The sequence below is a fragment of the Triticum urartu genome, chromosome 2A (genome assembly GCF_056163025.1).
Source record: "Triticum urartu cultivar PI428250 chromosome 2A, HENAU_Tu73, whole genome shotgun sequence".
NCBI classification, from domain to species: domain Eukaryota; kingdom Viridiplantae; phylum Streptophyta; class Magnoliopsida; order Poales; family Poaceae; genus Triticum; species Triticum urartu.
The window spans coordinates 745,632,439-745,704,527 of NC_141874.1; the positions used below are offsets into that span (position 1 = coordinate 745,632,439).

Below are 72,089 nucleotides of genomic sequence, written 5' to 3' on the forward strand. Positions count from 1 at the left end.
TTCCATATCCAAGCATAAAACCCTCATGTGCTTTTGGTGCAAATTTTGAAGTGTGATGTGGATCCCTGATCCAGCACCTGGCACCAAATACTCTGAAGTAACTGACATTTGGCTTCTTGCCAGTAAGGAGCTCATAGGATGTCTTGTTCAGAAGCTTGTGAAGATAAACACGGTTGATGATATGGCATGCAGTGTCAATGGCTTCAGGCCAGAATTTTCTTGGAGTCTTGTATTCGTCAAGCATCGTCCGAGCCATCTCAATAAGTGTTCTGTTCTTGCGTTCGACAACGCCATTCTGCTGTGGCATGTACGGAGCTGAGAATTCATGTGTGATGCCTAAGGTATCAAGATATGTATCTAGGCCAGTGTTCTTGAATTCAGTGCCATTGTCACTTCTGATGTGCTTTATCTTGGCGCCATAGTTGTTCATTGCTCGATTGGCGAAGCGTCTGAAGACATCCTGCACTTCAGTCTTGTAAAGGATTATATGCACCCAAGTATATCTTGAATAATCATCAACAATGACAAAGCCATAGAGACAAGCAGTAGTAGTAAGAGTTGAGTAATGAGTAGGACCGAAAAGATCCATGTGTAGCAGTTCAAAGGATTGAGTCGTTGTCATGATTGTCTTCGAGGGATGCTTGGCCCTCGTCATCTTTCCTGCTTCACAGGCACCGCATAAGTGATCCTTCTTGAAATTGACGCCCTCGATGCCTATGACATGCTTCTTCCTTGTAAGGGTGTGGAGGTTCCTCATGCCAGCATGCCCTAGCCTTCGATGCCAGAGCCAGCATTCAGAAGCTTTTCCTAGAAGACATACTGCAAGTTATGGTCCTGCTGAGAGATCTACTACGTACAAATCATCTTTCCGATACCCTTCAAACACTAGAGACTTGTCAGATTCCATTAGTACAAGGCAACGATATTTTCCAAACATCACAATCATGTTTAAATCGCAAAGCATTGAGATAGACATTAAGTTGAAACCAAGGGATTCAACAAGCATGACTTTATCCATGTGTTGATCCTTTGAGATTGCAACTCTACCTAGACCCAATACCTTGCTTTTACCAGTGTCAGCAAATGTGAAGTGACTTTTGTCAGATGGACGTAAGGTTGAGTCCATGAGAAGGCTTCGCTTGCCAGTCATGTGATTGGTACACCCACTATCAATAATCCATTCTGAAGTTGCTGGTTTCATACCCTACAGTGCAGTTAGGGGGATAGGCTTCACGAAGAGAATTGTGAAGCAAACAAATTTGACAAACCAGTGGATTATTAAAGCTTAGATCGAGATTAAGACTGATAGGGAAAGTAGCAAGCGACTCAGGAACAAAGTACATAATAAGACCATTTGGGCATTTGATCTTGCGCCCTACAAGATGTGTAAGGTCCCCAGCAATAGCATCAGACAATTTTGGTTTTCGGCTGGAGACCTTTCCCTGCAAAAGAGAGTTAAGCTTTCTTAGCCACCCACATCTTCAAGGGTGGCTTCGAAGCAATGAGTCTAAGTGCGGCATCTGAGAACTTTGGCTTTGGACCCTAGCAAAAAGTCTTGCAGGTGGACAATAGTACTCATAAGAATAAGCAGAATAGTTCTTGGTCTTATGGACATGGCGGTTTGATGAAACACGCTCATATTCACAGGCCTGAGTATGGTTTCCCTGCAAAACATTTGCGTTAGTGCGACTCAGGTGAGTCCTCTGTCTGTATGAAGCCTTTTGAACCGTATGAAGCCTGTGGTCTGGGGTTTGTCTTGTTCACCTGTGGTGTCATGATGACATTCACAGGAAGATTTTCCAAACACCTTTTCGGCACCCAGATCTTCTTCATAGGCGGCCCATTCCTACAGTTAGTACCAATATACCTGGCAAACACTTCACCATTCTGATTTTTAAACAGTTTATAGTTTACATCAAAGGATTCATCAATAACAATGGGATTAGCACAAGTGAAGCCAGATAGGGTGGATGGATCTGCTGAAGGTTCCTTTGCAGCAACCCATGTGGTTTTGGGGTACTGCTCAGGTTTCCAGTAAGACCATCAGCATTCATTTTCCTTTCGAACCCAACACCCTCTTTCCTAGGGTTTCGGTTCAGGATCTGCCTTTTAAGGACATCACATAGTGTCTGATGCCCTTTGAGACTTTTGTACATCCTTGTTTCAAGCAATGTCTTCAACCTAGCATTCTCATCAACAATAGCAGTGGTATCCTTAGCAGAGGGGTTAGTTACCACATCAACAGTTGAAGATATTGCAATAGTAGCAGCAGTAGAACATTCAGCAACAGAAGTAGCGTTATCACGCTCAAGGCATTTAAGACATGGTGGTTCAAATCCTTCCTGAGCGGGACTGATCTGTTCAGCGCGAAGTGACTCGTTTTCCTTTTGAAGATCTTCATGAGCCGTTCTCAATTTCTCAAGATCTTGCTTCCTTTGAATATAATCATAGGAAAGCCTTTCATGAGTTGTTGAGAGCGTTTCATGACGACTTTCAAGTTTCTCATACTTAATGTGAAGATTTTTTATGTCTTCAATTAAGGATTGAGATCGAGTCATTTCAGCGTCTAACAGATCATCGCTTTTGTCTAACAGTTTTTGAATGTGTTCCATAGCTTTCTGTTGTTCAGTTGCAATTTTAGCAAGTGTTTTGTAGCTGGGTTTGGAACCACAATCAGAATCATCGTCACTAGATATTTGATAGTGAGTAGTGCGTGTGTTTATGGACTTGGCAACGTATGCTGTAGCCAGACTCGCAACGCCAGAATCGGACTCCTCCTCAGACTCCACCTCCGCCTCCTCAGAAGCGGACTCCTCCTCTGAATCCATTTCCTTGCCAACAAACGCACGTGCCTTGCCAGATGAGCTCTTCTTGTGTGATGAAGACTTTGAGGAGGACTTGTAAGAAGACTTTGAGTATTTCTTCTTCTTCTTGTCATCAGAATCATACTCCTTGCTCTTATTTTTCTTATTGTTCTCAATGTCCCACTGCGGACACTCAGAGATGTAGTGGCCAGGTTTCTTACACTTGTGGCATGTTTTCTTCTTGTAGTCATGAGCAGAAACTTCATCATTCCTTGAGCTTGATCGTGAAGACTTTCTGAAGCCTTTCTTCTTGGTGAATTTTTGGAACTTCTTCACAAGCATAGCAAGCTCCTTTCCAATGTCTTCAGGATCATCAGAACTGCTGTCAGATTCCTCTTCAGATGAGGAGACAGCTTTTGCCTTCAAGGCACGAGTTCGCCCATAGTTGGGACCGTAGATGTCTCTTTTCTCAAAAAGCTGAAACTCGTGTGTGTTGAGCCTCTCAAGTATGTCAGACGGATCGAGTGTCTTGAAATCAGGACGTTCTTGAATCATCAAGGCTAGGGTGTCAAACGAGATGTCAAGTGATCTCAGGAGTGTCTTGACGACTTCATGCTTGGTGATCTCAGTAGCGCCGAGGGCTTGAAGCTCATTTGTGATGTCAGTGAGTCGATCAAACGTGAGCTGGACATTCTTATTGTCATTTCTCTTGAAGCGGTTGAAGAGGTTGCGAAGGACACTGATTCTCTGATCTCTCTGGGTTGAGACGCCTTCGTTGACCTTGGAGAGCCAGTCCCAGACTAGCTTAGATGTTTCCAAAGCACTCACGCGGCCATATTGTCCTTTGATCAGATGAACACAGATGATATTCTTGGCAGTAGAGTCCAGTTGAACGAACTTCTTGACATCAGCAAGAGTGACACCTTCTCCAGCCTTGGGAACGCCGTTCTTGATGACATACCATAGGTCGACATCAATGGCTTCAAGATGCATGCACATCTTATTCTTCCAGTAGGGATATTCAGTTTCATCGAAGACGGGGCACGCAACGGAGACTTTAATTATCCCTGCAGTCGACATAGCTAAAACTCCAGGTGGTTAAACCGAATCACACAGAACAAGGGAGTACCTTGCTCTGATACCAATCGAAAGTGCTAGTGATCGACTAGAGGGGGGGCGAATAGGCGATTTTTATGAAAGTCTTCAAAACATGGAAGTTTCGAAGACAAACGATAGAAATAAACCTATTACCATGCAGCGGAAGGTAGACTACACTAGGCAAACCATAGTCAAGTGTTCAATGATGTGAAAGCACAATGACTAATAGCAGCTAGGCAGTAAGGATCAGGTAGGAAGATATTGTGAAGCCAATTAAAACAAGCAGTCACTCAGTGAAGACAAAAGATAATGCAATCATACAATGACTTCACAAGGACCAACAGTAAGTAAAGGGAAGGGAAGGATGAAATCAGTGACTCGTTGAAGACAATGATTTGTTGGACCAGTTCCAACTGCTGTGACAGTTGTACGTCTGGTTAGGGCGGCTAGGTATTTAAACCTAAGGACACACAGTCCTGAACACGCAGCTCAGGACACCCAGTCCTCACCGTATTCCCCTTGAGCTAAGGTCACACAGACCTCGCCCAATCACTCTGGTAAGTCTTCAAGGTAGACTTCCAAACCTTCACAGAATTCGTTCACCGGCGATCCACAATGACTCTTGGATGCTCAGAACGCGACGCCTAACCGGCTGGAGGATTCACAGTCCTCAAGTGTAATAAGTCTTCAGATCACACAGACAGGAAGACTTAAGTGATGCCTAACACTCTTTGGCTCTGAGTGGTTAGGGCTTTATCCTCGCAAGGAATTCTCTCTTAAAGGCTTCGAGGTGGGTTGCTCTCAAATGACAAAAGCCGTACTCTAACTCTGAGCAGCCAACCGTTCATGGTTGTAGGGGGTGGGCTATTTATAGCCACTAGGCAACCCGACCTGATTTGTCCGAAATGGCCCTGGGTCACTAAGGAACTGACACGTGTTCCAACGGTCAGATTTCAAACACACACGACAACTTTACTTGGGCTACAAGCAAAGCTGACTTGTCCGACTCTGGACAAGATTCGCTCTCATAGTCTTCACTCGAAGACATAGGATTTTGGTTAAGCATCACTTCAATCATTCTGACTGGTTCTCTTGGACCCCACTTAACAGTACGGTGGTTCCTATGACTCAATAACGAAGAAAAAGAGCTACGAAAGATCTAAGTCTTCGCGCTCCATAGTCTTCATGCGATGTCTTCTCTTGTCATAGTCTTCAATGTGAATGTCTTCACATACCATCTTTGACTTCAATGTCTTCATACATTTTTAGGGGTCATCTCTGGTAGGAAAACCGAATCAATGAGGGACTTCTACCTGTGTTATCCTGCAATTCTTACAAACACATTAGTCCCTCAACTAGGTTTGTCGTCAATACTCCAAAACCAACTAGGGGTGGCACTAGATGCACTTACAATGGTCGTGAATGTTGATACCGTCGAAACCCCTTGTCCTTGAGGCAATGTGTTGTGGTCACCCAAGCATCACCACAACCATTGAGGCACGCTTTACAACATGGTCGTGAATGTTGATACCGTCGAAACCCCTCGTCTTTGAGGCAATGTGTTGTGGTCACCCAAGCATCACCACAACCATTGAGGCACACCTTAAAACATGGTCGTGAATGTTGATACCGTCGAAACCCCTCGTCTTTGAGGCAATGTGTTGTGGTCACCCAAGCGTCACCACAACCATTGAGGCACGCCTTACAACATGGTTGCGAATGTTGATGCCGTCGAGACACGCCTCATCGCCTTGGTTATCAAAAGCATCGCCACGGTCATTGAAGCACGCCTCACATCATTGCCACGGTGTCGATGCCATCGACAACCACCTCGTCGTCGTGGTCGTCAAAGCATCGTTCCGGTCATTGAAGCACGCCTCGCAGCATCACCGCGACCATCGATGCCAAGGCAAGGTGCCATGGTCACTCAAGCAACAGCACAATCATTGAAGTGTGCCTTGGAGCATGGTCGCGACCGTCGACACCGTTGAGACATGCCTCATCGCAGTGGTAGTCAAATCATCACCATGGTCATTGAAGCACGTCTCGCCGCATCGCCGTGACCGTCAACGCTGCCAAGACATGCCTCAAGCATTGTGCGCTCGTTGAAGCATCTTTGTGACCGTCAACGCCATCGAAACCACCCTCATTGTTGTGGCATTATGTCGTGTTCATCGAAGCATTACCACGACCGTTGAAAAAGCACACCTCAAAACATCCCACCTCTCCTCATAGCATCACTGGTGTCGTGGCAGTGTCATTGCATCATACCGGCATCAGACGCCCCGGTGAGCAGCTTCGCAGCATTGGCGTGCTCCAGCCAGCGAGTAGCTCTTGCAGCACCCGACCTACAGCACCGGCGGTCTAATGAGTGGCAGCAGCAGCAACAGCAACACCCCATGCCCCCGCCCTTACATAGCATCCTGGCGGTGGTTTGCACCTTCAGCAGCTAGTGCTCCACGGCGGCCTGCCTCTGCAGTACCGCTGGCAGCAGAGCGGTGAACCACAACGGCGACCTCCGGCCTTGCAGCACCCCATGATTGTATACTTCCACCTGGCAGCAGAACGGCCATCCTTCGCTCGCAGCCATGGAGGATTTGATCCACGAAGCTCACACGACCGTTTGTGGCAGTTCCTTGCAGGCACAATCCCAGCGTGCTCCGCGGATGGCGGCTTCCATCAGCCTCGTGCCGTTAGCTGCGGCGCGTCGTGTGGTGGCAAAGAACCCGGGATGGTTGATGTTCGGGATAAGGAATACAGGAAGAGCGAGACGTGCGTGCAGCCCAAGTGACGCGTGTCACGCACGGGGGGCGCTGCCGCGGTGGCTGTAAACAGCCGGATGAAATAGATCAATTCCCTTTTGTCAACTCTGATTTAGGAGCCTTTTTATGGTACCCTGTAATTGTTAGATGGGGGCTAGCTAGCAATGTCTCAAGAAAAAGATGGAAGGTAGCAGTATACAATCATCCACCCTTGAATTCGTGAGGATAGTCATAGTCATTTTCCCTTTTCCAAAATAACGCTAGCACATCAGCAATTGACCGGTCGTCCTGCTCGTCGCTGCCTACTGGGCGTAGGAAGACGATGTGGGCACGTGGTGGTCGGCGGGCATGTCCGACGGCGTTGCAGCGTCGGTCCACGAGAAGGGTCGACAATGTGGAGGCGAAGAGGCGGCCGCCGGAAACCTGTAGACTCTTATGAAAAAATTGTTATGATAATTGAGCAGAAACAGTAAGCAATTTTCCAGACTGCCACCCATATGTAGACATACTTGCCTTAAGCTGAGAGCAACACAAGCAGCAATGCCAGCTCGTAGCTAATCCACTACTGTAGAATGCTTTGCCAACAAGAACCTACGACCAGCATCTCCATATAACCAGAAACTAACAGTAGAATCCTAGCCGAGCAGTGGACGAACGCGTGTATGCGGTCGAGCCGGAAAATGGAAGAGAAGGGACAGTTTGGCTTGGCCGGGAGGCTGGCTAATTTTACTGTCTTCCTAAATTACCCTCACAGCAAGTATATCGCTGCACGCGGAACTGCGAGTGACACACATACTGCTCGCGATGGTACTGGCCCGGTCGAGCAGTATAAATCAATCACCACCCCTAGATTTCGAGAATAGACGGCTCATATCCACTGCAGGGTACAGTAAAAGAGATCTTGATTTATGGTACGTGTGGCTAGCAACTTCAGAATCGATGAAATTGGGTTACTTTGATTTAAGAGTTAGAAGAAGATATAATTTGGCGCGTCCTTATGAGGCACCATGGAAACTGTTGGAGTTATGTCGAATATAGTGTACAAGGTAGGTTACAGTTGGACTTGTAGTTGTATTGTGTTTACAGGGTATGAAGTCGTGTTCTAGTAGGACACTTGTATCCTAGACCTCTCATATATAGCGGGGGTAGACACACGATGAAACCTATGCCAACATAACAGCACAGGCGCGCAAGGGGGAGCCGGCGGCGTGTGCCGACGCCCGGGTGGCCGGTGTGCGGTATTGTGACGGTATCACGGGGAGGAGCGCCCATAGTCAAGCCCCGGGGATGTAGCCATATCAGTGAACCTCGTTAACAAATCCCGGTGTCGTGCTCGTATGATTGCTTGGTCCTCGGATGATCAATGGTATGCCTTGGATTTATTCTAACAAGTGGTATCATGAGCTGGGTTGTTTGGAGGCTGCAGATTGTTGATCTACAGGATGTATCAAGTTTGAGATGCAGCCGGTTGCGGTGTGGTTCTCGACGAGATTGGAAACAGTAATAAAAAAGGCGGAGTTCTCGGCGGCGGCGCATGTGCTTGAGACGCGCGGCGATCAATCAGGCGAGCGTCAAGCGGGTGCGTGCGAGTTGCGGCAGCAGCGATGCGGTTCAGCAGATGGAGTAGCAAGCGGCGGCGGCAGAATCGTATAGCGCCGAGATCGGTGCGTACAGCAGCGAAGACCCATGTTCAAGTCCAAGACGGCCACGCGCAAGTGCCAGGTGCATGCGTGGTGACCGGGCAGTGGATCAGCGTTGGATCAAGCGGTGGCCCATCAGGGTGCAGCGTGGTGGCCCATGATGCTGGGCTGATGGCAAGGTCCATGTTGGGCCACTGGGAGCAGCACGTACGTGAGGCTAGCTGACCAGGCTAAGGCTTGGTGCATGGCATGGGGGCGCTGTAGGGGGCGCTGCGCTGGATACTGAGAGCTGCATGCGCTTGCTCATAGAGGACGCGAGATTTGTTTGCGAAAAATATTGGCACAAAGACTAGTCGAAGCCGGGATGCTATCAGGAAGAAAGAAAGAAGATAAGTCCAGGAGCTATATACGTGTAGTGTTCACACGGGAAGGCTGTGAGGGATTTTGCTTTGGTTTTCTTTGCTAGTACACTTTTGTGTATGGATGGCGTTGGATACGGTGACGACTTGAGGAGTCTGGAGTGTGTCGTGCAGTTGAAATAAGTTCGTCTGGGTTGGACTGAACAGTCTGACGGATCGACGCGAGTCGGTTGGTACAGAAAACGGTGGTGGAATCGGCAACGACGACACAGGTGCGTGATGCTGATGGTGACCGACTTCTGGGCGTGGAAACACGTGACGCAGGCCCCGAGGGCTTGTGTGGCTTCGACAAGACTATGACGCGGGATTGATTCAAGATGGTGTATACACAGAGCTTGAAGTCAACGGGGCACGGGGGTGGATTGCTCATCTACCATGGAGTCATGTTGAAGGTGGAGCTGGAGTTTGGAGGACTTCACTCAGTACTGGATTGAGGGGCTACGGCGTAAGTCCACAGAGAGTCGAAGCCTATTCGGCGGGTAAAAAGCGAGGGACGCGTAATTCGGACTGTAGCCCAGTGGTCTGATGGAAGCGTGAAACTCGTCATCGGTTGGTGATGATCGGTGGTACTCTGCAGTGGGGGTTGAGTGGTGTGGTTTTGCGACCCTTGAGACTCGACCAGGACAGTGGAGGCTCGACGCGGTAATAGCGGCGAGGTGTGTGGTATGCACAGGACATGGAGACGGGCCAGGGCTCTGGTGGTCATACATGTGGTGAGACAACTGCGAATTTGACTCAGGATGACTACAAGCAACGGTGAAATTCCTTCAAGTTTCAGACAGGCGGTCAAGAAAGGAGCGGTGATGTTGAGTTCAGGTAACTCTTATGTGTGACACCCAATATGTGAGTTGTTCACTTTCACGCAGGTCAGTGATCGGTGTGTGATGGCGTTGATGGATACTCTGGAAGTTGGGAGCACAAACTAGAGTAACAAGGAACTTAATTTTGCTCGAGTGTTGACTGTGGTCAAGAAAGGAGGGACTACAAGTTGCAGGTGGAGTCATATGGAGTCTTTGGAGTAGCAGCGGTGCTCATGGGATAAACTCAAGACCAATGTACATGAAAGTTTGAAGCATTGACGAATTCAAGGTGGTGGAGAATATTCGTCAAGGTGGAGTTTGTTGGAGTTGTGTCGAATATAGTGTACAAGGTAGGTTACAGTTGGACTTGTAGTTGTATTGTGTTTACAGGGTATGGAGTCGTGTTCTAGTAGGACACTTGTATCCTAGACCTCTCATATATAGCGGGGGTAGACACACGATGTAACCTATGCCAACATAATAGCACAGGCGCGCAAGGGGGAGCCGGCGGCGTGTGCCGGCGCCCGGGTGGCCGGTGTGCGGTATTGTGATGGTATCATGAGGAGGAGCGTCCATAGTCAAGCCTCGGGGATGTAGCCATATCGGTGAACCTCGTTAACAAATTCCGGTGTCGTGCTCGTGTGATTGCTTGATCTTCAGATGATCAATGGTGTGGCTCGGATTTATTCTAACAGAAACCGCCCGCACGCTGCATGTGCCACTTCTCCCATCAGAGCGTGATTGCCATTAACCTCTTGCCGTCCATCTGTATCTGATGATGGAGGATGGTAGCGGCGTGGATATGCACCTGGTCGTTGTCGTGCGATTTGGACCGTGCGCGGGCGCCGGGCGACGTGATGAAACGGATTACGCTGCTGCCATCGCCCGTACGTGGCGTGGGTGTTCCCTGGCAGCCACCGCTGGCATTTGTGCCGACGCACGACAGGACAGGGATGAAAAGAGAGCTACCTACCAGTCAGCGACGACGGCGTCCAGCTCCATATGATATGCCGGCGTCGCCGTCGGACCGTCGATCGTGGGCTCTTAATGAACGCAGTGTATCCCGTTTCACTCTACTGTTGCACGTAGGAAAAAAAATTCGCCAGGTTTATGATATACAGCCCCGCAAAAAAGGTTTATGATATACAGGGCGGTCTGAGACGCAGAAAAGTAGAGGTAGCGTGCATGGCGTTGTCGTCGCCGGCGAGCCTAGCGTGGGTGTCTCCTTCTCAAAGACGGATATGACCGATGGCTTCTGATCGGACGGTGCCCAAAGGACCAAAGTAAAGTAGGTTAGCTTCCTTATCGGAGACGATCAGGTCTTAGTCGGCGCGCCGCAGACCAGTTCACCTCATATATATGATTGGCTAGAGTACAGTGTAAAAGAAAACAGGGCATATTGTTTTCACTGCTATCTCTTCAAGCAGCCAGTAAGCCATGTCAAGTTTGGGGGCAATGTCTTCAATCAGGATGGGTATAAAAATTGGAAGAAAGCGATGGAATATTTCAAGCTTCATGTAGGTTCGACAAAGAGTGCTCACAACAATGCTAGAAGACATTGTACAGATTTCAAGAACCAGAAACAAAGTGTGGCGTATGCAATGACTACTCAAACTGAGAGGTCATATCTTGAATACCAAGATCGTTTAATGGCTATTATGGGTGTTGTGAGGTATCTTCTTAGGCAAGGACTTGCCTTCTGTGGCCACGATGAGTCAAAGACTTCAAGAAACAAGGGTAATTTTCTTGAGTTGTTGGATTGGTATGCTATAAGATGCAAAGCTGCAGCTGATGTACTCAATGACAATGCTTCTGGGAATCATCAAATGACTTGTCATGAAATCCAGAAGCAAATGGTACAAGCTTGCGCAGAAAAGACCACGGAAGTAATCATGAATGAGCTTGGGCATAGTCATTTCTCTCTACTTGTTGATGAGTCTCGTGATGCATCCATTAGAGAACAAATGGCTGTCATTATCAGGTTTTTGAACATAAAGGGGGATATTTTGGAAAGGTTACTTGCTGTCAAGCATGTAGTGAACACCACATCCTCTTCTCTCAAAAGATCCTTGGATGAAGTGTTTGCTACCCATGGATTATCCATGTCTAGATTGAGAGGCAAGGTTATGATGGCGCCTCAAATATGAGTGGGCAACTAAATGGCTTAAAAACCTGGTGCTAGATGAAAATCCACATGTGTTTTATGTTCATTGTTTTGCCCATCAGCTTCAATTAGTGATTGTGGCTGTTGTGAAGGGTATCCTTGCTGTTAGTGATTTCTTTGGATATGCAAATATGATTGTAACCATGGTTAGTATATTTTATATAACTCATTGAATATTCAAGTGATGACTTATACTTTACAATGATTTTGATTTCTTGCTGACTTGTACTTTGCAATGCTTTGATCTGTAGGTCAGTGCTTCTTGTAAAAGAAAAGATGCATTATTACAGAAGCATCATGAAAAGATTGTGTGGCAATTAGAAAATGGGGAGATTCTTAAAGGAAGAGGCAAACATCAAGAGACAACTTTAGCAAGTCCTGGTGATACGCGATGGGGATCTCACCATAGGACATTGATTCGGCTTTATCAAATGTGGGATTTGGTGATTCAAGTGCTACATGCTATTTCTAATGATGGGGAGGATGCGGATGATAGAGGCAAATCATCAGGTTTGATGAAATCTATGGAGGTCTTTGAATTTGTTCTGATCTTACATTTGATGCTTAAAGTGCTTGGTTTGACTCATGACTTGTCACAAGCATTGCAACAAAAGGATCAAAACATAGTAAGTGCAATGAACATGATTGTGTCTGTTAAAAGTTTATTGCAATAGCTAAGGGATGACGGATGGGAGGCACTTTTGGCGGCTGCCACTTCATTTTGTATTAAAAGGGAGATACCAGTGCCTAGTATGGATGAGAATATACTAGCAAGGGGTTACCCAAGGAGTTCCCGCAAAATGGTTAGTTGCCTCCATCACTACAAAGTTGAAATATTCAATGAGGTTCTTGATAGAAACATAGCTGAGATGAATAACCGGTTCAGCGAAACTTCAACAAGGTTATTGATATGCATGGCTAGTCTAGATCCTAGAGACTCATTTAGCAGATTTAATCATGATAACCTACTTGAGGTTGCATCTATGTACTCAGTCGGGTTCGATCCACAAGAACAATATCATTTGGATGGTCAGCTCAAGATATACATTGATATGATGAAAAGGTCTGATGTTTTTTGCTGTTGTGGCAGTCTCGCTAATCTTGCTCTCAAGTTGGTTGAAACTAAGGAACATTTACACTTCCCTTTGGTTTACCGACTCATCACACTTGCTTTGACTTTGCCAGTAGCTATGGCATCTGTTGAAAGAGTTTTCTCAGCCATGAATATCATTAAGACAGATTTGAGAAATAAGATAGCTGATGATTGGTTGAATGATCTGATGATATGCTATGTAGAGCGAGATATATTTGAATGGCCATGCATGAACGCACGCTGCTTACCGCTGCATGCCATGGCCAGAACGGTAGTACTCCTTATCCGCGCACGTGCGACCAACCTGCTCACCGCTCCATCCGCAGGTCATGGCCATGCATGAACGCACGCACTACCTTTTGAATATGGAGTACTACGTGTTCTGGTCTTCTGGAGGACGACGAAGGAGGCGCCCGTCCGACGCGGGGAGTGTACTCCTGATCCGCACCGCACGCTGCCCACCGCTCCCACGGGCGCGGCCGCGACCAAGGCGATCCGTCCATCGCTGCCTGAACACGATCAACCGGCTCAACTAAAGAAAGCACTACGCCCCGTCAACCCGCCTACAAAGTGTATACTCTACTGAAAGAGGACACTAATAGAAAACAGGGCTTTGGTCCAGGCCGGATCAGCCCATTAGTCCCGGTTCAGTCTAGAACCGGGACCAATGTGGGCATTGGTCCCGATTCGTGAGCCCAGGAGGCCGGCCGGGCCACGTGGGCCATTGGTCCCGGTTCATTTGGACCTTTTGGTCCCGATTGGTGGAATGAACCGGGACCAATGGGCCTCGCTCCTGGCCCACCACCATTGGTCCCGGTTGGTGGCTTGAACCAGGACCAAAGGCTCCCCTTTAGTCCCGACTCATGTCACCAACCGGGACCAATGAGGTGCCTATATATACCCCTCGCTCGCGAGCAGAGCACCCCAGTGCTCTGTTTTTCTCTGACCGAGGGGGAGAGGGCTTGGTGATGCTCTAGCTCACCTCCTATGCACACAAGGTGTTCGATGGAATGCCCGAGCCACACTACTTAAGCTTTCTTCTCTCCAAGCTCGACCTCCAAACTCCATTTTCCATAATATTTGTCTAGGTTTAGCGGTCCGTCACGCCCCGTCCCCGTCTTCACCGCCGTCAATCACCCGTGCCGAGCTCATCGCCGGCACCACCGTGGTGAGCCTCTTGTTCTTATCTTCTTTCTGAAAGGAAAAATATTCTTACTTGTATGTTTACATAGATACTTGTATTATTTTCTTACTTTTATTATTGCATCTTATATAGTGCGATGGTTTTGGTATCCGCCCCCGTTGGCCCTCGTCCTGTCTATGATTCGGATGTGGTATATATATTATCTATATAACTATTGGTTCATTTATTGTTTATGAAAATTATGCCGACCAACGTGACATAGATTTTATTTATGTAGGATGTATGTGAATCGGAAATGCCAACCGATCCTATTGTCGAGAGGTTAAATTTAGTTGAAGAAGAAAACAATTTGTTGAAGGAAAAAATAAAAAAAATTGAGGAGGAGAAGATGATATTGGAGTTGCATGTTGCGGATGTCGTCAATGATCACAAGATCAAGATGGATGCAATGCGCTTGAAGATTAGAAAGATTAGAAAATATGCCATTCATACCGAGGCTTGGTATCATTATGCCGTTGGATCAATTGTTACCTTGGTTGCGATTATGATCGCATTTGTTTTCGCATTGAAATGTTTTACATAGTTTCAATGTATGGTTTAATTAATTAGATGCTCTGGAGAGCTATATGTTGTTAGATGAGAACTATGTATGCACTTTGGTTTTAATGTGATGATGAACTTCTATTAATTTGGACACTTAATTATATATAATGCACGCAGATGAACCGGCAATGGATGTACGGTGACAGACACACCTGCGAGTACATTAAGGGCGTGCATGAGTTTCTCGATGCGGCTGAGGCAAACAAGCAGAATGGTTTTATGTGTTGTCCATGCACTGAATGTGGGAATACGAGGTCTTACTCTAAACGGAAAATCCTTCACTCCCACCTGCTTTATAAGGGTTTCATGCCACACTATAATGTTTGGACAAGGCACGGAGAAATAGGGGTTATGATGGAAGATGGCGAAGAAGAAGAGTACGATAACAACTATGTGCCCCCTGAATACGGTGATGCTGCAACGGGGGGAACTGGTGAAGATCAAGAGGAACCAGACGATGTGCCCAATGATGCTGCAACGGGTGAAGCTGCTGAAGATCAAGAGGAACTAGACGATGTGCCCGATGATGATGATCTCCGCCGGGTCATTGTCGATGCAAGGACGCAGTGCGAAAGTCAAAAGGAAAAGCTGAAGTTCGATCGCATGTTAGAGGATCACAAAAAAGGGTTATACCCCAATTTTGAAGATGGCAACACAAAGCTCGATACCGTACTGGAATTGATGCAGTGGAAGGCAGAGAATGATGTGGCTGACAAAGGATTTGAGAAGCTACTAAAAATATTGAAGAAGAAGCTTCCAAAGGATAACGAATTGCCCGACAGTACATACGCAGCAAAGAAGATCGTATGCCCTCTAGGATTGGAGGTGGAGAAGATACATGCATGCCCTAATGACTGCATCCTCTACCGCGGTGCATACAAGGATCTGAACGCATGCCCGGTATGCGGTGCATTGCGGTATAAAATCAGACGAGATGACCCTGGTGATGTTGACGGCGAGCCCCCCAGGAAGAGGGTTCCTGCGAAGGTGATGTGGTATGCTCCTATAATACCACGGTTGAAACGTCTGTTCAGAAACGAAGAGCATGCCAAATTGATGCGATGGCACAGTGAGAACCGAAAGAAAGATGGGAAGTTGAGAGCACCCGCTGACGGGTCGCAGTGGAGAAAAATTGAGAGAAAGTACTGGGATGAGTTTGCAAAGGACCCAAGGAATGTATGGTTTGCTTTAAGCGCGGATGGCATTAATCCTTTCGGGGAGCAAAGCAGCAATCACAGCACCTGGCCCGTGACTCTATGTATGTATAACCTTCCTCCTCGGATGTGCATGAAGCGGAAGTTCATTATGATGCCAGTTCTCATCCAAGGCCCTCAGCAACCCGGCAACGAAATTGATGTGTACCTAAGGCCATTAGTTGAAGAACTTTTACAGCTGTGGAATGGAAACGGTGTACGTACATGGGATGAGCACAGACAGGAGGAATTTAACCTGAAGGCGTTGTTGTTCGTGACCATCAACGATTGGCCCGCTCTCAGTAACCTTTCAGGACAAACAAACAAAGGATACCACGCATGCACGCACTGTTTAGATGACACTGAAAGTATATACCTGGACAAATGCAGGAAGAATGTGTACCTGGGCCATCATAGATTTCTTCCGACCAACCATCAATATCGAAAGAAAGGCAAGCATTTCAAAGGCGAGGCAGATCACCGGAAGAAGCCCGCCATGCGTACCGGTGATCACGTAATTGCTATGGTTAATGATTTACACTACGTAATCTTTGGAAAGGGTCCCGGTGGACTAGTTGTTCCGAATGACACTGAGGGACACGCACCCATGTGGAAGAAGAAATCTATATTTTGGGACCTACCCTACTGGAAAGACCTAGAGGTCCGCTCTTCAATCGACATGATGCACGTGACGAAGAACCTTTGTGTGAACCTGCTTGGCTTCTTGGGCGTGTATGGGAAGACAAAAGATACACCCGAGGCACGGGAGGACCTGCAACGTTTGCACGAAAAAGACGGCATGCCTCCGAAGCAGTATAAAGGTCCTGCCAGCTACGCTCTTACGAAAGAAGAGAAAGAAATCTTCTTTGAATGCCTGCTCAGTATGAAGGTCACGACTGGCTTCTCGTCGAATATAAAGGGAATAATAAATATGCCAGAGAAAAAGTTTCTGAACCTAAAGTCTCATGACTGCCACGTGATTATGACGCAACTGCTTCCGGTTGCATTGAGGGGGCTTCTACCGGAAAACGTCCGATTAGCCATTGTGAAGCTATGTGCATTCCTCAATGCAATCTCTCAGAAGGTGATCAATCCAAAAATCGTACCAAGGCTAAGGAGTGATGTGGCATAATGTCTTGTCAGTTTCGAGCTGGTGTTCCCACCATCCTTCTTCAATATCATGACGCACGTCCTAATTCATCTAGTCGACGAGATTGTCATCCTGGGGCCCGTATTTCTACACAATATGTTCCCCTTTGAGAGGTTCATGGGAGTCCTAAAGAAATATGTCCGTAACCGCGCTAGGCCAGAAGGAAGCATCTCCATGGGCCATCAAACATAGGATGTTATTGGGTTTTGTGTTGACTTCATTCCTGGCCTTAAGAAGATAGGTCTCCCTAAATCGCGGTATGAGGGGAGACTGACTGGAAAAGGCACTCTTGGAAGAGACTCAATAATATGCAGGGACATATATTCTTGGTCTCAAGCACACTACACAGTTCTACAGAACTCTACCTTGGTGACCCCGTATGTCGATGAACACAAGAACAGTCTCGCTCCAAACACCCAGAGCAGTGCGACGACTGGATTACATGTGAACACATCAGGACTTTCAGTAGTTGGTTGGAAACACGTCTCAGAGGTGACAACACTATTTGTGATGAGTTGTACTTGTTGTCCAGGGGACCATCTTTGACTATATTGACTTACAAAGGATACGAGATAAATGGGAATACATTTTACACGATCGCTCAAGATCAAAAGAGCACCAACCAAAACAGCGGTGTCCGCTTTGATGCAGCAACCGAGAGCGGAAAGGACACATATTATGGTTACATAGTAGACATATGGGAACTTGACTACGGACCTGATTTTAAGGTCCCTTTGTTTAAGTGCAAATGGGTCAATCTGTCAGGCGGCGGGGTACAGGTAGACCCACAGTACGGAATGACAACATTGGATCTGAAAAATCTTGGGTACACTGACGAACCGTTCGTCCTAGCCAATGATGTGGCATAGGTTATCTATGTGAAGGACATATCTACCAAACCGAGAAAAAGAAAAGATAAGGAAGCGAATACATCATACGATGCGCCAAAGCGCCACATAGTTCTTTCAGGAAAAAGGGACACCCTGGGAGTGGACGGCAAGACAAACATATCTGAAGATTATGAAAAGTTTCATGAAATTTCTCCATTCAATGTCAAGGCTGACCCAAGCATCCTGATAAACAATGAAGATTATCCATGGTTACGGCACAATAAGAAAATGAAACAAGCGAAGAAAAAGTGAAGACTTTCTCCCGCAACTATTATGATGATACCATGCCAACTTTGTAACACACGAACATGCTATCATTGTCCGTTTTGTACATGCACATGCTATGTGGGTGAAATTATGATACCATGCCAACTTTCAACTTTTTCAGAGTTCATTTGAAATGCTTTCATGTCTTATGGTTCGGCCCTCGTAATACCATGACCATTAGTCCCTGGCCCATGCCAACTTTCAACTTTCTAAAACTAATGGCACTAACAGAAAGTTTATAATTTTGCTCCTCGCCCCTGGCCCATGACCATTAGTCCCGGTTTGTGCCACAAACCGGGACTAAAGGGTTGGTCCTCGTTGCGGGCAGAGTTTAGTTCCACCTCGCCAACCGAAGAGGGCTCACACCGGTTTATAAGCCCTTCCCTCTCTGCCTTGTTGAGCTCCTCTCAAAGTGAAAATAGATGCCCTAATAGAGAAAAGTTTAACCTAAATTTATAGTGAATTTCTCTGAAATTCATAGAAATTTACTATGAATTTAGGTTGAATTTTCTCTATAAGCGCATCTATTCTCATTTTTTAGTAAGTTAATCACAAACTTGTGATTCAAACAATTTTCAAAGAAATCAATTTTTAACTATTCAAATTTGAAAACTAATGGCACTAACAGAAAGTTTATAATTTTTCTAAAACTAATGGCACTAACAGAAAGTTTATAATTTTGCTAACCTAAAAGCAAACAGAATTAAAAATTAAAGCAAAAAACAAAAGAAAATAAATAATGCAAAAAACAAATCAAAAAAAAGGAAAAAAACTATTTTTATAGTAAAGTTAATCACAAAATAAAATGGCACTAACAGAAAGTTTATAATTTTTCTAAAACTAAAAGCAAAAAGAATAAAAAATAAAGCAAAAAACAAAAGAAAATAAATAATGCAGAAAACAAAACAAAAAAACTGAAAAAAAAATAGCAACAATAAGTATTTTGTTGTAAGTAGAAACAAAATAAAATAAATAAAGCAACAAAGAAAACAAAAAAACAAAAAAATGTTTTCAAATTTGAAAGCTAATGGCATTAACAAAAAGTTTATAATTTTTCTAAAACTAAAAGCATAAAGAATTAAAAAATAAAGCAAAAAACAAAAGAAAATAAAATAAATAAAGCAACAAAATAACAAAAAAAATGCCACCTACTGGGTCCCCACGGCCTGAATACGACTAGAAACCCATCAAAGAGGCAGGATTCAGGCCCGCAGGAGGCCCAGTAGGCGCACAGGCATAGCAGTGACAATTAGGCCCGTAAGCCTGCAATGGAGAGAAGCTCAACAAGGGTGCGGCAGTGGGGCTTATAAACCACTGGGCACCCCTCTCAACTAGCGAGGTGGGACTAAACTTTCGACGCAGCAGCCGCACAAGGCCTTTGGTCCCGGTTGGTGGCACCAACCGGGACTAAAGGGGGCCATTGGTCACGGTTCGTGGCACAAACCATGACCAATGCCCCCCTTTAGTCCCGATTGGTGCCACCAACCGAGACCAAAGGCCGCCGCTTCCCGCCCTTTGGGCTGCTGAAAAGAGGCCTTTGGTCTCGGTTGGTGGCACCAACCAGGACCAAAGGGGGGCATTGGTCACGGTTTGTGCCACGAACCGTGACCAATGCCTTTTCTATATAAGCCAGCACTTAGGAAATTTCACATTTCCCTCGCAGTTGCCTCCCGACGACGCCGAGAACATCGACACTGCCAGGCTGCCCCAGCCGTCGCCGTCGCCCGCGCCCCGAGTCGTCGTTGCCCGCGCCCTCGCCGGCCATCGCCCGCGCCCTCGCTTGACGCCGTCGCCCGCACCCTCGGCCGACACGTCACCGCGCGCCGCTATCCCCTCCCCCGACGCGCGCCGCCCCTGCCCCATCGCCGTCGTCGTGCCGCCGTCCCCTGCCCCGAACGTCGCCGCCTCTGTGAGCACCGCACGTCTGCCTCCCCCGCCGCCGCCGTGCATTTTTTTATTATACATGCTATTTTTTACATGTTTTTAGATTTTCATATATATGTGTATGTATGTATTTTTTAGATATACGTATTTTTTGATGTATGTTCATATATGTATGTATGTATTTTTACATGTTTTTTGTATGTATGTATGTATTTTTTTAATTGTAATGATGTTTTAAAAATACATATATGCAAAAGTTAGATTTTTAATTAGAAATTTTTTATCTATATATGTTCTCTGATTTAGTACATTTTAGGTTAGTTTCATTTTAAAAAAAGTTTTATATATTTAGGAAGAAGGAATAGAAGGAAGAAAATGTTTTATATATGAGGGTCGAGAGGGGGTCGACGGTCGAGAGGGGGTCGAGAGGGGGTCGTCGAACATGAGAGGAAGAAAAGGATAAAAAAAGAAGAGGAAGAAGAAAAAAAAGAGGAGAAGAAAGAATAGAGGAGATCTTCTCCTCTATTCGTTCTTCTCTTCTTTTTTCTTTTTCTTCCTATATGTATTAGTTTTTTTATTTAGGTTGTTAATTAGTAGATATTAATTTTGTTCATATATGTATGGATGCATGTGATATGTATGTATGTATGTATCGGGTATGTCGTTGTCGATATACCCCCTACCCGATAACTTCGACATGAGGGGGTCTAGGGTCGCCGAGGGGTCGAGGATCGTCGAACATGAGAGGAAGAAGAGGATCAAAAAAAAGAGGAAGAAGAAAAAAAGAGGAGAAGAAAGAATAGAGGAGATCTTAAGAATAGAGGAGATCTTCTCCTCTATTCTTTCTTCTCCTCTTTTTTTTTCTTCTTCTTCCTCTTTATTTTATCGGGAACGAGGGTCGTCGAGCGGTAGAGGAGAAACCCTAAATAGCAAGTATCGTCGGTGTGAGATACATGTACCGTCGGTGTCGGACACTACATCCACGGCCCGCGCCACTTGTGGGACGTGGATGTAGTGTCCGACACCGACGGTACATGTATCTCACACCGACGATACTTGCTATTTAGGGTTTCCTCTACCGTTCGGCGACCCTCGACGACCCTCGTTCCCGATAAAAAAAAGAGGTAGAAGAAGAAAAAAAAGAGGAGAAGAAAGAATAGAGGAACTCCTCTATTCTTTCTTCTCCTCTTTTTTTTTCTTCTCCCTCTTCTTTTTTTATCCTTGAAGCGTTGTCGAGGCCACCCCAAACCCTAGAGAAGCAGCGTCGAGGCCACCCCAAACCCTAGAGAAGTAGCGTCGAGGCCACTAATTAATATTAGTTCTACGTTTGCCACTAATATATCCATCTGTCATGTTTGAATGATAATTGCCATGTTGTCATTATTTGTAGAAACTATGGACACCGCCCGAGACGAAGTACAAGAAGAGTTGTTGGGGGACATAATCGCACGAGGAAGTGATGCCGTCGTCTCGTCGTTTCTCAACGACACCGATGGTCTGGAAGCAGCTGGCTATGATTATGATGGCTCCAGTGACCTAATGCCGGTGCAAGAAGGAGACCGTGAGGACGGCTCCGGTGACCCAATGCCGGTGCAAGAAGGAGACCGTGATGACGTCTCCGGTGACCGAACCGAGTCCAACCAGGTATATATATTAGTTAAGCTTCTGCTGACTAGCTAAGTGATGCATTCATTGTTTTGGTATGTACACATATTAATTAAGTCTTTGTTCTTTTTTCTAACCCTCCGGATCGAGCACAACTTCGGTAAAGAGACGAGGCCCGAAGAAAAAGTTGAGCTCGGATGAAAAGTTTGAGATCATAGCAATCGCGCCCGACGACCAACCGATTGAACCCCTCCGGACAAAGAGCGCATTTGTTGCTCAGTGCGGGGTTTTGGTTAGGGACAAGATCCCGATCAGCATCCAGCAATGGTTAAAGCCGGCTACAGAAGACCCTGAGGTGTCTTATGTCAATGATATGCAGAAAAATGATCTTTGGACTGAGTTGAAGTCAAATTTCACCCTACCGCGAGAGGATGATCCAGAGAAGCCAGTTAAAGAGCAATTAATCAAGTCTTTTTCTCTTAAGAGGATGACAGAACTATTCAGGAGGTGGAAGAAAGAGCTGAATAAGTTTGTCGAAAATAAAGAGACACCAGAATTCAAGGGCAGATATGAGAAGATCAGAGATCACTGGCCCTCATTTGTGGCCCACAAGACATCGGAAAAGAGTAAGAAGATGTCGGCGACAAACAAGCAAAATGCTGCGAAGAAGAAGCATCACCATCGCACGGGGTCAGGTGGCTACCTCGTAGCCCGGCCTAAGTGGGCCAAGACTGAGAATGATCTGGTTGATAAAGGGATCGAACCAGAGACAATTAACTGGCCAGACCGTTGCCGGACTTGGTTCTTCGGGGCTGGCGGAACCTTGGACCCTGTAACAGGGAAGTGTATTTGGACGAATGATCAAATGGACATACCAGTCAAGAAGCTTCAGTAGTATATCGAAGCAGCGCGGCAAGGGACGTTCTTTCCAGATAGAGAGAACGACGAGCTCACAATGGCCCTCAGGAATCCTGAGCACCCTGGACGGACATGAGACACGCCAGGCTCCATTCTGTGGAAGGTTGGGTTTCCGGACGCAGGCGGTTACAAATCCCAGGAGAGGAGGAAAAAATTGCAGCAGACCCAAATGCAGGTGCTACAAGCAAGGGTACAAGCGATAGAGGAACGAGAAGCAAATCACAGCAAACGTATTGCCGAAGCTTCCCCCGAAGCTACCCCGCCATCTCAGCGGAGAAGCAGCGTGGCTTCCACCGAGCTGCTTCAGCCGGAGCATGCCTTGACGGCTCCTGCCAGCTATCCCGTGGATGCTATCACGGAGTCTTAAAATTACCACCTTATGACGCAATGGATGAATTTGAAGGTCAAGGCGGCTGTTGGCTCTGTTTATCCTACTGAACCCGGCGTAACTTTTCACTGCTGGCCGATTCCAGAAGGATATGCTAGGGTGATGGTGGATGAAATAACGGAGGGATTTGAGGACCTCCAGCTTGACCACCCTACCGGTGAAGGGGAGACTAGGCTGGGGTCTACTCTGAAGACTCCATGCCTATGGCGGAAGGAGCTCATCAACCTTCCGAACTAGACGCCTCCGCCTCCTCCTCCTCCTCCGGCAAGTCAGGGCACTCTGCCTCCTCCACCGCCTCCTCCTCCGGCGAGTTAGGGCACCCCGCCTCCTCCTCTGGCGAGTTAGGGCACCCCGCCTCCTCCACCGCCTCCTCCTCCGGCGAGTGACGATCAGGGCACTGGACCGACTCCTTCTCCGGCGCGTGGCGGCACTCCGCCTCCTTCTCCGCCTGCGCCGACGCGCCCGAGCAGACAGCCTCCTCCTTCTCCGCCTCGTCAGCAAGGGCAGAAGAGACCTGCCGCCGCTCCGGCTGCTCCGGCGCGTCGTAGTCCTTCTCCTCCGCCTCGTAAGCAAGTAAAGAAGACAACCGCTCCGTCTGCTCTGCCAGCGTCTAGCAGTACAGCCAGAGGTGGGAGGAAATACAGATTCGGTCCTTCTCTGAAGACTCTAGAGAAGTTACCATACGAGAGGACCCCGGAGGAGAACGCCGAGATCGCACGAGAAGAAGTGAGGAACTACTTTGAAGGGGTGAAAGCAAAGAAACATCCACCTCCGGAGGAGAAGGTAGATCCGGTGAGCGAAGCGCACTCTGGCTGCCCTGACAAAACCACACAAGTCTCCGCCGAAAGGAAACTGAGCGCATTATTGGAAAGGAATTTGCCGAAGTGGAGCAGTCGGGAAGTACTGTCAGTGATCAAAGGCTGAAAGAACGACGAGCTGGGAAACAAATTGCCCAGCTCGGCAAACAAGCGAAGCAATCGTGCCCCCGCTCAAGGTGCCTAGCGACAACGTCGCTAATGATCCGAGGATGGTGCCCGGTTATAGCAATCTTGCCGATTACCTGCCCGACGATGTACATTATGAACCCATGGAGGTGCAGATACAAAGATACGAGTACGGGAAGCCTCTCGTCAAAGATGAAAGATCTCTATCAACGATGAAGCGAAGATTGCATGATTGGTACTTGAAAATCTGCAGAGATTCTGGGGGAAGGAGTACTTTGTATGTGAAAGTTAAAAAGGAGCATGACCTCGTTGGAATTGAACTGTTGCCTGTTCCATTTGAGGAGTTCTTTCAGTTTTTCAATCAATTGGCCCTCGATAAAACAACGGTCACCTGCTACTGTCTGTAAGTAGTACTACTTCTGTCATTAAGTCTCTCTATATAGCTCAGCTCTTTCATTGCATGTATTTATAATCATCCTCACTATATTATGCAGATTGAAGATCGCCAAATTGAAGAAAAGACAAGTCGGTGATATTGGGTTCATTAACACATATCTCATAGATGCAACTCAGGTTAAATTTCATGCCGCAGATACCGAGACCAACTTGCTACGATCGTTGGTAATAAATGAAAACAAAGATATAATACTCTTTCCTTACAACTTCAAGTGAGTGTTACTGTCTTGTGCGTATTCGGTTTTCCTTATATATATATATATATATATATATATATATATATATATTAGTCAAGGTTATAGTTATATAATTGATGAGTTATGCATGTGTGTGCAGTTACCACTATATTCTCCTAGAGATTAAGCTTGAGCAGGAACTAGTAACTGTCTTAGAATCAAAACGAAAAGATCCCCAGGACTATGCGGACATGACTCAAATGCTCGAGAAATAAATTAAATCGATCATTATCCACCATATCAACAACTTTGTTCATTTCCTGATATATCAAGTAATTGTTTTCTTTGTGTGGCAGGATTTGGAAAAAATTCTCCAAAAAAGCTCCAGAACTCCCGAAGAAGCTGCAATTTAGACACCCGAAAGTAAGTACTATAGTAGCATGTTCCGCGCATCTCCTATTGATTTGGCATTCTTGCTTATCAGTTTGATTGACCTCTATTTCTTGTAAAGTGGTTGTGCCAGGAAAAAGGGAATGATTTCTGTGGATACTACGTTTGCGAGTCCATCCGCCACACGACCTGTGAGCGGGGCTACACTGACGAATAATATGAAGTACGTAAATAACAACATTCACAATTTTATTTTATTACCATCATTTGTGTTGAGTTTCATTCATTCATATATATATGTATTGACCCCCTTCTTCAAATTAGATGTTTCGGAAGCGGGATGAACTCCTAGCACCAGCTCGCATGCAAGCAATTCAAGAGAAATTGGCGGCATTCTTTCTTGACCACGTGATCGCTGAAGACGGAGAATACTATATGGACCATGAGTCCGTATGATTATATTTGTAAGAGATAATTATTGTATATATGTAGCCGGTAGTGTCGGATAGATATACGAGAACTTGTTGTTCGACCAATCTCTCGGAGAAGGAGAGGTGGTCGATATCACTTCTCTCTATATGCATATATGTTCATGACGATCTTCTGTTTCCTTCGTTTGCTTACTAGCTAACTAGCGTGTCTAGTCCTCTCTATACGTATGTATAGTACGTAGCGTCGACCAAGTACGGACATAAGAAAGGACACTTCTCTCTATTAATTATAGCTAGCTAACACAATATATGAAACACCTAAATTAACCCCTCAAAACCCCCAACCCCCCCCCCCCTCAAAAAAAACAAAAACCCCAGTCACAGAAATGCTGACGCGTGGATGCCTATTGGTCCCGGTTGGTGCCACCAACCGGGACCAAAGAGTCTCCTGCCTGGGCTCCGCGCACAGGCCACGTGGAGACCCATCAGTCTCTGTTCTGGATTGAACCGGGACTAAAGGGGCAGGGCATTAGTACCGACCCTTTAGTCCCGGTTCAGGAACCGGGACAAAAGGCCCTTACGAACCGGGACAACAGGCCCTTTTTCTACCAGTGGGATCAGGTCAGGGATATATATACTCACTATCTTTTTTTGAACATGAACGTGGCAGATTAACAACAAAGCGCATCGATCAAATGGCATTTGTTTGCTCATGCAAAGTCATGGGTGGGCATCTGGGTTTCGTGTAACTAGTCCTTTGATTTCATCCAATAAATAATGACACACCACTGACATGAGTAGATGGTGCTTTTGATTCCAACTGCTCTGCTCTTCTTTGACCCTCTAAATTAACTACTCGCGCTCAGGTGGACGGCCAAGTTTGAATAAATACTGGACTGACCAACCCCCTCGCTTGCTAATCGCCAGTGAATCCCGCGATGCCGGTGACCGCTACGCGCCACCCTAGTGCATGCTTGTTTCCGGCCCCCATGAAGGCAACAAGCTTAGCTAGCTAGCTTGGTCGGCCGTGGTGGGGACGGTGGGTCGGCGACGACATGCGCTTTGGCCGATATGACCCCTTCCGGGCGCATCATTGCCTCGCCAGCGGATGTACCTATCATGCGCCACTGCCTCGTTCGGTGCATTTTGCTCCAGCCGGTCGTTCTCACACTCGCACGGATAGCAGTATAGCACACACCACCACAACCGATAGGCCACACAACAACTGTTAAACCTTTTTCCATAATGAAATCTTCGTTCTCTAGACCATAGCACGTAATTCCATGGCATGCTTCACACCACGTCAATCGCAAGGAAGATGTTAGCTCCGATCCTCCGCGCTCCAATCACTGGATCACTTGCCCATGCGTCATAACATTACATATTCACATTGCATTGCACCATAAAACAAGATAGGTCCGACACATATGCATCTTTGCACTTCTGGTGGTTGTGTGACATGAGGACTACGGCCCAAAAATGCTACTCATCCATTCAAGCAGACAAACATACTGCTATTTCCTGAAACGATTGGATGGAGGTGGTCGTGCTTGTGCCGTCGCCATAACAGTGCTCCTAGTATGTTTTTGCTGGTCAGGTTAGTGGAGTGCTAATTAATCTCTGATATACTACCATAAAGCTAGGTAAGATTTAAGAATGTGCACAGACAAAGACCCAGCTCCATCACGGCACGACACATGCACATACGTTACGAACATTGCGATTAACCATTAGGATTTGTCACATCTTATCTGGAAAGAGGCTATCCAGGAATTCAAAGGTGTTGCACCAGTAGCCTGTGCAAATTTAGGGGCATGTGGCCAGGGATAAAATGCATGTAGCTACTTGGAACTGTGCAGAGTAGGAAGACAACGATAAGAGAAATTCAAAGCTGATAGGTGAGTTGATCTATGGAGCAGTGGAGATGACATTGAATTTTGCTCATCTCAAAAGAAAAAGGCAGCCACTACATGGGACAAAGGCAGAAAGTGGATAAGCAGCCAAAATGTTATTTTCAAAAGTATTTTGGAGCATCAGTTTTGTCTATTTTGTGACGTTTTTCACGAATGTCAACCGGTGATGAAACTTTGCAGGCAATCAAAACATTTTTCAATGTTTGACATATTTTTTTTTTGAATTGTTTGAATTTATTTTCTTATTTTTTACTGTCCACGCGAGCTCACATGAGCTTGGGATCAGAAAAGCCAAGTCTTTTAATTTGCCTGCATTGCAATCTGTTACTGTTTTGCTTTCTTCTGATGACCATTTGCTTGTTGTCTCTGCCTTTGCTAATTGCCACTTATTGTGACGGCCGTTCTTTTTCGAAGGAGGATAACACCCAATCTCTACATCCGTCGATGCACCCAGCCATATATTTATCATTCAAAATTCAGCAGCCGAACAATATCGACCTGAAATAAAACAAAAAATAAAACCCGAGGCCCCATGCCTCGCAACAGTAACTTCACCCGACAGCCAATAACCCTATGATAAAATACAAACTCAAAACATAAATATACTACTCCTACACACGTGCGCCAATGATAGCGAGTCAAACCCACGGTTGATCTCAAAAAATTCTCATCACCAAAGCCACGAGGAGCAACTCGCCTCTGTTGGGGAACGTAGTAGAATTTTAAAATTTTCTATGCATCACCAAGATCAATCTATGGAGTCATCTAGCAACGAGGGAGAGGAGAGTGCATCTACGTACCCTTGTAGATCACGAGCGGAAGCGTTCAAGAGAACGGGGTTGATGGAGTCGTACTCGTCGTGATCCAAATCACCGATGACCTAGCGCCAAACGGACGGCACCTCCGCGTTCAACACACGTACGATTGGGAAGACGTCTCCTCCAACTTGATCCAGCAAGGGGTAAGGAGAGGTTGATGGAGATCCAGCAGCACGATGGCGTGGTGGTGGAAACTACGACGATCTCGGCAGGGCTTCGCCGAGCACTGCGAGAAGGAGAGGTGTCACGGGAGGGAGAGGGAGGCGTCAGGGGTTAGAGTGCGGCTGCCCTCCCCCCCCCCCACTATTTATAGGACCCCTAGGGGGGCGCCGGCCCTAGGAGATGCCATCTCCAAGGGGGGGCGGCCAAGGAGGGTGGAGTGCCCCCCAAGCCAAGTGGGGCGCCCTCACCCCTAGGGTTTCCAACCCTAGGCGCAGGGGAGGCCCATGGGGGGGCGCACCAGCCCATCTGGGGCTGGTTCCCCTCCCACTTCAGCCCATGAGGCCCTCCGAGATAGGTGGCCCCACCCGGTGGACCCCCGGGACCCTTTCGGTGGTCCCGGTACAATACCGATTACCCCGAAAACCTTCCCGATGACCGAAACTTGACTTCCTATATATAAATCTTCACCTCCGAACCATTTCGGAACTCCTCGTGATGTCCGGGATCTCATCCGGGACTCCGAACAACTTTCGAGTTACCGTATACTAATATCTCAACAACCCTAGCGTCACCGAACCTTAAGTGTGTAGACCCTACGGGTTCGGGAGACACGCAGACATGACCGAGACGACTCTCCGGTCAATAACCAACAGCGGGATCTGGATACCCATGTTGGCTCCCACATGCTCCTCGATGATCTCATCGGATGAACCACGATGTCGAGGATTCGATCAATCCCGTATACAATTCCCTTTGTCAATCGGTACGTTACTTGCCCGAGACTCGATCGTCGGTATCCCAATACCTCGTTCAATCTCGTTACCGGCAAGTCACTTTACTCGTACCATAATGCATGATCCCGTGATCAACCACTTGGTCACATTGAGCTCATTATGATGATGCATTACCGAGTGGCCCCAGAGATACCTCTCCATCATACGGAGTGACAAATCCCAGTCTCAATTCGTGCCAACCCAACAGACACTTTCGGAGATACCCGTAGTGTACCTTTATAGTCACCCAGTTACGTTGTGACGTTTGGCACACCCAAAGCACTCCTACGGTATCCGGGAGTTGCACAATCTCATGGTCTAAGGAAATGATACTTGACATTCGGAAAAGCTATAGCAAACGAACTACACGATGTTTGAGCTATGCTTAGGATTGGGTCTTGTCCATCACATCATTCTCCTAATGATGTGATCCTGTTATCAATGACATCCAATGTCCATAGTCAGGAAACCATGACTATCTTTTGATCAATGAGCTAGTCAACTAGAGGCTCACTAGGGACGTGTTGTGGTCTATGTATTCACACATGTATTACAATTTCCGGATAACACAATTATAGCATGAACAATAGACAATTATCATGAAGAAAGAAATATAATAATAACCATTTTATTATTGCCTCTAGGGCATATTTCCAACAGTCTCCCACTTGCACTAGAGTCAATAGTCTAGTTACATTATGATGAATCGAACACCCATGCAGTTCTGGTGTTGATCATGTTTTGCTCTAGGGAGAGGTTTAGTCAACGGATCTGCCACATTCAGGTCCGTATGTACTTTACAAATATCTATGTCTCCATTTTGAACACTTTCACGAATGGAGTTGAAGCGACGCTTGATATGCCTGGTTTTCCTGTGAAACCTAGGCTCCTTGGCAAGGGCAATAGCTCCAGTGTTGTCACAGAAGAGAGTCATCGGTCCCGACGCATTGGGTATGACTCCTAGGTCGGTAATGAACTCCTTCACCCTGATTGCCTCTTGTGCTGCCTCCGAGGCTGCCATGTACTCTGCCTCACATGTAGATCCCGCCACAACGCTTTGCTTGCAACTGCACCAGCTTACTGCCCCGCCATTCAAAATATACACGTATCCGGTTTGTGACTTAGAGTCATCCAGATCTGTGTCGAAGCTAGCATCGACGTAACCCTTTACGACGACCTCTTCGTCACCTCCATAAACGAGAAACATATCCTTAGTCCTCTTCAGGTACTTCAGGATATTCTTGACCGATGTCCAGTGTTCCATGCCGGGATTAATTTGGTACCTTCCTACCAAACTTACGGCAAGGTTTACATCAGGTCTGGTACATAGCATAGTATACATGACAGACCCTATGGCCGAGGCATAGGGGACGACACTCATCTTTTCTCTATCTTTTGCCATGGTCGGGCATTGAGCCGTGCTCAATCTCGTACCTTGCAATACAGGCAAGAACCCCTTCTTAGAATGATCCATATTGAACTTCTTCAATATCTTATCAAGGTATGTGCTTTGTGAAAGACCTATGAGGCGTCTCGATCTATCTCTATAGATCTTGATGCCTAATATATAAGCAGCTTCTCCAAGGTCCTTCATTGAAAAACTCTTATTCAAGTAGGCCTTGATGCTGTCCAAGAGATCTATATCATTTCCCATCAAAAGTATGTCATCTACATATAATATGAGAAATGCTACAGAGCTCCCGCTCACTTTCTTGTAAACGCAGGCTTCTCCATAAGTCTGCATAAACCCAAACGCTTTGATCATCTCATCAAAACGAATATTCCAACTCCGAGATGCTTGCACCAGCCCATAAATCGAGCGTTGGAGCCTGCACACCTTGTCAGCATTCTTAGGATCGACAAAACCTTCCGGCTGCATCATATACAATTCTTCCTTAAGAAAACCATTAAGGAATGCCGTTTTGACGTCCATTTGACATATCTCATCATCATAGAATGCGGCAATTGCTAACATGATTCGGACGAACTTCAGCTTCGCTACGGGTGAGAAAGTCTCGTCGTAATCAACCCCTTGAACTTGTCGATAACCCTTAGCGACAAGCCGAGCTTTATAGATGGTTATATTACCATCCGCGTCTGTCTTCTTCTTAAAGATCCATTTATTTTCTATGGCTCGCCGATCATCGGGCAAGTCCGTCAAAGTCCATACTTCGTTTTCATACATGGATCCTATCTCGGATTTCATGGCTTCCAGCCATTTGTCGGAATCTGGGCACGCCATTGCTTCTTCATAGTTCAAAGGTTCACCGTTGTCTAACAACATTATTTGCAGGACAGGGTTGCCATACCACTCTGGTGCGGAACGTGTCCTTGTGGACCTATGAAGGTCAGTAGCAACTTGATCTGAAGTTTCATGACCATCATCATTAACTTCCTCTCTAGTCGGTGCAGGCACCTCAGGAACATTTCCTTGAGTTGCGCCACTTACCGGTTCAAGAGGCAATACTTCATCGAGTTCTACTTTTCTCCCACTTATTTCTTTTGAGAGAAACTCTTTCTCTAGAAAGGATCCATTCTTGGCAACAAAGATCTTGCCTTCGGGTCTGAGGTAGAAGGTATACCCAATAGTTTCTTTAGGGTATCCTATGAAGACGCATTTTTTCGACTTGGGTTCGAGCTTTTCAGGTTGAAGTTTCTTGACATAAGCATCGCATCCCCAAACTTTTAGAAACGACAGCTTAGGTTTCTTCCCAAACCATAATTCATACGGTGTCGTCTCAACGGATTTCGACGGAGCCCTATTTAAAGTGAATGCGGCAGTCTCTAAAGCATAGCCCCAAAATGACAGCGGTAAATCGGTAAGAGACATCATAGATCGCACCATATCCAATAGAGTGCGATTACGACGTTCGGACCCAAGTCACGCCGCCTGGAACACCTCAGCGTAATATCTATGATGTCCCCCACTTGGCTTGAGGTGCGCCAGGAGGACAGGGGCACGCGCTCGCCGCGCGCGAGCACGCGCCGGCCACCTCCTGCTTCCCCGCTCGCTGCTGGAGGCCCCCGACGACGCCACGCACTCCCCTCGGCCCTCTCTCACTCTCTCTCGCTCTCCCTCCTCCCCTGGACCTCTCTCTCTCACCCCCCGAACGGCTCCGTCGCCATGGCTCGCCGTTGCCGCACCCACCGTCACGGCCTCGCCCTCGTTTCGTGCCCAGACGCTCCGCGCCGTCCTCCTCGACCTCTCCGACGACTCACGCAAGCCGGGACGCCCTGCAGAGCTGCCCTCGACGTCGTCTTCCTCCTCGGGCTCCGCCGTCCGCCGTCGTCGATCCGCCGTCACCAGGTCTTCCCCAAGCCCGCTGTGCTGCTCCGCGTGATCGCCGTGAGCATCTTCCCGTTTCCCCTCTCTTCTCCCCCTCGTTCCCGCATCGTAGCTTCGTTCCCCACCACGGCCGAAGCGCCCCGCCGCCGTCCATGTCGCCGCCGTCGCCCTGGGCACCGCAGCCCGCAGCCGAGCGCGTCACCCTGCTCCCGGTGACGCCAGGAGGCCGTAGAGCCTCTCCGCTCGCTTCCCCATGCACCGCAGCCCTCGCCCGCACTTGGCCGTGCTCCGGCCGCCGCCCCGAGCTTCGCTCCGGCGAGCTCCGGCCGCCCCCGCCTCTCCCACTTGCTCCATTCGGTCCGGACGAGCGCGGGCTATGCCCCGGTGCTCTCCGTCGTCCTTTTGGTCGCCGAAACGGTGATCCCGAGCCCCTCCGCCGCGTTCGGCCTCGCCGGCGGCTAAACACCGGTGGAGTTGACCGGTCTAACCCCCCCCCCCCAGTTGACTTGAGGTTTGACTACCCAGGGTCAATGACAGGTGGGGCCCGGCCCTGCTAATGTTTCTGTTAGGATTAGTTTAATATCTAATTAACACTGCTAACTAACTATGACACTGACGTGTGGACCCCACACGTCAGGTTTGACCAGTTAGTGCTGTTGACCTGCTGACGCAAGCATGATGCAGTGCTGACGCATTAAGCTATGTTCTGGATTTAAAACAATACAGGAAATTCCAGAAAACAGTTTAAACTTCAAAAATTCATAGAAATTCAACCGTAGCTCAGACTGAAATATTTTATCTATGAAAAATTATTAGAAAAATGCAATCTATCCATCTGTACCATTTTCATGCATGACAAACCAACCTATACATGCTGTATACATGAAAACACACTTATGGCATATTTAAGAGCTTAATTTGGAGTTGTATCTGAACCCTTGGTTCAAATGGACTTCAACCAAATAAATGCTAGGTGCTTTAACTCAAACAACATCACATATTCATGCCATGATCTTGCATCATATTGTTGCATATACTTGTGTTTGATTTTCGACACCGTTCCTTCTCGATAGGTCCTACTCCGGAAAGTGTTCGGGAGTACCTATCAGTGGAGCAGTGCCCCCTGTTGATCTACCAGGCAAGCAACCCCCCTTGTTCATTCCGATACAATCCCACTTTCTCGCTCCTACTCTCTTTTATTGCATTAGGACAACAACGATTCAACTGCGACTTTATGCTGCGATAGTTGAACCCATTCCTCTGCATGGCATGTCATTACCACAGTAAATAGTTGAAACCCACTAGCATGTGTAGGAGTTGATTGAGCCATGTGGTGTTCCTACCATGCCATGCCTGCTATTGCTTAGAGTTGTGTCAGGTCTGATTCATCGGGAATGAATTGGAGTGGTACGATATGTTCTGGTGCTGAGATTTAAGCGTGTGAACACGATTTGGTAAAGGTAGCGGTGAGAGGCCATGTAGGAGTACATGGTGGGTTGTCTTACTGGAACCGTCCTTAAGAACTGAGTTCGGTGTAAGTTGTCCAATGACTAGATACTACCACACATTGGGCTCCGGGCGCTCCAAGCTCTCTCGACTTATTAGCCAACTTGATCTCTGTCTAGGAGTTGCAATTAGTTTCTGGTGTTTGTAGGTAGTGTTAGTAGTCTACCAAGTAGCACCCGGCTAGGTGGGCTTGGGACGGACTAGGCACAGTGGCACGGTGTACCAAGTGGCACCCGGATGGTGGGCTTGGGAACCCTGCTCACATCGTTTGGGGCCGTGAGCGACACCCCGGCCGGATCTCCTTGCGGATGGAACCCGAATAGGCGATAAACCTGGACTAGAGTCTTGCGTGGTTAGTCAGGTCGTGGCCGACACCCTCGCCAGGCTTCCGCTTGAAGGTTGCCGAGGTACATGACGTGTACATGGTGATAAGTGGTGAAAGCGTGTGTGAAGAAGTACACCCCTGCAGGGTTATCATGATCTATTCGAATAGCCGTGTCCTCGGTTATGGACTTCTTGGATGCTTACGTGGTACATAGACAACTTAAAGTGGATACTCTAAAATGCTCAAGACAAGTGTGAGTGCTATGGATGGCCTTCTCGTAAGAAGACGAGGATGAATCCATAGTAGTGTATTGATGTGGTGATTAGTGGACTCGTGTGCGCTGCCTCACCTCAAAGAAGTTTCTCGTTGTCGTAGAACAGGATAGCCACTGAGTCAAAGCTGGCTTGCTGCAACTAAACCCCACATTACCTTCTTGATACAAATACATGTATGATAGGATCTGACGTAAGTCTTGCTGAGTACCTTTGTACTCACGTTTTCTTTATTTATGTTTTGCAGGTGAGACATCTGTCTCACTAGTAGTACCGCTTGGACTTCGACGAGTAGCTTGTTACCTCAGCTACAATCTTATACCCTTGGGAGGGACTTGTAGATAGTCAGGCTTCTTAGCCTTTTTCTTTTGTAGTTGTCTGTACTCAGACATGTAATGCTTCCGTTGCTTGTATGCTCTGAATGATGGGTCATGTGACCCCTGTTTGTATTTAATGCTATGTGGCTCTTCTGGGCCTTTATCTATATGAGTTGCGTTATGTTGTGATGCCATGTTGTACATCACATACTTTCATGTTATGCGTATGTGTGATGTGTATTGCTATGTGTGGGATCCGACAATCTAGTTGTTTATCCTTGGCAGCCTCTCTTATGGGGAAATGTAGTCTGGTGCTTCCTTGAGCCATAGTAGTCCGCTACAGCCCGGTTCACCGGAGTCCTGCTAGCCCAACACTACTGCTCAGGACACTTGACTGGCCGGCATGTGTTTCACTTCGTTCCTGTGTCTGTCCCTTCGGGAAAATGTCACGCGGTGACATCCGGAGTCCTGTTAGCCCAGTGCTACAGCCCGGATTCACACGCTGCTGGCCGACATGCTTGATGTGAGTCATGTATGCCTGTCCCCATAGGTTAGTGCCGCTCTGGGTTCACGACTAGCCATGTCGGTCCGGGTTCTCTGTCATATGGATGCTAGCGACACAATCATATACGTGAGCCAAAAGGCGCAAACGGTCCCGTGCCAGGGTAAGGCGACACCCGTGGGAATACCGTGCGTGAGGCCGCAAAGTGATACGAGGTGTTACCGGCTAGATCGATGTGACTTGGAATCGGGGTCCCGACAGCTTTGGTATCAGAGCCTGACTGCCTGTAGGATTTCCAAGCCAACCTGGTCGAAGTTGAGTCTAGAAATTCTTTAGTTATGTAAGGGAATTGATTGTGGAAGGGAACGTAAGGCTCTTTTTACTCCTTATACCTCATGCCTTCTGATCTGAGTCATCCTATCTTTCCTACGGGGTTAAGGAACTAGGCTTCCTCTTCTGTCTATCAGGATCACGTGTTACTACTCCGTAGTCTCTTAGGATTGGTTGATCTGAGTCATATCCCAGTTCGAGTATCTCCGGTGTAGCCTGTTTAGTAATATTTTTGAACCTTGAGTGATGATGTTGAGTTTGGTGCTACCCGTCTTTGCAGAATGTCTCATTTTGAGCATTCTACTGCCGTTATGCTGCCGGAATTGTTCTAGGAGTTTGAGAGATACTAAATTCTTGTGCTACCTTCTGCATCCTATAGTTGATGCTGAATCCATCCTTGTTTTCCTTGGTTTCGTTCTTCAGGATGTTGCCGGTTAACCGAAGTTCTATTGCTCATAGCCGGAACCACGGAGATGGTAGGGACGAGGATCCTCCCGATCAGTCTTCGTTGGCAGAGTTCATGTTAGAGATGGAGAGGAACAAGCTTGAGTCTAACCGCTTGCTAGCACGTATTGAGGAGAACACCTTCCAGCAGCACAAAGAGTTTGTGTCCATTCATGACTTCATTGGCCTGAAACCACCTACCTTCCATCATTCCATTGAACCACTTGATGCAGATGACTGGCTCCCTAGTATCACACACAAGCTCTGTTCTGCGAACGTAGCTGAAGGTGACAAGGTCACCTATGCTGCTTATCACTTGGAAGGTCCTGCTAGTATTTGGTGGCAGAACTATGAGGCTATGCTTCCAGCTGGCCAGATACCCACCTGGAGAGATTTCATTGAGGCTTTTCGCGAGCATCACATCCCTCAGGCTCTCATTGACCGCAAGAGAGACGAGTTCTGTAGTTTCACTCAAAGTAAGATGGCTGTTGATGCTTACAGTAGAGAGTTTGAGAACCTTGCCCGCTATGCTACAGAAGAGGTGTCCACAGACGCCAAGAAGCAGGCTAGGTTCCGGAAGGGTCTCAACCCCAAGTTGCGTCGTGATCTCCACTTGCATCATTGCAATACATTCCAAGCTCTTGTGAACAAGGCCATTGATGCAGAAATAGCTCAACTTACTTACGAGGAGTCTCGTAAGCACATCCGTGATTTGGGTTCTTCTTCCGGTTCTACTTCGCAGAAGCGCCGGATTTGGGTTCCGAATTCCGCTCTTCCACCCGGTTATTCACCGAGGCCATCTTATGTGGCGCCTCACCCAGTTCAGCAGTATGTTCCACCCAGACCTTTTGGTAGACCCCTTGTCGATGCGGGTCCACGTCCTACCTCAGGGACTTGCTTCACATGCGGAGAGCCAAGACACTATGCACGTGACTGCTCTCAAACCAATTATGCTCCACCCCAGCCTGAGAAGTCTGTTGGCCGTGGTAAGCCATCACGCAAGATGATCAATGTCAAGTCAGCTTCCACTGAACATGGACATGTGCATAACGTCTCAGCTAGAGACGCTCATGATGATCCAGATGTTGTTCTTAGTACACTCCTTGTCAATTGCCATCCAGCATCGGTTTTATTTGATACCGGAGCATCTCACTCCTTCATTTCCGAAAGCTATGCTAACTTTCACAACATCTCATTTTGTGATATGCCCTCTCCACTAGTCATTCAAACTCCTGGATCCAAATGGAAAACTTCTAGTGTAAGCCATGGTAATGAAATCCTTGTTGACAGACTTGTATTCCTTGCATCACTTATAGCCCTCAAGTCTACAGATATTAACATCATCTTGGGTATGGACTGGATGAAAGCTCATTATGCCAAGATTGATTGTTACACAAGGTCTGTTCAGCTTACACATCCATCTGGCAAGATAGTCACTGTATCCACTAGAGTTGCAAAGTGCCAACTCTATTCTCTTAATGCCAACCCTCTTCCTGACCTTGAAGATATCCTGGTAGTCCGTGACTTCCCGGATGTCTTTCCTGAGGAACTGCCAGGTATCCCACCTGACAAAGATGTAGAGTTTGTCATAGATCTTATCCCAGGAACCGCCCCAATTTCTAGGAGACCCTACAAGATGGCACCCTTAGAGCTAGCTGAGCTTAAGAAACAACTCGATGAATCCTTGCAAAAGGGTTTCATCCATTCTAGTTCTTATCACTGGGCTCGCCCCGTCCTCTTCGTCAAGAAGAAGGATGGTACGCACCGAATGGTTGTAGATTATCATCCCGTTAATTTGGTCACGATAAAGAACAAGTATCCGCTCCCCAGGATCAACGATCTGTATGATCAGCTCGTTGGATCCTCAGTATTTTCCAAGATGGATTTGAGGTTAGGCTATCACCAAATCAAGATCATAAATGGGGACATTCCTAAGACGGCTTTTGTCACTCGTTATGGTCAGTACGAGTACACCGTCATGTCCTTTGGTCTAGCCAATGCTCCAGCTACATTCTCCCGCTTGATGAACTCGATCTTCATGGAGTACTTAGATAAGTTCGTCGTGGTTTACCTCGATGATATTCTTATTTACTCGAAGAACGAGGAAGAGCACGCCGAACATCTTAGACTTGTGTTAGAGAAACTCAGAGAGCACCGTCTTTATGCCAAGTTCTCCAAGTGCGAATTTTGGTTACCAGAAGTGACCTATCCTGGCCACATAATCTCTGGTAAGGGCATTGCTGTCAATCCCGAGAGAGTTCAGGCCGTTCTTGATTGGACTCCGCCTGAAACAGTTAAGCAAGTTAGGAGTTTCCTTGGTCTAGCCAGTTATTGTCGCCACTTCGTTGAGAACTTCTCCAAAGTGGCCAAACCTTTCACGGAACTTCTCAAGAAAGATAAAAAGTTTGAGTGGTCCCCACAGTGTGAGCACAGTTTTCAAGAACTGAAAAGATGCCTGACTTCTGCTCCCATACTTGTGCCACCGGATTTCACTAAGGACTTTGTTATCTACTGTGATGCCTCACGACAGGGACTAGGTTGCATTCTTATGCAAGATCGCCATGTGATTGCCTATGCATCTCGACAGTTGCATCCACATGAGGAGAATTATCCTACACATGATCTAGAGCTTGCAGCCGTAGTCTATGCACTTAAGACCTGGCGACATTACCTTCTCGGTAAACGTTGCGAGATTTACACCGATCACCAGAGTCTCAAGTATATCTTCACCCAACCAGATTTGAACCTTAGGCAAAGACGTTGGCTGGAGTTGATCTCAGATTACGACTTAGGGATTACCTACACCCCATGCAAGGGCAATGTCATGGCTGATGCGCTAAGTCGTAAGTCCTATTGCAACAATCTCATGTTGCAACAGGGCCAACCATTTCTCCATGAGGAATTATGTAAGCTTAACCTCCACCTTGCTCCTCACGGATTCCTTTCTACCTTGGTGGCGAAACCTACTCTTGTGGATCAAATCATCTCTGCTCAGAAGCAGGATACGAGAATTTCCCGGATCAAGAGAAACATTAACAAGGGAGTTGGTGGTAGTTTCTCTATAGATGATCGTGGTGTTGTTTTCTTTGAGAGTCGCTTGGTGGTTCCCAAGAATCAACATCTTCGACAATTAATCCTTAAGGAGGCGCATGAATCTCCTCTCACGATTCATCCCGGTAGTACTAAGATGTATCAGGACCTACGCCAGAGGTTCTGGTGGACTAGGATGAAGAGAGAAATTGCTCAGTTTATTGCTAACTGCGATGTTTGTCGTCGCGTTAAGGCAGAACATCAAAGACCTGCTGGCACCCTTCAACCTTTAGCTATTCCTGAGTGGAAATGGGATAAAATTGGTATGCACTTCATCACCGGCTTTCCCAGGACCAAGAAAGGGAATAATGCTATCTTCGTAGTCATTTATCGTCTTTCCAAAGTGGCTCACTTCCTACCCATTCGAGAGAGTATCACTGCTAGTCAGCTCGCTGACTTATATATTTCTCGAATAGTGTCACTTCGTGGTGTTCCACTAGAGATCAATTCAGACCGTGGTAGTCTTTTCACTTCTCATTTCTCGGAGAGTTTCCAAACTGCCATGGGCACCCATCTTTCCTTCAGTACCGCTTTCCTGTCACGTTGATTCTCAACCTCACTCTGAAATTCCTTGAACTTTTCAAAGGTCTCAGACTTATGTTTCATTAAGTAGACATACCCATATCTACTCAAGTCATCAGTGAGGGTGAGAACATAACGATAGCCACCGCGAGCCTCAACACTCATTGGACCGCACACATCAGTATGTATGATTTCCAATAAGTTGGTTGCTCGCTCCATTGTTCCTGAGAACGGAGTCTTGGTCATTTTACCCATGAGGCATGGTTTGCACATGTCAAATGATTCGTAATCATGAGACTCCAAAAGTCCATCTGCATGGAGCTTCTTCATGCGTTTGACACCTATGTGACCAAGGCGGCAGTGCCACAAGTATGTGGGACTATCATTATCAACCTTACATCTTTTGGTATTCACACTATGAATATGTGTAACATCACGCTCGAGATTCATTAAGAATAAACCATTCACAAGCGGAGCATGACCATAAAACATATCTCTCATATAAATAGAACAACCATTATTCTCGGATTTAAATGAGTAGCCATCTCGAATTAAACGAGATCCTGATACAATGTTCATGCTCAAAGCTGGCACTAAATAACAATTATTAAGGTTTAAAACTAATCCCGAAGGTAGATATAGAGGCAGCGTGCCGACGACGATCACATTGACCTTGGAACCATTCCCGACGCGCATCGTCACCTCGTCCTTCGCCAGTCTCCGCTTATTCCGCAGCTCCTGCTTTGAGTTACAAATGTGAGAAACCGCATCGGTATCAAATACCCAGGAGCTACTACGGGCACTAGTAAGGTACACATCAATTACATGTATATCACATATACCTTTAGTGTTGCCGGCCTTCTTGTCCGCTAAGTATTTGGGGTAGTTCCGCTTCCAGTGACCACTTCCCTTGCAATAAAAACACTCAGTCTCAGGCTTGGGTCCATTCTTTGACTTCTTCCTGGCAGCTTGCTTACCGGGCGTGGCAACTCCCTTGCCGTCCTTCTTAAAGTTTTTTTTACCCTTGCCTTTCTTGAACTTAGTGGTTTTATTCACCATCAACACTTGATGTTCCTTTTTGATTTCCACCTCCGCTAATTTCAGCATTGAATATACCTCAAGAATGGTCTTTTCCATCCCCTGCATATTGAAGTTCATCACAAAGCTCTTGTAGCTCGGTAGAAGCGACTGAAGGATTCTGTCAATGACCGCGTCATCCGAAAGATTAACTCCCAGCTGAGTCAAGCGGTTATGCAACACAGACATTTTGAGTATGTGCTCACTGACAGAACTATTTTCCTCCATCTTACAACTGAAGAACTTGTCGGATACTTCATATCTCTCGACCCGGGCATGAGCTTGGAAAACCATTTTCAGCTCTTCGAACATCTCATATGCTCCGTGTCTCTCAAAACGCTTTTGGAGCCCCGGTTCTAAGCTGTAAAGCATGCCGCACTGAACGAGGGAGTAATCATCAACACGTGACTGCCAAGCGTTCATTTTTGGGGAACGTTGCAGAAAACAAAAATTTTCCTACTCATTTCACCAAGATCCATCTAGGAGTTCATCTAGCAACGAGTCATCGGATGCATCTACATACCTTTGTAGATCGCGTGCGGAAGCGTTCAAAGAACGGTGATGATGTAGTCGAACACGACGTGATCCAAATCACCGATGACCAAGCGCCGAACGGACGGCACCTCCGCGTTCAACACACGTACGGGATGGGAGACGTCTCCTCCTTCTTGATCCAGCAAGGCGGAAGGAGAGGTTGATGAAGATCCAGCAGCACGACGGCGTGGTGGTGGATGCAGGGCGTCACAGTAGCAGGGCTTCGCCTATACTACAAGAGGGAGACGTAACGGGGAGAGAGGGAGGCGCCAAGGCTGAGGTATGAAGTCCCTCCTCTCCCCCATTATATATAGGAGGGCCAACGGGGGGTGGTGCGCCAGCCTAGGAAATCCAATCTCCTAGGTGCGGCAGCCAAGGGGAGGTTTCCCTCCCCCCCAAGGCACCTAGAGGTGCCTTCCACCACTTGGACTCTTCCTTTAAGTGGAACCCTAGGCGCATGGGCCTTTGGGGCTGGTGCCCTTGGCCCATCTAGGCCAAGGCGCACCCCCTACAGCCCATGTGGCCCCCCGGGACAGGTGGCCCCACCCGGTGGGCCCGCGGGACCCCTCCGGTGGTCCCGGTACAATACCGATAACCCCGAAACTTGTCCCGATGGCCAAAACAGCATTCCTATATATAATTCTTTACCTCCGGACCATTCCGGAACTCCTCGTGACGTCCGGGATCTCATCCGGGACTCCGAACAATATTCGGGTTACTGCATATACATATCTTCACAACCCTAGCGTCATCGAACCTTAAGTGTGTAGACCCTACGGGTTCGGGAGACAAGCAGACATGACCGAGACGACTCTCCGGTCAATAACCAACAGCGGGATCTGGATACCCATGTTGGATCCCACATGCTCCACGATGATCTCATCGGATGAACCACGATGTCGAGGATTCAATCAACCCCGCATGCAATTCCCTTTGTCAATCGATATGTTACTTGCCCGAGATTCGATCGTCGGTATCCCAATACCTCGTTCAATCTCGTTACCGGCAAGTCACTTTACTCGTACCGTAATGCATGATCCCGTGACCAGACACTTGGTCACTTTGAGCTCATTATGATGATGCATTACCGAGTGGGCCCGGTGATACCTCTCCGTCATACGGAGTGACAAATCCCAGTCTTGATCCGTGTCAACCCAACAGACACTTTCGGAGATACCCGTAGTATACCTTTATAGTCACCCAGTTACGTTGTGACGTTTGGTACACCCAAAGCATTCCTACGGTATCCGGGAGTTACACGATCTCATGGTCTAAGGAAAGGATACTTGACATTGGAAAACTCTAGCAAACGAACTATACGATCTTGTGCTATGTTTAGGATTGGGTCTTGTCCATCACATCATTCTCCTAATGATGTGACCTCGTTATCAATGACATCCAATGTCCATAGTCAGGAAACCATGACTATCTATTGATCAACGAGCTAGTCAACTAGAGGCTTACTAGGGACATGTTGGTGTCTGTTATTCACACATGTATTACGATTTCCGGATAACACAATTATAGCACGAATAAAGACAATTATCATGAACAAGGAAATATAATAATAATGCTTTTATTATTGCCTCTAGGGCATATTTCCAACAGTCTCCCACTTGCACTAGAGTCAATAATCTAGTTACATTGTGATGAATCGAACACCCATGGAATTCTGGTGTTGATCATGTTTTGCTCTAGGGAGAGGTTTAGTCAACGGATCTGCTACATTCAGGTCCGTATGTACTTTACAAATTTCTATGTCTCCATCTTGAACATTTTCACGAATGGAGTTGAAGCGACGCTTGGTGTGCCTTGTCTTCTTGTGAAACCTGGGCTCCTTGGCAAGAGCAATAGCTCCAGTGTTGTCACAGAAGAGCTTGATCGGCCCCGACGCATTGGGTATGACTCCTAGGTCGGTGATGAACTCCTTCACCCATATTGCTTCATGTGCTGCCTCCGAGGCTGCCATGTACTCCGCTTCACATGTAGATCCCGCCACGACGCTTTGCTTGCAACTGCACCAGCTTACTGCCCCACCATTCAAAATATACACGTATCCGGTTTGTGACTTAGAGTCATCCAGATCTGTGTCGAAGCTAGCGTCGACGTAACCCTTTACGACGAGCTCTTCGTCACCTCCATAAACGAGAAACATTTCCTTAGTCCTTTTCAGGTACTTTAGGATATTCTTGACCGCTGTCTAGTGTTCCTTGCCGGGATTACTTTGGTACCTTCCTACCAAACTTACGGCAAGGTTCACATCAGGTCTGGTACACAGCATGGCATACATAATAGAACCTATGGCTGATGCATAGGGGATGACACTCATCTCTTCTATATCTTCTACCGTGGTCGGACATTGAGCTGAGCTCAATTTCACACCTTGTAACACAGGTAAGAACCCCTTCTTAGAATGATCCATATTGAACTTCTTCAATATCTTATCAAGGTATGTGCTTTGTGAAAGACCTATGAGGCGTCTCGATCTATCTCTATAGATCTTGATGCCTAATATATAAGCAGCTTCTCCAAGGTCCTTCATTGAAAAACTCTTATTCAAGTAGGCCTTGATGCTGTCCAAGAGATCTATATCATTTCCCATCAAAAGTATGTCATCTACATATAATATGAGAAATGCTACAGAGCTCCCACTCACTTTCTTGTAAACGCAGGCTTCTCCATAAGTCTGCGTAAACCCAAACGCTTTGATCATCTCATCAAAGCGAATGTTCCAACTCCGAGATGCTTGCACCAGCCCATAAATCGAGCGTTGGAGCTTGCACACCTTGTCAGCATTCTTAGGATCGACAAAACCTTCCGGCTGCATCATATACAATTCTTCCTTAAGGAAACCATTAAGGAATGCCGTTTTGACGTCCATTTGCCAAATTTCATAATCATAAAATGCGGCAACTGCTAACATGATTCGGACGGACTTCAGCTTCGCTACCGGTGAGAAAGTCTCATCGTAGTCAACCCCTTGAACTTGTCGATAACCCTTAGCGACAAGCCTAGCTTTATAGATGGTCACATTACCATCCGCGTCAGTCTTCCTCTTAAAGATCCATTTATTTTCTATGGCTCGCCATTCAACGGGCAAGTCAGTCAAAGTCCATACTTCATTTTCATACATGGATCCTATCTCGGATTTCATGGCTTCTAGCCATTTGTTGGAATCCGGGCCCGCCATCGCTTCCTCATAGTTCGAAGGTTCACCGTTGTCAAACAACATGATTTCCAAGACAGGGTTGCCGTAGCATTCTGGTGCGGAACGTGTCCTTGTGGACCTTCGAATTTCAGTAGGAGCTTGATCAGAAGTATCTTGATCATTATCATTAACTTCCTCTCTAGTCGGTGCAGGCACCTCAGGAACATTTTCTTGAGTTGCGCCATTTTCCGGTTCAAGAGGTAATACTTCATCAAGCTCTACTTTCCTCCCACTTACTTCTTTCGAGAGGAACTCTTTCTCTAAAAAGGACGCATTCTTGGCAACAAAGATCTTGCCTTCGGATCTGAGGTAGAAGGTGTACCCAATAGTTTCTTTTGGGTATCCTATGAAGACACATATTTCCGACTTGGATTCGAGCTTTTCAGGTTGAAGTTTCTTGACATAAGCATCGCATCCCCAAACTTTTAGAAACGACAGCTTAGGTTTCTTCCCAAACCATAATTCATACGGTGTCGTCTCAACGGATTTCGACGGAGCCCTATTTAAAGTGAATGCGGCAGTCTCTAAAGCATAGCCCCAAAAAGATAGCGGTAAATCGGTAAGAGACATCATAGATCGCACCATATCTAATAGAGTGCGATTACGACGTTCGGACACACCCTTACGCTGGGGTGTTCCAGGCGGCGTGAGTTGTGAAACTATTCCACATTTTCTTAAGTGTGTGCCAAATTCGTGACTCAAGTATTCTCCTCCACGATCTGATCGTAGAAACTTGATTTTCCTGTCACGTTGATTCTCAACCTCACTCTGAAATTCCTTGAACTTTTCAAAGGTTTCAGACTTGTGTTTCATTAAGTAGATATACCCATATCTACTCAAGTCATCAGTGAGGGTGAGAACATAACGATAGCCACCGCGAGCCTCAACACTCATTGGACCGCACACATCAGTATGTATGATTTCCAATAAGTTGGTTGCTCGCTCCATTGTTCCTGAGAACGGAGTCTTGGTCATTTTACCCATAAGGCATGGTTCGCACGTGTCAAATGATTCATAATCAAGAGACTCTAAAAGTCCATCTGCATGGAGCTTCTTCATGCGTTTGACACCTATGTGACCAAGGCGGCAGTGCCACAAGTATGTGGGACTATCATTATCAACCTTACATCTTTTGGTACTCACATTATGAACATGTGTAGCATCACGTTCGAGATTCATAAAGAATAAACCATTCACCATCGGAGCATGACCATAAAACATATCTCTCATATAAATAGAACAACCATTATTCTCGGATTTAAATGAGTAGCCATCTCGAATTAAACGAGATCCCGATACAATGTTCATGCTCAAAGTTGGCACTAAATAACAATTATTAAGGTTTAAAACTAATCCCGAAGGTAGATATAGAGGCAGCGTGCCGACGACGATCACATTGACCTTGGAACCATTCCCGACGCGCATCGTCACCTCGTCCTTTGCCAGTTTCCGCTTATTCCGCAGCCCCTGCTTTGAGTTACAAATGTGAGCAACTGCACCGGTATCAAATACCCAGGAGCTACTACGGGCACTAGTAAGGTACACATCAATTACATGTATATCACATATACCTTTTGTTTTACCGGCCTTCTTGTCTGCTAAGTACTTAGGGCAGTTCCGCTTCCAGTGACCGCTTCCCTTGCAATAAAAGCACTCAGTCTCGGGCTTGGGTCCATTCTTTGGCTTCTTCCCGGCAGCTTGCTTGCCGGGCGCGGCAACCTCCTTGCCGTCCTTCTTGAAGTTCTTTTTACCCTTGCCTTTCTTGAACTTAGTGGTTTTATTGACCATCAACACTTGATGTTCCTTCTTGACTTCTACCTCCGCTGATTTCAGCATTGAGAACAACTCAGGAATGGTCTTTTGCATCCCCTGCATGTTGAAGTTCATCACAAAGCTCTTGTAGCTTGGTGGAAGCGACTGGAGGATTCTGTCAATGACCGCATCATCCGGGAGATTAACTCCCAGCTGAGACAAGCGGTTATGTAACCCAGACATAGTGAGTATGTGCTCACTGACAGAACTATTTTCCTCCATCTTACAGCTGAAGAACTTATCGGAGACTTCATATCTCTCGATCCGGGCATGAGCTTGAAAAACCATTTTCAGCTCTTCGAACATCTCATATGCTCCATGTCTCTCAAAACGTTTTTGGAGCCCCGGCTCTAAGCTGTAAAGCATGCCGCACTGAACGAGGGAGTAGTCGTCAACACGTGTCTGCCAAGCGTTCATAACGTCTTGGTTCTGTGGGACGGGAGCTTCACCTAGAGGTGCTTGTAGGACATATTCTTTCTTGGCAGCTATGAGGATGATCCTCAGGTTTCGGACCCAGTCCGTATAGTTGCTGCCATCATCTTTCAGCTTGGTTTTCTCTAGGAACGCGTTGAAGTTGAGGACTACGTTGGCCATTTGATCTACAAGACATATTGCAAAGATTTTAGACTAAGTTCATGATAATTAAGCTCATCTAATTAAATTATTAATGAACTCCCACTTAGATTAGACATCCCTCTTGTCATCTAAGTATTACATGATCCGAGTTAACTAGACCGTGTCCGATCATCACGTGAGACGGACTAGTCAACATCGGTGAACATCTTCATGTTGATCGTATCTTCTATACGACTCATGCTCGACCTTTCGGTCTTCTGTGTTCCGAGGCCATGTCTGTACATGCTAGGCTCGTCAAGTCAACCTAAGTGTTTGCATGTGTAAATCTGTCTTACACCCGTTGTATGTGAACGTCTGAATAAAACACCCGATCATCACGTGGTGTTTTGAAACAGCGAACTGTCGCAACGGTGCACAGTTAGGGGGAACACTTCTTGAAATTATTATGAGGGATCATCTTATTTACTACCGTCGTTCTAAGTAAACAAGATGCAAAACATGATAAACATCACATGCAATCAAATAATAAACGTGACATGATATGGCCAATGTCACATAGCTCCTTTGATCTCCATCTTGGGGCTCCATGATCATCTTGTCACCGTCTTGACACCATGATCTCCATCATCATGATCTCCATCATCGTGTCTCCATGAAGTTGCTCGCCAACTATTACTTCTACTACTATGGCTAACGCGTTTAGCAATAAAGTAAAGTAATTTACATGGCGTTTCTCAATGACACGCAGGTCATATAAAAGAATAAAGACAACTCCTATGGCTCCTGCCGGTTGTCATACTCATCGACATGCAAGTCGTGATTCCTATTACAATAGCATGAACATCTCATACATCACATATAGATCATTCATCATTCATCACAACTTTGGCCATATCATATCACAAACCACTTGCTGCAAAAACAAGTTAGACGTCCTCTAATTGTTGTTTGCAAGTTTTACGTGGCTGAATTAGGGTTCTAGCAAGAACGTCTTCTTACCTACGTTAAAGCCACAACGTGATTTGTCAACTTCTATTTACCCTTCATAAGGACCCTGTTCATCGAATCCGCTCCAACTAAAGTGGGAGAGACAGACACCCGCTAGCCACCTTATGCAACTAGTGCATGTTAGTCGGTGGAACCGGTCTCACGTAAGCGTACGTGTAAGGTTGGTCCGGGCCGCTTCATCCCACAATACCGCTGAAGCAAGAAAAGACTAGTAGCGGCAAGAAAGTTGACAAATCTACGCCCACAACAAATTGTGTTCTACTCGCGCAAGAAGAACTACGCATAGACCTAGCTCATGATGCCACTGTTGGGGAACGTTGCAGAAAACAAAAAATTTCCTACTCGTTTCACCAAGATCCATCTAGGAGTTCATCTAGCAACGAGTCATCGGATGCATCTACATACCTTTGTAGATCGCGTGCGGAAGCGTTCAAAGAACGGTGATGATGTAGTCGAACACGACGTGATCCAAATCACCGATGACCAAGCGCCGAACGGACGGCACCTCCGCGTTCAACACACGTACGGGACGGGAGACGTCTCCTCCTTCTTGATCCATCAAGGGGGAAGGAGAGGTTGATGAAGATCCAGCAGCACGACGGTGTGGTGGTGGATGCAGGGCGTCACAGTAGCAGGGCTTCGCCTATACTACAAGAGGGAGACGTAACGGGGAGAGAGGGAGGCGCCAAGGCTGAGGTATGAAGTCCCTCCTCTCCCCCACTATATATAGGAGGGCCAAGGGGGGGTGGTGCGCCAGCCTAGGAGATCCAATATCCTAGGTGCGGCAGCCAAGGGGAGGTTTCCCTCCCCCCCCCCCCCAAGGCACCTAGAGGTGCCTTCCACCACTTGGACTCTTCCTTTAAGTGGAACCCTAGGCGCATGGGCCTTTGGGGCTGGTGCCCTTGGCCCATCTAGGCCAAGGCGCACCCCCTACAGCCCATGTGGCCCCCCGGGACAGGTGGCCCCACCCGGTGGGCCCGCGGGACCCCTCCGGTGGTCCCGGTACAATACCGATAACCCCGAAACTTGTCCCGATGGCCAAAACAGCATTCCTATATATAATTCTTTACCTCCGGACCATTCCGGAACTCCTCGTGACGTCCGGGATCTCATCCGGGACTCCGAACAATATTCGGGTTACTGCATATACATATCTTCACAACCCTAGCGTCATCGAACCTTAAGTGTGTAGACCCTACGGGTTCGGGAGACAAGCAGACATGACCGAGACGACTCTCCGGTCAATAACCAACAGCGGGATCTGGATACCCATGTTGGATCCCACATGCTCCACGATGATCTCATCGGATGAACCACGATGTCGAGGATTCAATCAACCCCGCATGCAATTCCCTTTGTCAATCGATATGTTACTTGCCCGAGATTCGATCGTCGGTATCCCAATACCTCGTTCAATCTCGTTACCGGCAAGTCACTTTACTCGTACCGTAATGCATGATCCCGTGACCAGACACTTGGTCACTTTGAGCTCATTATGATGATGCATTACCGAGTGGGCCCGGTGATACCTCTCCGTCATACGGAGTGACAAATCCCAGTCTTGATCCGTGTCAACCCAACAGACACTTTCGGAGATACCCGTAGTATACCTTTATAGTCACCCAGTTACGTTGTGACGTTTGGTACACCCAAAGCATTCCTACGGTATCCGGGAGTTACACGATCTCATGGTCTAAGGAAAGGATACTTGACATTGGAAAACTCTAGCAAACGAACTATACGATCTTGTGCTATGTTTAGGATTGGGTCTTGTCCATCACATCATTCTCCTAATGATGTGACCTCGTTATCAATGACATCCAATGTCCATAGTCAGGAAACCATGACTATCTATTGATCAACGAGCTAGTCAACTAGAGGCTTACTAGGGACATGTTGGTGTCTGTTATTCACACATGTATTACGATTTCCGGATAACACAATTATAGCACGAATAAAGACAATTATCATGAACAAGGAAATATAATAATAATGCTTTTATTATTGCCTCTAGGGCATATTTCCAACAGTCTCCCACTTGCACTAGAGTCAATAATCTAGTTACATTGTGATGAATCGAACACCCATGGAATTCTGGTGTTGATCATGTTTTGCTCTAGGGAGAGGTTTAGTCAACGGATCTGCTACATTCAGGTCCGTATGTACTTTACAAATTTCTATGTCTCCATCTTGAACATTTTCACGAATGGAGTTGAAGCGACGCTTGGTGTGCCTTGTCTTCTTGTGAAACCTGGGCTCCTTGGCAAGAGCAATAGCTCCAGTGTTGTCACAGAAGAGCTTGATCGGCCCCGACGCATTGGGTATGACTCCTAGGTCGGTGATGAACTCCTTCACCCATATTGCTTCATGTGCTGCCTCCGAGGCTGCCATGTACTCCGCTTCACATGTAGATCCCGCCACGACGCTTTGCTTGCAACTGCACCAGCTTACTGCCCCACCATTCAAAATATACACGTATCCGGTTTGTGACTTAGAGTCATCCAGATCTGTGTCGAAGCTAGCGTCGACGTAACCCTTTACGACGAGCTCTTCGTCACCTCCATAAACGAGAAACATTTCCTTAGTCCTTTTCAGGTACTTTAGGATATTCTTGACCGCTGTCTAGTGTTCCTTGCCGGGATTACTTTGGTACCTTCCCACCAAACTTACGGCAAGGTTCACATCAGGTCTGGTACACAGCATGGCATACATAATAGAACCTATGGCTGATGCATAGGGGATGACACTCATCTCTTCTATATCTTCTACCGTGGTCGGACATTGAGCTGAGCTCAATTTCACACCTTGTAACACAGGTAAGAACCCCTTCTTAGAATGATCCATATTGAACTTCTTCAATATCTTATCAAGGTATGTGCTTTGTGAAAGACCTATGAGGCGTCTCGATCTATCTCTATAGATCTTGATGCCTAATATATAAGCAGCTTCTCCAAGGTCCTTCATTGAAAAACTCTTATTCAAGTAGGCCTTGATGCTGTCCAAGAGATCTATATCATTTCCCATCAAAAGTATGTCATCTACATATAATATGAGAAATGCTACAGAGCTCCCACTCACTTTCTTGTAAACGCAGGCTTCTCCATAAGTCTGCGTAAACCCAAACGCTTTGATCATCTCATCAAAGCGAATGTTCCAACTCCGAGATGCTTGCACCAGCCCATAAATCGAGCGTTGGAGCTTGCACACCTTGTCAGCATTCTTAGGATCGACAAAACCTTCCGGCTGCATCATATACAATTCTTCCTTAAGGAAACCATTAAGGAATGCCGTTTTGACGTCCATTTGCCAAATTTCATAATCATAAAATGCGGCAACTGCTAACATGATTCGGACGGACTTCAGCTTCGCTACCGGTGAGAAAGTCTCATCGTAGTCAACCCCTTGAACTTGTCGATAACCCTTAGCGACAAGCCTAGCTTTATAGATGGTCACATTACCATCCGCGTCAGTCTTCCTCTTAAAGATCCATTTATTTTCTATGGCTCGCCATTCAACGGGCAAGTCAGTCAAAGTCCATACTTCATTTTCATACATGGATCCTATCTCGGATTTCATGGCTTCTAGCCATTTGTTGGAATCCGGGCCCGCCATCGCTTCCTCATAGTTCGAAGGTTCACCGTTGTCAAACAACATGATTTCCAAGACAGGGTTGCCGTAGCATTCTGGTGCGGAACGTGTCCTTGTGGACCTTCGAATTTCAGTAGGAGCTTGATCAGAAGTATCTTGATCATTATCATTAACTTCCTCTCTAGTCGGTGCAGGCACCTCAGGAACATTTTCTTGAGTTGCGCCATTTTCCGGTTCAAGAGGTAATACTTCATCAAGCTCTACTTTCCTCCCACTTACTTCTTTCGAGAGGAACTCTTTCTCTAAAAAGGACGCATTCTTGGCAACAAAGATCTTGCCTTCGGATCTGAGGTAGAAGGTGTACCCAATAGTTTCTTTTGGGTATCCTATGAAGACACATATTTCCGACTTGGATTCGAGCTTTTCAGGTTGAAGTTTCTTGACATAAGCATCGCATCCCCAAACTTTTAGAAACGACAGCTTAGGTTTCTTCCCAAACCATAATTCATACGGTGTCGTCTCAACGGATTTCGACGGAGCCCTATTTAAAGTGAATGCGGCAGTCTCTAAAGCATAGCCCCAAAAAGATAGCGGTAAATCGGTAAGAGACATCATAGATCGCACCATATCTAATAGAGTGCGATTACGACGTTCGGACACACCCTTACGCTGGGGTGTTCCAGGCGGCGTGAGTTGTGAAACTATTCCACATTTTCTTAAGTGTGTGCCAAATTCGTGACTCAAGTATTCTCCTCCACGATCTGATCGTAGAAACTTGATTTTCCTGTCACGTTGATTCTCAACCTCACTCTGAAATTCCTTGAACTTTTCAAAGGTTTCAGACTTGTGTTTCATTAAGTAGATATACCCATATCTACTCAAGTCATCAGTGAGGGTGAGAACATAACGATAGCCACCGCGAGCCTCAACACTCATTGGACCGCACACATCAGTATGTATGATTTCCAATAAGTTGGTTGCTCGCTCCATTGTTCCTGAGAACGGAGTCTTGGTCATTTTACCCATAAGGCATGGTTCGCACGTGTCAAATGATTCATAATCAAGAGACTCTAAAAGTCCATCTGCATGGAGCTTCTTCATGCGTTTGACACCTATGTGACCAAGGCGGCAGTGCCACAAGTATGTGGGACTATCATTATCAACCTTACATCTTTTGGTACTCACATTATGAACATGTGTAGCATCACGTTCGAGATTCATAAAGAATAAACCATTCACCATCGGAGCATGACCATAAAACATATCTCTCATATAAATAGAACAACCATTATTCTCGGATTTAAATGAGTAGCCATCTCGAATTAAACGAGATCCCGATACAATGTTCATGCTCAAAGTTGGCACTAAATAACAATTATTAAGGTTTAAAACTAATCCCGAAGGTAGATATAGAGGCAGCGTGCCGACGACGATCACATTGACCTTGGAACCATTCCCGACGCGCATCGTCACCTCGTCCTTTGCCAGTTTCCGCTTATTCCGCAGCCCCTGCTTTGAGTTACAAATGTGAGCAACTGCACCGGTATCAAATACCCAGGAGCTACTACGGGCACTAGTAAGGTACACATCAATTACATGTATATCACATATACCTTTTGTTTTACCGGCCTTCTTGTCTGCTAAGTACTTAGGGCAGTTCCGCTTCCAGTGACCGCTTCCCTTGCAATAAAAGCACTCAGTCTCGAGCTTGGGTCCATTCTTTGGCTTCTTCCCGGCAGCTTGCTTGCCGGGCGCGGCAACCTCCTTGCCGTCCTTCTTGAAGTTCTTTTTACCCTTGCCTTTCTTGAACTTAGTGGTTTTATTGACCATCAACACTTGATGTTCCTTCTTGACTTCTACCTCCGCTGATTTCAGCATTGAGAACAACTCAGGAATGGTCTTTTGCATCCCCTGCATGTTGAAGTTCATCACAAAGCTCTTGTAGCTTGGTGGAAGCGACTGGAGGATTCTGTCAATGACCGCATCATCCGGGAGATTAACTCCCAGCTGAGACAAGCGGTTATGTAACCCAGACATAGTGAGTATGTGCTCACTGACAGAACTATTTTCCTCCATCTTACAGCTGAAGAACTTATCGGAGACTTCATATCTCTCGATCCGGGCATGAGCTTGAAAAACCATTTTCAGCTCTTCGAACATCTCATATGCTCCATGTCTCTCAAAACGTTTTTGGAGCCCCGGCTCTAAGCTGTAAAGCATGCCGCACTGAACGAGGGAGTAGTCGTCAACACGTGTCTGCCAAGCGTTCATAACGTCTTGGTTCTGTGGGACGGGAGCTTCACCTAGAGGTGCTTGTAGGACATATTCTTTCTTGGCAGCTATGAGGATGATCCTCAGGTTTCGGACCCAGTCCGTATAGTTGCTGCCATCATCTTTCAGCTTGGTTTTCTCTAGGAACGCGTTGAAGTTGAGGACTACGTTGGCCATTTGATCTACAAGACATATTGCAAAGATTTTAGACTAAGTTCATGATAATTAAGCTCATCTAATTAAATTATTAATGAACTCCCACTTAGATTAGACATCCCTCTTGTCATCTAAGTATTACATGATCCGAGTTAACTAGACCGTGTCCGATCATCACGTGAGACGGACTAGTCAACATCGCTGAACATCTTCATGTTGATCGTATCTTCTATACGACTCATGCTCGACCTTTCGGTCTTCTGTGTTCCGAGGCCATGTCTGTACATGCTAGGCTCGTCAAGTCAACCTAAGTGTTTGCATGTGTAAATCTGTCTTACACCCGTTGTATGTGAACGTCTGAATAAAACACCCGATCATCACGTGGTGTTTTGAAACAGCGAACTGTCGCAACGGTGCACAGTTAGGGGGAACACTTCTTGAAATTATTATGAGGGATCATCTTATTTACTACCGTCGTTCTAAGTAAACAAGATGCAAAACATGATAAACATCACATGCAATCAAATAATAAACGTGACATGATATGGCCAATGTCACATAGCTCCTTTGATCTCCATCTTGGGGCTCCATGATCATCTTGTCACCGTCTTGACACCATGATCTCCATCATCGTGTCTCCATGAAGTTGCTCGCCAACTATTACTTCTACTACTATGGCTAACGCGTTTAGCAATAAAGTAAAGTAATTTACATGGCGTTTCTCAATGACACGCAGGTCATATAAAAGAATAAAGACAACTCCTATGGCTCCTGCCGGTTGTCATACTCATCGACATGCAAGTCGTGATTCCTATTACAATAGCATGAACATCTCATACATCACATATAGATCATTCATCATTCATCACAACTTTGGCCATATCATATCACAAACCACTTGCTGCAAAAACAAGTTAGACGTCCTCTAATTGTTGTTTGCAAGTTTTACGTGGCTGAATTAGGGTTCTAGCAAGAACGTCTTCTTACCTACGTTAAAGCCACAACGTGATTTGTCAACTTCTATTTACCCTTCATAAGGACCCTGTTCATCGAATCCGCTCCAACTAAAGTGGGAGAGACAGACACCCGCCAGCCACCTTATGCAACTAGTGCATGTTAGTCGGTGGAACCGGTCTCACGTAAGCGTACGTGTAAGGTTGGTCCGGGCCGCTTCATCCCACAATACCGCTGAAGCAAGAAAAGACTAGTAGCGGCAAGCAAGTTGACAAATCTACGCCCACAACAAATTGTGTTCTACTCGCGCAAGAAGAACTACGCATAGACCTAGCTCATGATGCCACTGTTGGGGAACGTTGCAGAAAACAAAAAATTTCCTACTCGTTTCACCAAGATCCATCTAGGAGTTCATCTAGCAATGAGTCATCGGATGCATCTACATACCTTTGTAGATCGCGTGCGGAAGCGTTCAAAGAACGGTGATGATGTAGTCGAACACGACGTGATCCAAATCACCGATGACCAAGCGCCGAACGGACGGCACCTCCGCGTTCAACACACGTACGGGACGGGAGACGTCTCCTCCTTCTTGATCCAGCAAGGGGGAAGGAGAGGTTGATGAAGATCCAGCAGCACGACGGTGTGGTGGTGGATGCAGGGCGTCACAGTAGCAGGGCTTCGCCTATACTACAAGAGGGAGACGTAACGGGGAGAGAGGGAGGCGCCAAGGCTGAGGTATGAAGTCCCTCCTCTCCCCCACTATATATAGGAGGGCCAAGGGGGGGTGGTGCGCCAGCCTAGGAGATCCAATATCCTAGGTGCGGCAGCCAAGGGGAGGTTTCCCTCCCCCCCCCCCCCCCCCCCAAGGCACCTAGAGGTGCCTTCCACCACTTGGACTCTTCCTTTAAGTGGAACCCTAGGCGCATGGGCCTTTGGGGCTGGTGCCCTTGGCCCATCTAGGCCAAGGCGCACCCCCTACAGCCCATGTGGCCCCCCGGGACAGGTGGCCCCACCCGGTGGGCCCGCGGGACCCCTCCGGTGGTCCCGGTACAATACCGATAACCCCGAAACTTGTCCCGATGGCCAAAACAGCATTCCTATATATAATTCTTTACCTCCGGACCATTCTGGAACTCCTCGTGACGTCCGGGATCTCATCTGGGACTCCGAACAATATTCGGGTTACTGCATATATATATCTTCACAACCCTAGCGTCATCGAACCTTAAGTGTGTAGACCCTACGGGTTCGGGAGACAAGCAGACATGACCGAGACGACTCTCCGGTCAATAACCAACAGCGGGATCTGGATACCCATGTTGGCTCCCACATGCTCCACGATGATCTCATCGGATGAACCACGATGTCGAGGATTCAATCAACCCCGCATGCAATTCCCTTTGTCAATCGATATGTTACTTGCCCGAGATTCGATCGTCGGTATCCCAATACCTCGTTCAATCTCGTTACCGGCAAGTCACTTTACTCGTACCGTAATGCATGATCCCGTGACCAGACACTTGGTCACTTTGAGCTCATTATGATGATGCATTACCGAGTGGGCCCGGTGATACCTCTCCGTCATACGGAGTGACAAATCCCAGTCTTGATCCGTGTCAACCCAACAGACACTTTCGGAGATACCCGTAGTATACCTTTATAGTCACCCAGTTACGTTGTGACGTTTGGTACACCCAAAGCATTCCTACGGTATCCGGGAGTTACACGATCTCATGGTCTAAGGAAAGGATACTTGACATTGGAAAACTCTAGCAAACGAACTATACGATCTTGTGCTATGTTTAGGATTGGGTCTTGTCCATCACATCATTCTCCTAATGATGTGATCTCGTTATCAATGACATCCAATGTCCATAGTCAGGAAACCATGACTATCTGTTGATCAACGAGCTAGCCAACTAGAGGCTTACTAGGGACATGTTGGTGTCTGTTATTCACACATGTATTACGATTTCCGGATAACACAATTATAGCACGAATAAAGACAATTATCATGAACAAGGAAATATAATAATGATGCTTTTATTATTGCCTCTAGGGCATATTTCCAACATTCATAACGTCTTGGTTCTCTGGGATGGGTGCGTCACCTAGCGGTGCTTCTAGGACATAATCTTTCTTGGCAGCGATGAGGACGATCCTCAGGTTCCGGACCCAGTCCGTATAGTTGCTGCCATCATCTTTCAGCTTGGTTTTCTCTAGGAACGCGTTGAAGTTGAGGGCAACATTAGCGTGGGCCATTTGATCTACAAGACATAGTGTAAAGATTTTAGACTAAGTTCATGATAATTAAGTTCATCTAATCAAATTATTCAATGAACTCCCACTCAGATAGACATCTCTCTAGTCATCTAAGTGAAACATGATCCGAGTCAACTAGGTCGTGTCCGATCATCACGTGAGATGGACTAGTCAACATCGGTGAACATCTTCATGTTGATCGTATCTTCTATACGACTCATGCTCGACCTTTCGGTCTTCCGTGTTCCGAGGCCATGTCTGTACATGCTAGGCTCGTCAAGTCAACCTAACTGTATTGCGTGTGTAAATCTGGCTTGCACCCGTTGTATTCGAACGTTAGAATCTATCACACCCGATCATCACGTGGTGCTTCGAAACAACGAACCTTCGCAACGGTGCACAGTTAGGGGGGACACTTTCTTGAAATTATTACGAGGGATCATCTTATTTAAGCTACCGTCGTTCTAAGCAAATAAGATGCAAAACATGATAAACATCACATGCAATCAAATAGTGACATGATATGGCCAATATCATTTGCTCCTTTTGATCTCCATCTTTGGGGCTTCATGATCATCGTTGTCACCGGCATGACACCATGATCTCCATCATCGTGTCTTCTTGAAGTTGTCTCGTCATCTATTACTTCTACTACTATGGCAAACGCTTTAGCAATAAAGTAAAGTAATTACATGACGTTTATGTTGACACGCAGGTCATAAATAAATTAAGACAACTCCTATGGCTCCTGCCGGTTGTCATACTCATTGACATGCAAGTCGTGATTCCTATTACAAGAACATGATCAATCTCATACATCACATATATCATTCATCACATCCTTTTGGCCATATCACATCACACGGCACATGCTGCAAAAATAAGTTAGACGTCCTCTAATTGTTGTTGCAAGTTTTTACGTGGCTGCTATACGTTTCTAGCAAGAACATTTCTTACCTACGCAAAACCACAACGTGATATGCCAATTTCTATTTACCCTTCATAAGGACCCTTTTCATCGAATCCGATCCGACTAAAATGGGAGAGACAGACACCCGCTAGCCACCTTATGCAACTAGTGCATGTCAATCGGTGGAACCAGTCTCACGTAAGCGTACGTGTAAAGTCGGTCCGGGCCGCTTCATCCCACGATGCCGCCGAATCAAGATAAGACTAGTAACGGCAAGCAAATTGACAATATCCACGCCCACAACTGCTTTATGTTCTACTCGTGCATAGAAACTACGCATAGACCTAGCTCATGATGCCACCGTTGGGGAACGTAGCAGAATTTTAAAATTTTCTACGCATCACCAAGATCAATCTATGGAGTCATCTAGCAACAAGGGAGAGGAGAGTGCATCTACATACCCTTGTAGATCGCGAGTGGAAGCGTTCAAGAGAACGGGGTTGATGGAGTCGTACTCGTCGTGATCCAAATCACCGATGACCTAGCGCCGAACGGACGGCACCTCCGCGTTCAACACACGTACGGTTGGGAAGACGTCTCCTCCAATTTGATCCAGCAAGGGGGAAGGAGAGGTTGATGGAGATCCAGCAGCACGACGACGTGGTGGTGGAAACTACAGCGATCTCGGCAGGGCTTCGCCGAGCACTGCGAGAAGGAGAGGTGTCACGGGAGGGAGAGGGAGGCGCCAGGGGTTAGGGTGCGGCTGCCCTCCCCCCCCCCACTGTTTATAGGACCCCTAGGGGGGCGGCGGCCAAGGGGGGTAGAGTGCCCCCCAAGCCAAGTGGGGCGCCCCACCCCTAGGGTTTCCAACCCTAGGCGCAGGGGAGGCCCATGGGGGGGCGCACCAGCCCATCTGGGGCTGGTTCCCCTTCCACTTCAGCCCATGGGGCCCTCCGGGATAGGTGGCCCCACCCGGTGGACCCTCGGGACCCTTCCGGTGGTCCCGGTACAATACCGATTACCCCGAAAACCTTCCCGATGGCCGAAACTTGACTTCCTATATATAAATCTTCACCTCCGGACCATTCCGGAACTCCTCGTGACGTCTAGGATCTCGTTCGGGACTTCGAACAACTTTCGGGTTACCGTATACTAATATCTCAACAACCCTAGCGTCACCGAACCTTAAGTGTGTAGACCCTACGGGTTCGGGAGACACGCAGACATGACCGAGACGACTCTCCGGTCAATAACCAACAGCGGGATCTGGATACCCATGTTGGCTCCCACATGCTCCTCGATGATCTCATCGGATGAACCACGATGTCGAGGATTCGATCAATCCCGTATACAATTCCCTTTGTCAATCGGTACGTTACTTGCCCGAGACTCGATCGTCGGTATCCCAATACCTCGTTCAATCTCGTTACCGGCAAGTCACTTTACTCGTACCGCAATGTATGATCCCGTGATCAACCACTTGGTCACATTGAGCTCATTATGATGATGCATTACCGAGTGGGCCCAGAGATACCTCTCCGTCATACGGAGTGACAAATCCCAGTCTCGATTCGTGCCAACCCAACAGACACTTTCGGAGATACCCGTAGTGTACCTTTATAGTCACCCAGTTACATTGTGACGTTTGGCACACCCAAAGCACTCCTACGGTATCCGGGAGTTGCACAATCTCATGGTCTAAGGAAAGGATACTTGACATTCGGAAAAGCTATAGCAAACGAACTACACGATCTTTGAGCTATGCTTAGGATTGGGTCTTGTCCATCACATCATTCTCCTAATGATGTGATCCCGTTATCAATGACATCCAATGTCCATAGTCAGGAAACCATGACTATCTTTTGATCAACGAGCTAGTCAACTAGAGGCTCACTAGGGACGTGTTGTGGTCTATGTATTCACACATGTATTACGATTTCCGGATAACACAATTGTAGCATGAACAATAGACAGTTATCATGAACAAAGAAATATAATAATAACCATTTTATTATTGCCTCTAGGGCATATTTCCAACAGCCTCCACCAGCAATGCACCGCCGCCAAGGGGGCGCCACAACGCCGACAACCGCCGCCTGTGGTGGGGCGTCCCCGGGCGCACGCTCCACGTCGTCCTCGAGCACCTCGATGGCAGCAACGAGCCGCCGTTCAAGTAATCGATGCCCACATTCTCCCGCCAGAGCGGCAGCTCTTGGCTGCCGAGGTGCAAGGCGGGCGCTTCCTCCTCCTACTCCTCCCGCTCCTCTGACACGGCGTCGCTCGCCACCGTCAAGGCCAAGCCCCTGGAGACGCCGGAGAGTCGGCGCTCCCGCAGCGCCGGCCTTATCATAAACGAGGGCCGCCACCCGCCTTCCTCTTCTCCCCGCGGCCATCTTCACCTCGTTAAGCCGAACAAGGAGCCGGCGACGCCGCCCGTCGTCGTGAAGCAGGAGCACGTCGACATGGCCGCCGACCTTGAGATGGGCCTCAAATGGGCGCGGGACGACTATGTCCGGGAGGAGTTGGAGCGCCAGCGCCGCGCCCTCGAGGAGAGGGGGAGGGCGGCGGCGATGGCGTAGTTTTTTTTATGTCTTTAATTTTTGTACAAATATCAATGAAAACCGCCTGAATTTATTTCAAATTCGTCCAAATCTAGCCGAATTCGTATTTGAAAAACGACTTCTTGGACCATCTTGGGGCGGCGACTGTGAACCCAAAGCCTCCCACGCTGAAGTTTCTGTCGGTTTGCCCCCCAGCGGCGATATTTCGAGTCCCTGAGGCCGAACGAGTGGAGATGTTTTAACGCAAAGCAGGTTTGCCACCTCAGGTTACGTACTACCGGATGTCAGCTAGGGTCGGTGCACCTCGTACGTAGAGTACGTACGTCGGCCGGCCTCACCGACATATGCTCCAGAAGTCAGAGCACGGCTGAAATGAAAACACGCGTCGTAACGAACTGACGATGGCGTTTTTTGGTGAGGCGTAGGCGTCCGTCGCCCAGGGCGGCCGGGCGGGGGATGATGCGTGTTCCTGAATCCTGATCCGCACGTTAGATTACTATATCCACCGCTCGATCTGCCGGCCATGGCGCGCATGACGCGTGCCAGCAGAACGCGGTGGCATGCACGTACGTACGCTCGGTGACACATAAGATGAGCCATGTCATGAGATGGAGCGAGGCACGCACTAGCTTTTGGATGAGTGTTGTGGACGAAGGAGGCGCCCGTTCGTCGGACCGACCAAATTTAACGGGGACGTACGCCCAATTGGCACGCGTCCCAGCGATCCTGCGGCCGCGGCCCATGCGATCGATCCATAAAACAAGATAGGTCCGACACATATGCATCGACGCACTTCTGGTGGTTGTGTGGCATGAGGACTACGGCACAAAAAAGCTAGCAAGCTACCCATACATGCAAGTAGACAAACATACTGCTAATCCCCGAAACGATTGGATGAAGGTGGTTAGTGGAGTGTTAATTAATCTCTGCTCCATGTTCCTGTTAGTGGAGTGTTAATTAATCTCTGCTCTACCATTGTTTAGTGCTCATAATCGAAGCCTAGGACAGCTAGAATAAAGCTAGTTAAGATTTATGAATGTGAACAGACAAAGACTCCCTATCTACCTGCTAGCTCCATCACGGCACGGCACATGCACAGATATTACTAACAATGCGATTAACCATTAGTCTTGTCTGGCAAGAGGCTATCCAGCAATTCAAGGGTGTTGCACCAGTAGCCTGTGCAAATTTAGGGGCATGTGGCCAGGGATAAAATGCATGCAGCTACTTGGAACTGTGCAGAGTAGGGAGACAACGATGAGAGAAATTCAAAGCTGATAAGTGAGTTGATCTGTGGAATGTCAGTGTCAATGACATTTAACTGTGTTCATCTCAGAAGAAAAAAGGCAGCCACTACATGGGACAAGGAGAGAAAGTGGATAAGCAGCAAAAATATAATTTTCAAAAAGCATTTTGAAGCATCGATTTTTTTCCATGTTTTCCCACTAATGTCATTTGGTGATGAAATGTTGCAGGCGATCACAACATTTGTCAATGTTTGGCTAAAAAAAATTCAGAATCTTTTGATTTTTTTTACTATTCACCTGAGCTCACATGAGCTCGGCGATCAAAAGAACCGCACTATTTTATTTGGCCTGCATAATGGGTGCAATCTGTTACTGTTTTGCTTTCTTCTGATGACCATTTGTGTGTTGTCTCCTTTTGCTAATTGCCACTTTCCGTGATAGCCGTTTTGTTTCTTCGAAAAATAAGAATAACACCCGATCTCTATTCACAGGACCATATATTATTTATTATTCAAAATTTAGCAGACGAACATATCGACCTGGGAAAAACAAAAAATAAAATCTGAGATTGCATGCCTCACAATAGACAGCCACTAACCCTATGATAAAAGGCAAACCTAAAAGAAAAATATACTACTCTTAGGCCACACACGTGCGCCGATGATGACGAGTCAAACCCAAGATCGTCTCGGGATTCATATCACTAAAGCCAAGCTTCGATCCACCTCCTTTAGGAAGGACATGACGCAGGCGCACATTGACATTGCCTGGTCAAAGACCTTGTGTTTTCACTGGTGCGGTTATAGATCAGTGATGTAATGGTTGGTTAGTTGCCCTACAAACAACTCCAGTTTTGTAATGAAAATGGGCCCATCGATCGAAAAAGAACTAGAGTGCGCAAACTCGGCGTTGAAGCCATCTCTACCATCATCCTTTGCATCTCTTGCACTCGTACCACTACTTGAAGAAGTCCTCAATAACTAACCGTACCATACAAATCCGCATGCAGAGCTCTAGTCGCAAGCATAGTGCAGTGCTGTTGGAGGAGGTAGGGTAGCACATGCCGTGCATATACTTTACCGAAGAAGCAGATCGATCGTACTGTATGTTCGTGTTCCATACATCCACAGCGCTGTCAACAAAACTGTTGGCTGCTAGTTGGATCGCAGCCTAGGTGCTCTGAACTGAAACACGTCTCTACTGTAAGTGAGCTTGTAGTACCTATGTGCTGTGTGTACTGTGAGTCTGTGGCTGGACATTGTTAACTACCGCACGGAGGTCAGTTTGTCACGCATGTTTTTCCGCTCTCTACTTACATATACTCCCTCCGTTCCTAAATACTTGTCTTTTTAGGCATTTCAACAAGTGACTACATACGGAACAAAATGAGTGAATCTACACTCTAAAATATGTCTACATACATCCGTATGTAGTAGTCATTTGAAATGTCTAGAAAGACAAGTATTTAGGAACGGAGGGAGTATATAGGATAGGACAGCCCAGTGTTGAAATCTCGACGGGAATTTTCAGCCTTTGGGGTTTGCTTCACGCCGAAGCTCCACGTACGGTAACTAGCATGATCGGTACGCAGTGCCCGATCGCAATCGAGCAACATTCGCCGTTCTATTACAGAATCCAGATATGATGATGCCATCCATGTATTTTTTTAATAAAAAATAGAATAAATATTAGGTAATGGACTTAATTCCTACACCGACAACTATAAAAACTGCCCATATACCATTGCGCTTTAATTTAGATGCTATTTTCTCGAGTGTGATTGCTAATTTCTTTTCGTTTATCAATTTGACTAGGCCGAGGGGTAGTATACTTCCCGAGTTTATGCTGCATTTCCCGTGAAGTGTTAGGATTTGGACCGTGCACATGCCACAATGAATTGGGTTACTAGTTCTGCGCGCGCACTAGTTCCTTCTCTTGTTCTTGATAACTTTGTTGATAAGTTTCAGGCTCTTGTGCATGTGCCGCTTTCCATCGATTTATTTCTCAACTGAGCTTGATCGCTACCAGTTAATTTCCTTTGCGTCCATCTACATCTTGGCGGATATGCACCTGATCTCGTGCACGCGACTTGGACCGTGCGCGCGCGACTGCGTGGACTTTGGCCATGTTCCAGGACAGCGACCGCTGGTATGTGTGTCGACGTTGGACAGGACTGGACAGCGAGGGAAAGAGAGGTATGTACGGGTCAGCGACGACGACGGCGTCCAACTCCATATGATATGCCGGCGTCGCCGTCGGGGCGTCGTGGGCGCTTCATGAGCTGGGTATATCGCGTTTCACTCCACGGTTGCACCGAGGGACAAACTGCATGTGCAGGTTTGTGATGCACAGGACGGTCGAAAAGTAGAGGGAGAGTGCACGCCATTGTCGTCGCCGGCGAGGCGAGCGTGTGTGTCTTGCTCACTACGTCGCTAGCCAAGTCTACTAGTAGTACTGTGTACAGTGCGCTGCTTCAGTAATTAGAACTTGTTTTTTACATCATTCAGTCACTAGAACTTTGTTGAACGAGTCGGATCGATGTTTCCGATCCGACGGTGCCCACAGGCCAAACTAGCTGCCCGGACGGTGCCCAAAGGCTAACGCAAAGCAGGTTTGCCGCCTTACGTTACGTAGCACCAGACCAGGACGTCAGTTAGCAATCGGTGCACGTCGGCCGGCCTCACCGGATACGATATATGCTCCAGAAGTCAGAGCACGGCAGAGATGAAAACGCGCGTTGTAATGAACTGACGATTGCGTTTCTTGGTGAGACGTAGCCGTAGGCGTCCGATGCGTCTTCCTGAATCCTGGTCCGCACCCGCGATTACTATATCCACCGCTCGATCCGCCGGCCATGGCGGCCGCGTACCAGCAGAGCGCGGTGGCACGCACGTACGTACGCTCGGTGACAGATAAGGTCGCCCATGACATGAGATGGAGCGTGGCACGCACGGATGAGTGTTGTGCTGTTGTCGACGAAGGAGGCGCATGTCCATCGTCAGGCCGACCAAATTTAACGGGGAGGTACTCCAGATCGGCACGCGGCCGCGACAGATCAAATAATACGGCACCGCCACCCGGGCCTTCTGGGCGGTTGTACGGAGCTGCTGGATATGCATGCAGCGCACTTTTTCTTCGCTGGTGCACTTAAACGGCGTAGACAGCGTAGCGGTGCTGAAAGAGCCACCCAACTCATTAAAAATGGTACTTCCTTTGTTCATTTTTATAAAACATTTTAGACAGCTGAAATTGAACTTTTTTGAGTGTTGTGTGCAATATCTAAACGGTCTTACAAAAGTGAACGGAGGAAGTACAAGTATAGAAAAAAGATCAAGGGAAATGATAACATTGACGGACGGATGCGTGGATATGCTTTGGCGTGAGACGGCGGAGCTTTGCTGCACGCACGGGCATAATTTTTACTTTGTTCACGGGGTGGCTTAACTGGAATAACATGTTTGGGAGAAATAAGTGTGAGGGGCCTCACACCCCCTGAAAATCATGAAGGGGGCTGGAAGGGGGGCGAAGATTAGTTAACGAAGGAGTCCTTAAACTCCCCCTATTAGTCCATGTGTTTAGAATTTTCGGAGACGGCGTGACCAAGCCCAGCGCGACGAGCGTGGATCCAGTGGCATTTGTTTTTGCGCGGTGCATTGCATGCCAAGGGAGGGCCGGGCTGCACCTGCACTTGGGTTGCCCGTCAATTGCCGCGAGACTTGAACAAAAGCAGAGGAGGGAGGGAGGGAGCTTGCCCGTCATGGATGCACGAGAACTACGGCACAAAAAAGCTACTCATCCATTCAAGCAGAAAAACATACTGCTATTTTCAGAAACGATTGAATGGAGGTTGTTGTGGTTGTGCCGTCGTCATAACAGTGCCCTAGTATATTTTTGCAGGGTCAGTGGAGTGCTAATTAATCTCAAATCCACCATTGTTTAGTGCTCATAATTGAAGCCTAGGGCAGCTAGCCTAAACCTAGTTAAGATTTAAGAATGCGCACAGACAAAGACTCCCTGTCTAGCTAGCTCCATCACGGCACGACACATGCACATACGTTACGAACAGTGCGATTAACCATTAGGATTTGTCACTTCTTGTCTGGCAAGAGGCTATCCATGAATTCAAGGTTGTTGCACCAGTAGCCTCTACAAAATCAGGTGCATGTGCCCATGGATAGAAGGCATGCAGCTAAAGTAGGGAGACAACGATCAGAGAAATTCAAAGCTGATAGGATGAGTTGTTCTGTTGAATGTCAGTGGCAATGATATTTAATTCTGCTCATCTCAAAAGAAAAAGGCAGCCACTACATGGGGCAAGGACAGAAAGGGGTTAAGCAGCCAAAATGTAATTTTCAAAACTATTTTGGAGCATCAATTTTCTCTTTTTTTGTGACGTTTTTCACGAATGTCATCGAATGATGAAACTTTGCAAGCAATCAAAACATTTCTCAATGTTTGGCCCCAAAAAAATTCAGAATTGTTTGAATTTCTTTTTCACTTTTTATTTTACTCTTCACTCGAGCTCATATGAGCTCGGGATCAGAACAGCCACGTCTTTTATTTTGCCTGCATTGCAATCTGTTACTGTTTTGCTTTCTTCTGATGACCATTTGCATGTTGTCTCCTCCTTTTGCTAATTGTCACTTGTCATGATGGCCGGGTTTTTTCTTTTGAAAAAGAGGATAACACCCGATCTCTACACCAAGCGATGCACCCAGTCATATATATTATTTATTATTCAAAATTCAGCAGCCGAACAATATCTACCGGAAATAAAACCAAAAATAAATTTGAGGCCGCATGCCCTGCAACAGTAACTCCACCAAACAGCCAATAACCCTATGATAAAATAGAAACTCAAAATGAAAAATATACTACACCTACACACGTGCGCTGATGATGACGAGTCAAACCCAAGGTTGATCTCGAAAAATTCTCATCACCAAAGCCAAGCTTCAATCCATCACCTCCAGCAAGCGCACGTCAGCATAGCCTGATCAAATATCTTGTGTTTTCACCGGAGTGCGCGAACCCGTCGTTGAAGCCGTCTCTACCACCACCCCTTGCATCTTTTTCTTTTTGAGGATCATCAATTGCGTCTCTTGTAGTCATACCACTACTTGAAGCAGTCCTCATTAACTAACCAAATCATACATGTCCGCATGCAGAGCTCCAGTCGCAAGCATAGTGCAGTGCAATTGGGGATAGGGTAGCACATGCCGTGCATATACTTTACCCAAGCAGCAGCAGATCAGTACTGTATATGTGTTCATGTTCCATACTTACAATGCATCCAAGGTGCTGTCAGCAAAACTGTTGGTTGCTAGTTGGATCGCCGGCCAGGTGCTCGGAACTGAAACACGTCTCTACTGTAAGTCTGTGGCTGGACATGGTTAATTGCCGCACGGAAGCCAGTTTGTTACGCATGTTTTCCACCTCTCTACTTGCATCGGATGGACAGCCCAGTGTTGAAATCTCGACGAGAATTTCCCCCTCATAGGAGAGAACTATGTTGGAGTACTGATCATTTCTTTGTTGGGGCGACCAGCTTCAGCCTTTGAGATTTGCTTCACGCCAAAACTCCAGCAAGCTCCATCACGTACGCTAACTAACATCATCAGTATGCAGTGCGCCAGTGCCCGATCGCAATCGAGCAACATTCGACGTTCCATTACAGAATCCAGGTATGGTGATGCGAGAAGTAAAGCAGGGAACACTAATCATTAGCACCCAAAGCCAGCGCGCACCAACGCAACGTGGATGTGCGAGGTGTCCAGTGCAGTGCTAACAAGGAAGGAATCTCTCTCTCTCTCTCTCTCTCTCTCTCTCTCTCTCTCTCTCTCTCTCTCTCTCTCTCTCTCTCTCTCTCTCTCTCTCTCTCTCACACACACACACACACACACACACACACACACACACACACCATCCAACTCTGCTCGTTATTTCTTGACCTGTAAGCCTCCACGCACATCAACTCCTCTTGCCAATCAAATGCACCATGCATTATTCAATCGGATTCGATCCAGCAGAGTCCTATATCTGAGATGACATACAATGTCTCTTTGAAAAAATAATAGTAGCACTGCAGATCGGTCCCGATTTGCGTGGCCCGGCCGAAAAATTGCGAGATCTCTCGAGTCTTTGGGACTCTGACTGACACAAAGGCTTGTGCACGCCACACGGAAGCTTCCATGCGTCGGTACACAGGTGACGAGCCACCAGCCGTTTGGCAGCACTTGGATAGCCGGCCGGGTTTATCAACCATCACGAAACTTTGCGAGCAAGTCGCGGAATGCCGGCCGATCGTTGTGGCCCGAGATCGCATGCCTTGGTTGGAAAACGGTTCCACTTTAGATCCTTCCATTTCCTTTCTTTTCTTTTCTTTTCTCTTTTTCTTTTCTGAGGTAGGAAGGGGAGATGGGGTACATCCATCCATTATCATAGTATATATAGAAAATGTGGGTGTGGATTCATGAGTGAGTGGGTGTAAAGATGAGGGACCGGGCTGCACGATGGCACCGGCCATGGGAAAAGATAAGAGCTTGATAGCCCCCACCACTCCATGTAATGTATGTATGAACTTGATTTGGTACGTAATGCTGCTCTCTGCCTTGAGTGATTGGGATCGGCCTATTCTTGATGCCTGGACTCTCAGGGACCCACCATTTCATTCATGCAAGCGCCATACAAAACCCCTTCCAAATTTGAGCTACAAAGATGGTATGTGTTCAAAACCGAAGCCACTCCTTAGCTTACTTGTCTTACTCAAAGTATGCTTTAGACTGTCTCACTCAAAGTGTGCCTTAAGCTTGCTAGGGAAACAATTGCAACATTAACCTTATCTGGCATGCATGTCTAGCTCGATTAATTAATATTGAATAATCCAGCTAGCCTTGCAGGATTGGATTGGTGCTCACCTGGAGCACCATGTGCATATGAAATGCCTTCTAATTGCACTGCACTTGCTTAACTGCCTGATTAAATTAGGTTCTTTGTTGTACTAAAAAAATATGAGTTGTTCAGTAATGCCAATTCAGTTGACCTCTCATCAGATATTCTGAGCCAATTCTTAATCAGCTTATTCTTAGGTAGTTCCAACTAAACAATCAGTAGATGAAGAGCAACTACGTATGCATGCATGATCAGCTTATCTTAGTTTATACACTCCTTGATGCATCACGTAGAATTTGTTTTAGGAGAAGCAACGAATAAAGTTGTGCTCAAACTAAAGGGACCATCGACGAAAGCCACCAGGCCTGTTCAACTGGAATGTACGGAGGGGAACCAGATTAAGCTTTAATTTGGTGGCTAGCGGTTCGCGCCTCAGCTTTGTAGCTAATTAATCTTTGTTTAAGGTTCAGAGTGCTCTAGACAAACCTGTTGCCAATAATAGTGTTCCAGTCTTTTAAACGCATAAACACACCACCTTTTCCCTCTTTTAAAATAGAGCAAGTACATGCAATTACTTGTTTTCTCTTCAGTATACAATGCTTGCGTTCATCTGCTTATGTTTTATCTCACTCTAGCATGATTTTGGAATAATCATGCATTCATGTGAATGTGTATTGGTTATTTGGTTTTATATATGTGTTTGGCCATTTCCCAAATGTTTCTATTAAAGGCCCCCTTTTTTTCCTTAGAAGCCAAATAAATCGTCCTATTTTAATAAAATAAAATAAAAATAGCTAATGCATTTACTTCCTACACCGACAATCATAATAAAAACTATAAAATAAAATGAAGTATGCTATTTTTCATCCGAGTGTTATTGCTAATTTATTTTTGTTCATCAATTCGACTAGGCCGAGGGGTATACATCCCGAGTATATATATATGCCGCATTTCGCTGAACTGGTCTGATTTAGACCGTGCACATGCCACAGTGAGTTGAATTATGATTAGTTGTGCTCACATAAAGCGGTTCAATTCTCTTGTTCCGTAGATAACTTTGTAGATGAGCTTGAGGCTCTTCCTGTCCTTTCGAGACACAAGCAACCAGAAAAAGCACATGCACGCTGCATATGCCGCTTTCGATCGTTTTATTTCCCATCAGATCTTGATCGCTAGTTAATTTTCTTTCGTCCATCTACATCTGAGCGGATATGTACCTGATCTGGTGCACGCGATTTGGACCGTGCGCGCGCGACTGCGAGGACTGTGGCGATGTTTCAGGACAGCGACCGCCGGCCGGCGCCGCTGGTATTTGCATGTGTCGACGCTCGACAGGACTGGAGAGGGAGGGAAAGAGAGGTACGTACCGGTCAGCGACGACGACGGCGTCCAGCTCCATATGATATGCCGGCGTCGCCGTCGGGGCGTCGTGGGCGCTTCATGAGCGGAGTATATCGTGTTTCACTCTACAGTTTCGCTCAGGTAGTAAAAACCGCATGCATGTGCCAGGTTTATTCACGCACAGGACGTTCGAAAAGTGCAGGGAGCGTGCATGCCGTTGTCGTCGCCGGCGGCGAGGCGAGCGGCGTGTCTTGCTCACTACTCCCTCCGTTTTAAAATAGATGATCCAACTTTGTGCTAAAGTTAGTATAAAGTTGGGTCATCTATTTTGAAACGGAGGAAGTACGTGTCTTCCTGATCAGAGATAGGCGCGTGCCCTTGTCTGAGACGAGTCTGAATCGGTGGTTCCGATCGGACGGTGAGCACAGTCCAAACAAGCTGATTGGAGGGTGCCCAAACGCTAACGCAAAAGCAGGTTTACCGCCTTACGTTACGTACCACCGATGAGGATGTCAGTTAACAAGCGGTGCACCTCATGCGTACGTACGTGGGCCGGCCTCACCGATATATGCTCCAGAAGTCAGAGATGAAAACGCGCGTCGTAACGAACTGACGATGGCGTTTCTTGGTGAGACGTAGGGCGGGCGGTGATGCGTGTTCCTGAATCCTGATCCGCACCCGCGATTACTATATCCACGGCTCGATCCGCCGGCCATGGCGCGCGTGACGCGTGCCAGAAGAACGCGGTGGCATGCACGTACGTACGCTCGGTGACACGTAAGATAAGCCATGACATGACATGAGATGAAGCACTAGCGCCCGTTCGTCAGACCGACCAAATTTAACGGGGAGGTACTACCGATCGGCACGCGTCCCGCCGCTCCCGCGGCCGCGGCCCAGGTGATCGGCCGGCGAAAGGACGAACGCGACGGATCAAATCGCACGGCAGAACGGCGTAGACAGCGTAGCGGTGCTGAAAGAGCCAGCCAACTCATAAAAAATGGTATACAAGTAAAAAAAATCAAGGGGAGGGCATTAAAAACGTTGATCCCCTCTTCTCGCGAACCCCTCGTCGCCTCCCTCGGCGGCGGCCGGGGAACCCTAGCTGCGCTGCCGCGGCCCCTCCCCACCTCATCCCACCTCATCGCCGCCGTCCGAGGCAGCCGCCGAGCAGGCCCGGGGGCGCTAAGGATGGTGGCGGCGGGGCCTCGGTTGCCCTGTATCTGCGTGGGGAACCCCGGATCTATAGCGGCGGCTTCATCGGCAAGGCACGGCCGGCTAGCAGCCGTGCGAGCGGTGGATCTGGTGTCCCGGCCGCATGAGTGGAGGGATCCGGCGGTCGTTGGCGGCCGGTGCACGCGATCCGGCGCCTCCCCTCCTGCCCTATTCGGCATGCGGGCCAGTCTGGTCGGGCCGCGCATGGATACAGGAAGCGCTGATGATGACGGGGATCTATAAAAATAGATTAAGACCCTTGATGAGTTTTGTGTACTACTACTTCATCTGTGCACTCTCGTGTAGTAATAAAATTTGATTTCACCTTGACAGACTACTGGCGAGGTAGTGACTCGGTGGTTAATCAATCATGGCGCATGTGAATACGATCGTTAGGTAGGTGAAAGACATGCATGGTGCATTTGATTCCAACGGCTCGGCTCTCTCCTGCTTTGACCCTCTTAATTTTGACTCTCTTAGGCCCTCCACTATATAGGCTAAAAGCGGTGCCAAATTCATTTTTAATTTATTTAGCACCGATACCCTCCGGTGCCCAGCCGGTGCCATAATTTTTTTTAAGGAACCGGAGCAAGTAGATGCTCCGATGCCTAGTCGGTGCCAAATGTAGAAAACAATAAACAATCGGCTCATGGCCCACTACAGAGAGCTAACCAGGCTAGGGAAACTCACGTGAATAAAGCATCTGGGTCCTATTTTTTGTCAGACTACGAATGCAACATTGTGAGACCGGTGCCAAGTAAAATTTTCAGGGCATCGCTGCCCAGCCGGTAGTATTTTAATACATTGGGCATCGACTACATAGTGGAAGGCCTTAACTACTAGTCCTACTGACCAACTGACTGACTGACTCGTGTCTCGTGCTCACGTCGACGACGGAACGGATCTACTAGATCCCAGATATACATTGTTTACGTCGGCGGAGGAGTTGACCTGCGAGCGGCGCGCGCACACTACCTCCCAGTGTAGTCGGATCGG

The 72,089-nt window shown here is 47.1% G+C and overlaps 1 pseudogene; it reads left to right on the forward strand.

The window, feature by feature from the left end:
* The first annotated feature begins 8,268 nt into the window (after positions 1-8,268).
* LOC147987615 (uncharacterized) lies at positions 8,269-60,015 on the forward strand (annotated as a pseudogene).
* Positions 60,016-72,089: the final 12,074 nt, after the last annotated feature.